Source organism: Zingiber officinale, chromosome 4A (genome assembly GCF_018446385.1).
Source record: "Zingiber officinale cultivar Zhangliang chromosome 4A, Zo_v1.1, whole genome shotgun sequence".
NCBI classification, from domain to species: Eukaryota; Viridiplantae; Streptophyta; class Magnoliopsida; order Zingiberales; family Zingiberaceae; genus Zingiber; species Zingiber officinale.
Genome location: NC_055992.1, coordinates 107,252,183 through 107,324,271, shown reverse-complemented (window position 1 = coordinate 107,324,271; position 72,089 = coordinate 107,252,183). Strand labels below are relative to the sequence as shown.

General features: G+C 41.7%; 1 protein-coding gene, 1 long non-coding RNA gene and 2 pseudogenes across 2 annotated transcripts; all 4 read right to left on the bottom strand.

Annotated features, from left to right (window-relative positions):
- Positions 1-21,617: 21,617 nt before the first annotated feature.
- On the bottom strand, positions 21,618-21,795 carry LOC121973924 (annotated as a pseudogene).
- A 6-nt stretch (positions 21,796-21,801) lies between these two features.
- LOC121974118 lies at positions 21,802-21,928 on the bottom strand (annotated as a pseudogene).
- Positions 21,929-28,631: 6,703 nt separating this feature from the next.
- LOC121970481 (G-type lectin S-receptor-like serine/threonine-protein kinase At4g27290) lies at positions 28,632-69,222 on the bottom strand. Its single transcript, XM_042521241.1, has 8 exons — positions 69,104-69,222; positions 30,741-31,949; positions 30,380-30,511; positions 30,163-30,293; positions 29,859-30,069; positions 29,398-29,635; positions 29,139-29,289; positions 28,632-29,036 (listed from the first exon to the last, which is right to left on the bottom strand). Exons 1-8 carry the CDS (start codon positions 69,177-69,179, stop codon positions 28,695-28,697), a joined length of 2,490 nt encoding a protein of 829 aa, XP_042377175.1. The 5' UTR covers positions 69,180-69,222; the 3' UTR covers positions 28,632-28,694.
- Positions 69,223-71,162: 1,940 nt separating this feature from the next.
- Positions 71,163-71,820, bottom strand: LOC121973524. The gene is made up of 2 exons (XR_006109647.1): positions 71,687-71,820; positions 71,163-71,297 (listed from the first exon to the last, which is right to left on the bottom strand). It is a non-coding gene; the product is annotated as an uncharacterized LOC121973524 (long non-coding RNA).
- Between the last annotated feature and the right edge of the window lie 269 nt (positions 71,821-72,089).

The window sequence follows — 72,089 nt, the reverse complement described above, 5'->3', positions numbered from 1 at the left end:
AGGAATGGGGAAAAAACATGAGATTGTTTAGATTTATATGTGTAGGTTATTAAATAAATAAACTCCCACTTTTAGGATTCAACAACATTCAATAAATAATAGTTTAATAAAACTGTTGTATATTATCACTTAAGCAACACTAAAAGACAATAGTTTTTTTAAAACCGTTGTCTTTGACACACATTAGACAACAATTTTTTGAAAAACTATTGTTATTTAAAAAATATTATAGTGAACAACAACAGTTTTCAATAAAACTGTTGTTAAATGGAAAAAAGACAACAATTTCTTGAAAAACTGTTGTCTATTAGGTGTGGTTAAATCCAAAATTTCTTATAGTGATAGCCTCTTTCAACAATATCCCACAAGCCTTCGCTCTCAAGTAAGGCACTCATTTGGATACTCCAATTGCCATACTTCAAATCAACAAGACGAGGGATAGGAAGCATCGACATGACTCTGATACCACTTTGTTGAAAAAAAGGAATTATTGGAGAAGAAATAAAAGGATTACAGAAGTAAAAAATGTGGAAGAGGTGAAGAATCTCTACGTGGAGAGGAGGAGAATAAAACAAAACACACAACTTACTTCATTCATTGAAAAGAGGTACATATTTATAGGCTTATTAGATAAGCACTAATAATCAAGATTTTTTTTTTAAATTCTATCTCTACAAAACTCTTATCCTATCATGACAACTCAACAATCCTATCACGAAGTTTAGTCAAACTTGCCACCTCATCTTTCTATCTTCACAAATTTTATCAACATCAAAATAAAGTTTAATCTCCAACACTCACAACCCTCATCCCTCTCAGGCATTCCAAAACATGCAGGATCAAGTTCACGATGTTGCATTCTACTCGCACAGCTATCTTGTTGTGGATTTGCTCCAACTGCGAGCATGACTCTTCTGAGCCTAATTTCAGGACTTCAACCTGAATGTTGCCTGCCTTTGTTAAAGTTAATGTGTTGACCATCATTATGAGGAAGTTGGACCATCACTCTTCCATCGTGCATGCAATTGTTGTATGAATCAAAGAGTCACCTTGATAAGCTAAACGATTACTTAGAATTTAAGTTTACTTACCCTCTAAGTTTCTTTCAAGTCTATATAATGGCTTTGTAATCAAAAGTTTAAAATATAGAAGACAAAATATCTCTTTCTCCTCAAGAGTTCTACCAAAATACTTCAATAGTTGGTACAGAGCCTCCAGGTTCTACCAATCCAAATCCATGGCCAGCTCGAGCTTAACAAACATCAGCCATCTCATCCCGGAGTTTAATGGCGAAGACTATGATTTCTGGTACGTAAAGATGAAGACCATCTTTCGATCTCTTAACCAATGGGAGATTGTGGAGAATGGAGTGCAAGAGCCCGAGGAAACCACTGCCCTCAACGAAGCCGGTCTGAAGAAATTAGAGAAGTCTCGACAAGCTGACGCAAGTGCTCTCTCAATCCTTCAAAGAGCAGTTACTAAGGCTATATTTCCCAGAATCATGCATGCCGGCACTGCAAATGAAGCATGGGGGATCTTGTAGAGCGAATTTCAAGGAGATGTGAAAGTGAGAGCGATTAAGCTCCAATCACTACTCAAGGAATTCGAAAATGCCAAGATGCAGGAGAAAGAAACACTCATGGAATTCTAAACCAGAATCTTTGATTTGGTCAACATAATGAAATCTCATGGTGAAGATATTACAGATCAGAGACTGGTACGAAAGATTGTCATCTGTCTTCCTGAGAAATATGATCCCATTGTTGCCGTCATTGAAGAAACAAAGGACCTAACAACACTCACAGTTCAAGAAGTGATGGCGTCCCTAAAATCGTTCGAGCAAGGATTGTCCAAACATTCTGAAAAGCCAATAGAGGGTGCATTCCAATCAAAGCTCAAAATTGGTAACAACGAACGAGAGGGCCAATCACGAGGTGGATGGAAATCAAGAGGACGAGGTGGACGTAACTCAAAAGGAAGAGGAAAAGATAACTCATTGAATTGCAGCAACTGCAATAAGCCAAATCACTCTGAGAAGGGTTGTTGGTTCAAAGGTTAATCGAGATGCAAAATATGCAATCGATTTGGTCACCTCGCCAAAGATTGCCGAAGTAGGAACTCTTATCAGGCAAATCAGGTTGGAGAAAATCAAACAGCTGAGGAGACACATGGAACATTCTATGTATGACACACGGCCACCAACAAGGAGCAAGGAAAATGGTTGCTAGACAACGGATGTAGCAACCATATGACGCCGATCTCAGAAATTTTCTTTGAGATCGACAATAGCATCAATGCTCCTGTTCAGTTTGGAAACAGAGAGCAAACAAAGTCAAAAGGACTTGGGAGAATCGCCATCGAGACGAAGGAAGGTCCGAGCTGCATCAACAATGTCTTGTGTGTGCCGAGCTTGAGTCAAAATTTACTCAGCCTCGGACAATTGGTGGAAAATGGGTACAAGCTCTGCTTCGATAACAATGAATGTGTTATATTTGACAGGAGAGATAAGTCAAAGGTGTTCACAAAGATCAAAATGGTCAATCGAAGCTTCGCTCTCAACATCAATTATGCCGATCTAAAAGCTCATCGAGCTTCTACCTCGGACTACCCGACATCAACCTTATGGCATCGACGACTTGGTCATCTTAATTTTCAAAGCCTCAAAGAATTATCTGGCAAGAGTATGGTGCAAGGACTTCCTCACATAGAAGGAAAGCAACATATATGTGAAGGATGCGCGTTTGGAAAGCAACATCGACTTCCTTTCCCAAAAGGAGTATCATGGAGAGGTAAAGAAAAGCTGGAACTTATCCACACCGACGTCTGCGGACCGATGGACACCCTTTTGTTAGAGTGTATACTGAAAGCCTAAGCTTTTGTAAACATTTATTTTGAATAAAGAATCACATTTGGTCAAATTGTCTACATTTAGTTGTAGTTGTTCAAATAATTTATATTGTAGATAACATAGTATGTGGTGCCACATACAGAAGATGATGTTATCAATACCTTATAAATTATAAACAGTAGCTCACGACCAAAATGGAAAGGAACAAACCATTGGAAGGTCGTAGTGTAATTAGGAATTAGTTTATCTTGACTATATAATTACACTAGTACACTTAAAGTGTATTGAGTAGGACCATTAGAGGTCGTTTCTTTTATACTGACTTTATAAAGGAACAAATACCTCAGTTATTATGGAAGTGTGTGCTCTTAATCCTAATATAATAACAAGCACATATATTTGATATTTATTTCTTTAATTTATCAATGGGTGAGATTTAGTTCGATGAATCAATAAGCCCGATAAGTTGGGAAATGATATCACTTATAGTGTGTGTTGTTGATTATAGAAGGAAACTGTGTCCTAGTAATCTAGGATGATAATGTCCTCAAGATGAGCTCATAAAGATTGTCATGTTAAACCCTGCAGGTGGAGTTAGTCCGACATGACGATAAGGTTGAGTGATACTATTCTTGGATTAAGATATTAATTAAATGAGTTGTCAGTAACTCACTTAATTAGTGGACATTCGACATCTTAAACACAGGGAGACTAATACACTCATAATAAGAAGGAGTCCAAAAATGTAATTTGGGATTGGTGCGGTAGTTCAATAATAGTTCTCTAGTGGAATGAATTATTATTGATAAAATTAAGTTGTGTGTTCGAGGCGAACACGGGATGCTTAATTTTATGGGGAGACCAAAACCAATTCCTCCTCTCGGTCCCTATCGTAGCCTCTTATTTATAGAGTACTATACCCACCTATACCCACCTTCATACCCATGATAAGGGGGCTGACCAGGCTAGCTTGTGGATCAAGCTAGGGCCGGCCAAGCCTTGATTCATGGGTGGTCGGCCCTAGCTTGAACCCAAGCTTAGGTGCCCGGCCCCCATTAAATTTAAAAGAATTTTAATTTTAAATTTTTCTTATATGAAAGATATAATTTATTGGAGAGATTAAAAATTAAAATATTTCTTTTAGGATCTACAAAAGATTAAAGAAAGAGATTAGATCTCTTTCCTTATTTGTAGATTGGAAAGATATTTTATTTTTCTTCTTTGTAAATTATTCACATGTAGAAGAATTAAAATTATAGAATTTTCTTTTTATCAACCATGAAGGGATTTTAAAGGGAAATTTTATTTTTAAAATCTCCAAAGACAATTAAGGAATTTTAATTGTTGAATTAAAATTGTCTTGTTTGCTCTTGTTGATGTGGCTGGCCAAGACATGATGATTTAGGAAATTTTGTTTTATTTTTCTTAATTAATTCATGTCTAGGAAAGTTAAGGAAATTTTATTGTAATTAAATTTCCTTATTTACCAAAGCTAAGGAATATAAAGAGGGGGTTGGGGTGCCTTCATGAGACACAACCTCTATTATTTTCTCCCTCTTTTCCTTGGTGTTGTGGTCGGCCATCCTCTCTCCCTCTCTTCCTCTTTGTGGTGGCTGAAACCCTTCTTTGCTTGGAGCTCTTGTGGTGGCCGGATACTACTTGGAGAAGAAGAAGAAGAAGGAGAGAAAGCTTGCATCCCTTGGAGCTTGGTTGGTGGAAAAAGTTCTTCATCCTTGGATTTTGGTGCTTGGCCGAAACTTGAAGGAAGAAGAAGAAGGTGCTAGGTGGTCCTCATCTTGGAAGATCGTTGCCCACACAACGTCCGAGGTTAGAAGAGGAATACGGTAGAAGATCAAGAGGTCTTTCTAACAGGTATAACTAGTATTTTTTCCTTTCCGCATCATACTAGTTATTTTTGGAAATAATACCAAATACAAGAGGCATGCGATTCTAGTATTTCGAATTTGTTTTCGATGTTGTGTTTTTTTTAGTTTTTCTTTTCCTTGTGATTTGATTGTTCTTTTCGGTTGACCTAAAGTTATTTAAGGAAATTAAATATTAACTTTCCTTAAAAGGCTTTGTCTAGTCGGTGGTGGTTGTTCCCATATCCAAGAAGGCCATGTGCCTCGCCACGTCAGTACTGGGAGCCAATTTTGGAAACAAATATTTAATGGAATTAATAACCTAGGTAATTTGGATCAAACGTGTTAAGTTCCGCAGGAGATCCAAGTCAAAACCTAAAAGAACAAATAGATTAAACTTTGGATCAAACGTGTTAAGTTCCACAGGCGATCCAAGTTTAATTTAAAAGAACACATGGTAGCTAGGAAAAGGTTCAGACCTTTGTACAAAATTTTTGTACAGTGGAACCATTAGGTTTTCCGAGTAGCAACCAACACCTTTCTCATGCTCAGAATAGGTATTTCATTCTTTTCATCGATGATCACACTCGCATGACTTGGGTCTATTTCATGAGACAGAAGTCCGAAGTATTCATGATATTCAAGAAGTTTAAGAATCTCGTCGAAAAACAGAGTGGATGCTTCATCAAAACCTTAAGAAGTGACAGAGGCAAAGAATACACTTCTAAAGAATTTCACAATTTTTGTGAAGATGAAGGAGTAGAAAGGCAACTAACGGTAAGGTACACCCCTCAACAAAATGGTGTTACCGAGAGGAAAAACCAGACAATCGTTGAAATGGCAAAATCAATGATGCACGAGAAAGGTTTACCCAAAATCTTCTGGTTGAAGCAGTCTACACAGCCGTTTACTTATCCAATCGATGCCCAACCACGGCCATACCAAACAAGACTCCGTTTGAAGCATGGAGTGGTAGAAGACCATCGGTGAACCATCTCAAGGTATTCGGAAGCATTTGCTATTCTCAAATTCCAAATGAGAAACGAAGCAAACTTGATGAATCTAGCGAAAGATGTATTTTTGTCGGATACAGTACCATGAGCAAAGGTTATAGACTATTTAACCTACAGCTGGGTCAAGTTATTATTAGCCGAGATGTTCAAGTTGATGAAAATGCTTTATGGAATTGGGAAGAAAACAAAGTTGAGAAGAAAGACATTCTGATCAGTACTGACAAAGAAGATGAAATTGAGCCAAGCACACCAGATTCAAGCTCATCTCAACCCAATGACGAAAGCTCAACTGATCCAACGTCATCAAACTCCTCATCCCCGAGCACAACTCCAAAAAGGTACAGATCATTAGATGATATATATGCTACATGCAATTATTGCTCCATTGAGCCTGAGAACTTTGATGAAGCAATCAAAGAAGAATCGTGGAAAAAAGCAATGGAGGAGGAAGTCCGTGTGATTGAAAAAAATCAGACATGGGAGCTTGTTGATAAACCAACAGATAAAGAAGTCATAGGTGTTAAATGGATCTACAAAGTCAAGCACAACCCAGACGGATCCATTCAAAAACACAAAGAAAGACTAGTTGCCAAAGGTTATTCTCAACAGCCTGGAATTGACTACGGGGAGACGTTTGCCCCAGTAGCTCGGCTTGACACAATCCGAGCTATAATTGCATTCGCCGCCAGCAAAGGGTGGAAACTTTATCAGCTTGATGTCAAGTCAGCATTTCTCAATGGTGAATTGAAGGAAGAAGTGTATGTAGATCAACCTCAGGGTTTCATCCTAAAAGGAAAAGAAGGAAAAGTCTACAAACTTAAGAAAGCGCTATATGGACTTAAACAATCTCCTCGCGCTTGGTACAGTGAGATTGACAACTATTTCAACCAAACAAAATTCGAGAAGAGCAATAGTGAACCAACTTTGTATATCAAGCAGCAAGGTAATGATATTCTTATAGTCACTCTTTATGTTGATGATCTAATTTTCACTGGAAGCAACAAGAAGATGATCGAAGAGTTCAAAAATGACATGACTCAAAAGTATGAAATGAGCGATATGGGTCTACTTCGACATTTCTTGGGCATGGAGATCTACCAAGAAGAAGAGATAGTATTTATCTGCCAAAAGATATATGCAGAAAAGATTATGAAGAAATTCAACATGCTGGGATGCAATCATGTCTCTACACCACTCATTATGGGGGAGAAATTGAAAAAGGAAGATGGAGGAAAAGCAGCGGATGTCACTCACTACCGTAGCCTCATTGGTAATTTGTTATACCTCACAGCAACTAGGCCTGATCTCATGTATGCTGCAAGTCTACTCTCAAGATTTATGCAGAGTCCGAGCCATTTTCATCTCGGTGCAGCAAAGCGCGTCTTACGATATGTTCCAGGGACAACCGACCTCGGTCTAAGCTTTCAAAAGAATCACGCACTTAACCTTGTCGGTTATTGTGACAGTGATCTTGGTGGATCCTTAGACGACATGAAAAGCACCTCGGGGTACTGTTTCTCTTTTGGTTTAGCAATATTCTCATGGTTGTCCAAGAAACAACAAAGTGTTGCACAATCGTCTGCGGAAGCCGAGTACATCTCAGCATCAGTAGCCACTTCACAAGCAATTTGGCTTCGAAGAATCTTAGCTGATCTCGGTCATCATCAGATTGAAGGAACCGTGCTATACTGCGACAACAAATCTGCAATCGCTATGGCTAAGAACCCAGTTCACCACAGCCGAACTCGACATATAGCACTCAAGCATCATTTCATTCGACAGGCAATTGAAGATAAAGAAATTCAACTTGAGTTCTGTCGATCTGAGGAGCAATTGTCTGACATCTTCACAAAAGCACTTCCGAGAGAAAGATTTGAACAGCTCCGAGCCAAACTTGGAATCCGACAACACATTAAGGGGGAGTGTTAAAGTTAATGTGTTGACCATCATTATGAGGAAGTTGGACCATCACTCTTCCATCGTGCATGTAATTGTTGTATGAATCAAAGAGTCACCTTGATAAACTAAACGGTTACTTAGCATTTAAGCTTACTTACCCTCTAAGTTTCTTTCAAGTCTATATAATGGCTTTGTAATCAAAAGTTTAAAATATAGAAGACAAAATATCTCTTTCTCCTCAAGAGTTCTACCAAAATCCTTCAATAGCCCTGTTGCCTTCTACCCTCTCCTTGTTTGGTAGATGTGCTTCCAGTTTTCGGTTCTTCTCCTGAAGCACCAAAAAACTATACAAAATAAATAATAAAAAAAACCAGACGTTAATGCTTCATCTACCATTTTTATTGTCTCTCCGTGTCAGGTGATTTGATGCAATTCTAGGGTTTCAGGCTTCGTGAACACCTCACTGCAGTCGGAGCAAGCACACAGTGTCGCTGTCGGACAAAGTTCTATACGAAGATTTTCTTTTGGAAAAAGAGTAAGCAGTGGTCAAACATCACAATACATGAGATTGCAACCCAACAAAATATCTTAATTAGTCTAGAGAGTATTAGCTGTTCACACATTGAGGGGCACAACAAATTAGTTGCAGCATATGAATGATCATTTGAAAAACAATAGCTGCCACAAGTTACAGTTGGGAAAATAATATAAGCATGTCAATACAAATTATAATTCAGTGGTGTTACTATTAAACAATCAAAGATCAACAACGTTATAGAGTCATAAATGCAACGACTAAAGTTAGCCATCTATCTCCTACTAAATGTTGCCTAAGGTATCTAAAAAAAGATGTTCAAGTAAATTTCTACAAGTAATGGTTATGAACATTTTATAAACATTCAGAAACAGAAATATTTTGATACAACATGGCTGCAACTGGAAGATAGAAGATTGAGAAAAATTCATAAGCAAAAATTTACGTGTGTTAAAAAGATATTATTACAGATTCAATACATGACTAATATATATTGATGTATGTCGGTTGCAAAATATGCATGAATCATACGGCTATTCTAAGCTGGCCAAAGAATAACAGTGGTCACTCTTCTCTTACATGTCTGAGTTGAAACTGCCAAACAAATCGACACAAGGATCAAACAATATAATCAATGCTACACATAGGAATTTTAAGTGCGCGCACTAGTAAAAGGGGAACCACTTCTTCGTTTCTCTATCAACATCTCTCATGGATATGATCATGTATCCACTATGCTCTTTTGTGCTTAACACTCAACAAAAGTAACTTTTCGCAGCTTGTTATTAACAACACACATTAAAAGCATGTTGTTAATAGTATTATTAATGGCGTGCATGTTGATGCGCGCCGTTAATAGTATAAACTTGATTAAGAAAAAAATTTATGTCTAATTATTAACGGCGCACATTAAAAGCATGTCGTTAATACTATAAATATTTAGTAACAATAACAGCGTACAAGAATAGACATGCTGCAAATACTTTTATTTATTATCAATAGCGTGCAAAATATATGTTGCGATTAGTTTAGAAATAATAAAGAACAAGTAATAATAAAATAAAATTATGTTAAACCAAATTAAATAAAAAAAACATGATTAAAATAGAATGTAACTTGTAATTAGTTTGGAAATAATGAAGAAAAAGTAATAATAAAATAAAGTAACTTGGTTAAAAACGTAAACGTAAAGAACGCATAGTAACTTGGTTAATAAAATAAAGTAAGAAAAATTAAAGTGAATTAAAAAAAAAAGCAAGATCCTGTAAATAAAAAAAAACATTGCTGAAGTAAAAAATGCACAGCCATCGCCCAAACCCTTCGCCGCTCGAAGCCATTGCCGCAACAGGTCCTTGCCTCTCCGCAATAACTCTCTGCCTCTCTCTCTTCACTACCGTCTCCATCGTCGTCCTCGGACTCCTCTTTATCTCTCGACACTCACCGCCACCAACCATAGGAATCCTCTCCGCCTCTCTGCAGTGACCATCGTCGGCCGCTCGACTCCACTCTGCCTCTCCGCACTTGCCGTCGTCTGCTACAAGACTTCCTTCCATCTCTCCGTATCATAGGACCACAACAAGAGTAAGCAAGCTCTTTGCTAACCACTCCACACTCTACATCACGTCAAAAGCTCAAAGCCAAAGGTAACCCTAATCTCTAAGTCCCTAAACTTATTTGGGTGACACTGCTCGACTCTTTCACTTTTGTGAACTGTGTTCGGCTTTGATTGTTGTACACTTACAAAGTATGAGCACTTAAATGCTCATTTTAGAAATGATTTTTGCAAGCCACTGCGCCATGCTCTGCTTTTTCTTTTGCTTCTGCTTCTGCTTATAGGAAGTGTGAATGGAGTTGTATGGCTTGTGGTATATTTATAGGCAAAAGGATACATATATAACAGTAGTGACCACTTCTCAATTCTAAGTTATATAGTGAACATCTTCTTTATATCAGTGACCACTTCTCAATTCTAAGTTATATAGTGAACATCTTTTTTTATATTTTTCACATCAGATGCAATTAATTAGTTTTATATTAGATTGTGGTCATCTAAGTTATATAATGAACATCTTCTTTATATTTTTCACATCAGATGTAATTAGTTTTATATTAGATTGTGGTCAATGATTATTAATTGGATCGTTGCAAAATATTATGATGTAGGAATCAATTTTTTATATTTAGGTTTTTTATTTATTATGTGATGTTTTCTTATACATATATTTTCATAAAATCTCATAATTATTTCATATAAATGAAAAAGGTTTATTCACGAGATGGATAAGAAATGGATGCATCTGCCTTCAAGGCTTGTACCCGAGTATGAAGAAGGGGTTAAAAAATTTATTGCACAAGCTAGGAACTATGCAAAAACACGTGAATTAATCTTATGTCCTTGCAAGCGTTGTAAAAATAAAAAGTATATGAAATTTGACCAAGTGTACGACCACTTAATTATTAAGGGGTTTGATCCTACTTACACTATTTGGGTCTTCCATGGTGAAACTTATAACTCACAATCTCAAGATGAAGGTAGTTCAAAAGGAGTTCAAAAAGAGGATGAATGTAGAGAGGCATATCACTTATATAAGGATGTTTTTGTGCCAGAAGAAACGGTTGGGCACACAGTGTCTGAGGCAAAAGATTATGAGTTTGATGATTTATTAAAAGATGCAGAAACACCTCTCTTTCCTGGTTGTACAACTTATACAAAGTTGTCGGCAATCGTCACACTATATAATTACAAGTCTACTAATGGTCACACAGACAATAGTTTCAATGAGCTCCTTAAGATCTTAGGTGACATGCTTCCAGAAAACAACACACTTCCAGAAACTGTTTACACAATGAGAAAATTATTAAAACCATTTGATTTAGGATACGAGAAAATTCATGCTTGCCCAAATGATTGTTATTTATTTAGAAAAGAGACTAAAGATTTGGACTCATGTCCGAAGTGTGGTTCCTCAAGATGGAAGATAGACAAAGTCACCGCCAAAGTTTGTAAAGGAGTTCCTGAGAAGGTCCTACGATATTTTCCAGTGATACCAAGATTGAAAAGGATGTTTAAATCAAAAGAAAAGGCTGAAGAGTTGATTTGGCACTCGAACCACAAAAGTTCATATAATGCGCCATCCAGTTGATTCAGTGGCTTGGCATACAATAGATCATAAATGGCCAGATTTTGCATCAGATCCTAGAAATCTCCGCCTTGGCCTTGCGACAGATGGATTCAATCCTTTTGGTGACCTTAGTTCCAGATATAGTTGTTGGCCAGTTATTTTGGTCAATTATAACCTTCCTCCATTGATGTGCATGGCAAAGGAAAATCTTATGCTGACATTACTGATTCCAGGTCCAAAGCAACCGGGAAATGATATAGATGTATATTTGGAACCCCTTGTGGAGGATTTAAAGGAGTTGTGGGACACAGGTGTGGAGGCATATGATGCATTTAGCAAGTCAATATTCAACCTAAAGGTTATTTTGATGTGGGCAATCAATGATTTTCCAGCTTACAAAAATCTAGCTGGATGTGCCACAAAAGGAAAATTTGGTTGCCCAATATGTGGTGAAGACACATGTTCTATGTGATTGAAGTATAGTAGAAAGTTTGCATATTTAGGCCACAGGAGATTTCTTTCTCCTAATCATCCATTTCGTCAGAAAAAAAAGTGGTTTAATGGGGAAAAGGATAGTAAAGGGAAACCTAGACTTTTGAATGAGTTAGAAATTATCAATGCATTGAAAGATATTGAAAATGACTGGGGTAAAAAGAAAAAGGGTGAGACTGTCAACACTTTGAGGAAAAAGAGGAAGAAATAGGAGAGTTCAAAAGAGGTACAAAAACCAATTCAAAGGTGGAAGGAAAAGTCAATTTTTTTCAATTTACCATATTGGAGTGTAAGTTATTTTTACTCTATTCATTAGCTTTTACAATTTGTTATTTTTTGTTCCTAAATTATGTTCTAATATTCTGAACTAACACTATAAATCATGTTGGCGTTTACCTTTAGGGTCTCTTGCTACGTCATAACTTAGATGTGATGCATGTTGAAAAGAATGTCTGCGAGAATATCATAGGCACATTGTTAAACTTGAAGACAAAATCCAAAGATGGTGTCAATGCTCGCAAAGATTTGGTACACTTAAAAATTAGACAAGAATTACATCCTCAAGAAAAAGGAGAAAATAAATATCATTTGCCCGCTGCACCGTACACATTGTCTAGAAAAGAAATGGATGTGTTTTGCTCTAGGTTGAAGAAAATAAAGTTACCCGATGGATATAGTTCAAATATTGGTAACTGTGTTTCTGTAGAAAAGTGTAAGCTTATTGGGCTGAAATCTCATGATTGTCATATTCTAATGCAACAATTGCTATCAGTAGCATTCAGAAATCTTCTACCGAAAGGTCCACGTAATGCTATATTTCTTTTGGGTGCATTTTACAATGAATTATGTCAAAGAGTATTAGACCGGAACCATTTAGAACAACTCGAGGAGAATATTACTGAAATTCTGTGCATGTTGGAAAGGTATTTTCCACCTTCTTTCTTTACCATCTCGGTTCACTTGACAATTCATTTAGCAAGAGAGGCTTGTTTGTGTGGACCAGTCCAATTCCGTTGAATGTATCCATTTGAAAGGTAATAAATAATAATTGTTCTTTTTGATAATTTTAATATTATAAAAGGATTTAGATTTTATTAGAACACTTCTTTCATTTGAAATTTTCTTTGTGATTTAGATTTATGAAAACACTAAAAGGGTATGTGAAGAACCGGGCAAGACCAGAAGGATGCATAGCTGAGTGTTACCTCGCAGAAGAACGAATGATATTTTGTAGTGCTTATATAAAAAAGGCTTATAGTATTGGTGTTCATTCTAATAGGAACGATGATTTGGAAGATGGATTATTAGAAGGTCGCTCAATTTCTAAAGGGAAAGAAAAGATTTTACAGGACCACGTGTTGCAAGCTACAAATCGATATATATTATTCAATAGTGTAGAAGTTGAACCTTACTTACAGTGAGTGTAGTTAATTTTATATTGTTAGTCTTGATCTATTACATGTCTTATGTATTCTAACATCTCCCTTCAATGATTTTAAATAGGATGCACATTGACGAGCTTAAACAAACAAATCGTTGTTTCTCAAGTAATGAAACATTGTTACAAAAGAAACATATGGAAACATTTGTCAAATGGTTATCAAAACAGGTTTCTGTTAACTCTTCAGATCGAATTCAATGGCTAGCACATGGTCCTAGAAAGCACGTTACATCTTATACAGGATATATTGTAAATGGATATCGGTTCCACACAATTGATGTTAACAGGTCGACACAAGTAGTGGTGTTTCAATTGAAGTCGATACTATTTATCAATCTAATGCTAATGACAAGGCACATACAGTAGGAAGATTATCATACTATAGGGTTATTCAAGATATTATTTTGCTAGATTACTATTCTTTTAAAGTGCCTGTTTTTAGATGTGATTGGGCCAATCCTGGAACTGGTATCAAAATTGAAGATGGCTTTACACTAGTCAACTTACATCAAGGACTAAAAACTTTTGAAAGTGATCCTTTCATTTTAGCATTACAAGCAAAGCAAGTATTCTATTCTAGGGATAATGATGAATCAAATTGGTATGTGTTGCTAAAAGCGTCGCCTCGAGGTATTCATAACATGAATGTGCTTGACGAAAACGCTTATACGTCATCAACACCTCTTGATATGTCCAAACTTGAGATTAACATTACTGAGAAAGAACCGTACTCAAGGAATGAGTGAGAGAATTGATTTAATTGAGACATGATGGACATTTTCAACTATATATTTTATAGTTATTTATTTTGATTGATACATGTTCTTATCAATAATTGCATAACTCTTTATTGAGTGTTTCAATATATTTGTCTGCTTATTTATTTTCAGCAATGCATCATTTCATATTACATGTTTGACCAGGTCATTACATAGCTTTCAAAAGATGAGTAAAATGGTCAAAAAATGTGGCAAAGGATCTATAGCTGAAATTCAGGTGATATTGTATTCTATTTTAAATCTTGGTTTATTTTACTAAAGACATTTCAATATCTCTTTTTTCAATTTTACAGGAAAATATAACTAATAAGTTATCGAGAATGGACTCTAACAATTCAACCAAATCATCAGAAGATTTGCATGGTAAAGAACCAATTACTGATGAGAAAATTGATAAGAAAAAAGGACGGGGTGCTTCAAAGTTGAAAATGGTTAGTGGCCAAGACAAGTGCAAAGAGCTGGAGCGTAATGAGCTTGGACAGCCGATTGGAGATAATTTAGTGAAGCATGCTTCTTTCCTAGGTTGCATGATAAAGGAATTTGTGCCATATACATTAGATGGATAGAGTGATATTGATGAAGAAGTGAAAGATAGGATGTGGAGTTGTCTTCAGGTAATATATTTAGTTACTTAATTTTTCATTACCATTTTTATAACAAAATGTAGACATATTTTTGTGTTATTAAATGTACAGATGACTTATAAAGTTGAGGATTGGGAAAAGAAATCAAATTTTTCAAAAGTTAGCTAAATTGTGGCGCGATAGAAAATCCAAATTACATATACTTGTACGAGAAGCTAATACAAGTCGAGTGGCTTCACGAGATCTCAGTTTGTTGAAGCCTGAATTTATGGACCAAAATCAGTGGGACTTGTTTGTACAGAGGACATTATCACCTACCTTTCAAGTAAGTATTTATTCACTTAGACCATGAGTTGGATGGGAATGCACTGAATTTATTCTAATGCTATGGTTGGGTAAGAGACTACTAAGATTAATATGTTGGAGAGTTTGATTATGCGATTTTGACTAATATTAGGAAAAGAGTGCAAGATTTAGAGCAATGAGGGAAAAACAAGACCACATTCACACAATGAGTCGGAGGGGTTATGCTCGTTTGACTCACATTATGGTAATTATTTTTAATTTATTATAATTTAAGTAATAATTAATGATATATGCATCTTTTAAGTTATGTTGTAATGATTTTGTATATATTTTTATATTCAAGGAAAAGACAAGTCCGATAGATACAAAAATTACGAGATTGCAAGTTTGGATTGAAGGTCACAAGAAAAAAAATGAGGAGTCCAGTACTCAAGCCGTTGGAGAGAAAATGGTAAGCATGTTCACTCATTTTAGATTTCTTTGGTATTTTATTCCACTGATATGGATTTTCATAAGCATTTATACTTAAGATCTCCATTTTAGTTGATTCATCTATTGCTGGTATTTCATCATCTGTTACTCTGTTGCTGTAAGAGTGCTACTGTAAATCAATGACTTTTTATACTTAAGATCTCCTCGTGTTGTTGATTTCTGAATTTAATCGCTCACTCTGAAGCTTATAATCTTCAATTTCAGATTTCTGTGACAAAAGCTTTTCTTAATTTTCTATGGATTCAGTAAACCTTTCATGCAATGCTGCAGCTAAACCTTCCATTGATTTTTTTTATGTTTTCTCTGTGATCTTTGCTGGCATTAAGCTTGTCGACACTCTCTCAATTTATGAAGCAGAAACATTATAATTGTCAAGTGCTTGTAACCTGTTTTAGATCCGTAAGAATGTATGTAAAATGTGTTTAATTTTTGAAATATGTGCCTATGAAATTGCAGCTGTGTTTGTCGTTTCTAACTTCGTACCGTGTTATGTTTTTGTTGCTTTGGTTTATTTTTGCTAGTTATTAGTTATTCAAATTCGCTATTGTAGGTTTTTTTCATTTATTTACCTGTTTTGATAATAATTTTTGTGCCATCCTTTGTATTTATTCTGTCTTTGGAACTAAATCAGTATCTGATAATAGTCTGAGATTTTTTCTCATATGGTCAGTGAACATAAGTCTCTAAAGTTTGTCTGTCTGTTTTAATCTTGCTTAGTATATGAAGTGAGTTTTAAAATTCCTTATTGTTTAAACTTAGTTTTGAAAATATTTTTTGTAACACCCTTTGAATTTAGTTGACTTCTGAACTGAACTAAGTTCAGTATAGTTCATTTATTCACATGCAAAATTTTTTATAGTTCATTGATAATAATTTTTGTAACACCTGTGGTATATGAAGTTGTGCATTTCTTTATTCTACTTCAGAATTTTCACATGAGTTGATTTCTTTATTATATGTTGATTTCATTTACATGCATTATATGTTGATGTTTAGTATAGTCATTTATTATATTAATGATAATATATTGAAAGTTTTTTTTTGTTGCAGAAAAAAATATTAGAATATCCACCCGAATCTCAAAACACAACTAATATTGCTGATGATGCAATTAGCATTGTGTTTGGCAAAGAAGCTCAGGGTACAGTGCGCGGAATGGGCTTTGGAGTAACACCATTGAAAGTTGGAGCTTCTGTGAAAGAAAATGGTGCCCCCAGGGCGTAGCGCAGACGGTGGGTGCATGGTATCTCTAGCGTAATGGTCAGGGGTCGATTCTCAGGAACTGACGACCTGGGGTTTACCCCGCCATGTGCCTATGACCTGTGTACCTGCATAAACCTCCCTCCATATCCGTGGGGTCGGCACTAGGGGGGTCGCTAAGGTAGCGGATCTACCTTTCTGTGCAAGAAAATGGAACTGTTCAACAACTTCAAACTATAGTACAAAATGTTCAACAACACATTCAAGAAATGAGGCAACAAAATCAACTAGAAATTCAAGAAATGAGGTCTATGTTTTTACAAAGTATGAGATAACAAAATCATTTAGTAAGTAAATAATATATATATAATAAGTTTGATATGTACACTTAAATGCTTTTGAATTATCATGATGACATTGCTTGACACGATTTGGTTGTAAAATTAGATTGCTAGTGGTGGCATTTGTAGCGGTATTGGGAATGAATTTGGTAGCAATAGCGATATCAATATTGGTGACAAAAAAGTGTTTTTCAGGTGATTATCATAAAATTATGTATTTCTGAATCAAAAAATTGTTACAAAAGTATATATGATTGAATTAATAACTTTGTATTGTTTATTTACAGTCAAATTTGAGAAATGTGAGTCGTGGAGATATCTGTGCTAATACTAAATGTAAGCTGCTTTATTGGTCTGCTGAAGAATTAGTTGTTGCAGAAGGTCGAATTGCAGCCACAGATCCAAACACAAAAGTGCATCACATTATTCTTGGTGGATCATGTTGGAAAGTTTGGGTTTATAAAGTTTTGGTGGAAAAGGTGGACCTAATTCGTCCAAATGATGAAATGCAGTTTCTTGATGATGCAATAGGAAGCATGGTTGCATGGTTATCGAAATTTATAGTATTGTGTGATTGATACATAATATACTAATTTGTGTGGATTGTAAGTTTAATTGTTGATATGTATAACTAGTTTGATAGAGATTTCGTATCTTGTTTAAGATCTTTAAATTTTTTTGGTATAATGAAAAACTATGACTTTTGTTAATTTTGTGGATTTATTTGCACTAAATTTGTTGTAAAATTTTGGTTTATTATTTTCATCAAATTAATATTTTTTTAATATAGTTAAGACTATCAACAACGTACATTTATACGCTGTAGATTATTATCCTTAGCGCATAAAAATACTTTCCGCGGCATGCTTTGCGCGTTGCGGATAATGTTATCCGCAGCGCGCAAAGCACGCCGCGGAAAGTATTATCCACGGCGCGCAAAGCATGCTGCGGATAATATTATTCGCAGCGTGCAAAGCACGCCGTGGATAATATTATCCGCGGCGTGCTTTGCGCGCTGTTAATAATTTAGGACTTTTAACAGCTTTTAATTGTGCAGCGTACAATGCGCGCTGCGGAAAGCGAATTTGCGCGCTGCAAAAAACTATTTTTGTTGTAGTTAGAAGTATGGAATATGGTGGAAGACAAAGGTACAGGTCAGATCTTGTCAATTTGAATCCCATTTAACATACAAGAGAAAAATGAAGGCACATTAGTCATACAATTCATTGGAGAGCTTGGGAAGAGGGGAGTAGTACCCGCCTCTGCCGCAATTAAGTGAGGTCGCCGGTGGCTCCGAGCGGTGGTGGGCGGAGAGCACTAGTGGCGCAGTCTCGTTCTGGGAGAGAGAGTGATGCATAAACGAGCATATTTTAATAATGCAGATAGAAGAGCAAAGCAGGAAAGTAATTTTAATGATTCAAATAAAAGAGCAAAGCGGAAAAGTAATTTTATTATTATTATTGTCGAGTTTGGTATTTAAGATATTTTTTATAATTTCTATCTTTTATATTTTTTTTTATATTTTTGAGTCTACTTAGAGATTTTAGGATTGCAAGTCTTTTCTTTTTTATAGATTAGAAATTGAGATCTCTATATTAGGATTTATTTTATTTTCTTTCTTTGCTCTTAAGGTTTATAGTCTATATAAGAGTTTGTTTAGTTAATGTTTAGGATAGTTTTTTATTAATAAAAATATGGCTACGCCATTCTTCTTTCCCAAAGCTTTGTTTAGTATTTGGATGCCTATTTCCTGATATTTATGCACGAATCATCAAGTTTAGAAGATCGCTTCCGATATTCATACATGAATCAATAGATTCAATAGTCAATTTCAGTATTCGTGCGTGAATCAATGAAATCGATAGTTATTCACTACATCAAAGAGGGAGGGGGAGAGGGAATTGGTAGCGTCATGAAAGGTTGGTGTCGGAACAGTGAACGACGCGGGTGTTCTAGTGGACGATGTCACGGAGCGCATAGATGGGTGAACCTCATAAGGCCGAAGAGGGGAGGGAAAAAGAGTTACCGTCGCATGATTCAGAGAGAGGAGCAGATGTCGCATGCCTTAGGGATTTTAGGGTTTGGGGTCTGATGTTGTCATTTTTACATGTCACTTGGCACTTCAAAATTAATAAAGATTAGAACCCATTAAAACCATAGACAAGAGTTGTAGTAAGGAATCCCAAGTCGTATTTTTCCATGGATAACTAATGGATGTGCGCGAATTCTAGAATTGATTCAAATTTTATTCTTACATCAACAAGGTTGATTTGGCATTTCTATTCAATTAAGTTTGGATTCTAATGTATCATTAAATCAAATAATGCAGTTTCCATACCTTAAATTTTCAATCACAGTAACAAAGAAACTCAAAAGTTCAAACAAACTTGTAGGTATCAAAGTATCTTCCAATTCACAATTACAATCTAATTCAACAATTAAATTCAAAAGCTCATTCACAATAACAATGAACACAGAGGTAAACAAGCAATACCTCAAGTTAAGTATTCATCAATTAAACTCAATCATAGCAACAACAGATTCAGTGATTGCATCAAAGGTCCTTCTAAATTCAAGCATTGAAACTAGCACTAAATTGTGTAAACTGAAATAAGAAATTCAAAATAGAAAGTAAATGGCAGTCTAAATTATCAGATCATCAGATCTAAGCAAAGGTATAAGAAATGAAAAGAAAAACAAGAATAAATTGCATTCCACAACCAAATTCGGAACTAAACCTCTCTTCTCTGCCGTGTCACTGAATTGCTTCTGGGAACACGCTTCGAGCAATCAACAGCGAACTGCTGAACTCCCAGCTCATTCAGGGAATGCCCAAAGCTACTGAGAACGCCCTAACTAGCTTGGAATCACCTGAATTCTCCAGTCTCCAAAGAACAGAGGATTAATGTGAATTGCAGAGCTTCAATCGATTGATCGGATCGATTCAATAGCTACAAACGAAGATAGAGGAGGAACTGATATAGAAGCTTCTGGGAACACCCTTCGAGCCTCTATGAATAACTGGAAACCACGGATCTAGAGAACGCCCACTGATCTGTGATTGCGGTGGATCGCGGAAGAAAAATCACAGATCGGGGAACACCCACTGATCTCGATCCGCACCTCGATTGTTGGTCGTCGGATCGTTGAAAGCCTGCCGAAGATGAAGAAATTCAATTATCAGATTTGGAAGTGGAATGGGAGCATCGGACATAGCTAAGGAAGAAGATGATGAACAGGACTAAAATCGCGAGGAGAAAATGTCGAACTCCCTGATTCACTGTAGCTTCTCAACTTTTAAACCTCTTCCAATCTAATCCAAAGGTTCAGAATGTTTCAGATCTCATCTAACGGTTCAAACTTCTCAGATTGGGATCAAAAGCTCTGGATCTTGATTAATGGCGGTGATGTATTTCCTCTTGTCTTGGATGGACCAGATCCTTGACGGATGACTCAGATCTCTCCGATCTTCAATGGATGGTCCAAATTGCTCTAAGACTTGATCGTCTTGTTTAGCCCTAGATTTGAGTGCATTTGATATGATCTGATTGGGTCTATGATCCATTTAATGTCTACAAAGAATATATCAAAATATTAGCATCAAATACCATGATAATAAATCAATTTGTAATTAAGTCCAAGATTAAATGCAATGCATGAAATATGATGTAAATATGAGTTTAACCTATGAACAAGACATCAAATCATGCATGTATGAATCAAAATAGTGTAACAAAATCATAGTTATCTGGGTCAGAAACTTAGATAAATCCCTAAACTTAGGGACTAATTTTGAATTCATCACAAACTTACAAAATTTGCGATGAATTTTGAATTCAACCCTAAATTTTAGGGTGAATTAAAAATTCTTCGTAAATTTGGGAACGGATATTGAATTGATATTGAATTCGTCCCTAAATTTAGGGACGAATTCAAATTCCGTCCCAAAATTTAAGGACAAATTTTGAATTTGTCACAAATTCCTTCTAAATTATGTATGAATTTTGAATTCGTCCCTCAATTACAAATTTTGTGATGAATTCAAAACTCATCTCTAAATTTAGTTATAAAATTTAAGGTAAGTTTGCAATGAATTTTAAATTTCGTCCATAAATTTTGCGATGAATTATGAATTCGCCACAAAATTTGCAATGGTTTTTGAATTCGTTACAAATTGACGATGAATTTTGAATTCATCATAAATTTTGCTATGAATTAAAAATTTGTCGCTAATTTATAATGAATTTTACGATAAAAAGTTTTTTAGCCATGAATTTTGTGACAAGAGTTTTTTTGTTATTAATTTTACCATAAATTCTTTTATCACTAATTTCATTATTGAGTAGCTACGATTTCTTTTCTATCAATAATTTGGTTGTAGATTTATGATGAATATTTTTCATGGTTAAAATTTATTTTAAATATATGTTTTTTTATGTACAATCTGAAAACTATTATAACATTATTGAAAATAAAATTATTTAAAAAAATTAAAATAAGCGAAATAAAGCATTGCTTTAATAATAAATAAAAATAGCTCTTTTGACTATGCGTGAAAAAAATATGTACAATTGATTTGAGAGAAACATCTCAATCAATGAACTTTGGGTTGAATCTTTATCCATCGCGTACCCACATTATATATGTAATATAATACATGAATACGCATAAATTAGTACCCTAAGTCTATAAATTAGAATTGATAAGGGTTCACCAAATCCCTGTAGTAGTGCAACGCAAAGGCGACACTTGAGAATCCCAGCAGCAAACTACTGTAACAGACTCTTCCTTATAAAAAAATAATTTAATTTTTTATATCATATATTAAACTGATAAGAACAAATACTACACTTGATCTTAACCAAAAGACCTATAAATTGGACTTAGTAAGCGTGTGTCAGATCCATAGGGTACACTCAAGAACCCCAGTAGTATGCTACTAAAACAAACTCTCCCTCATAAAAAATTAATTTAATATGATACTTGATCTTAGCCAAAAAGCTAAGAAAAGTATGATTTTTAATGTCGCCGTCCCAAGATATTTATAGAAGTTTCTTCGCTCGCAGTATTGTCAATTCTAAGATGTGAAATTGAAGAGAATCATGATAGTGCATATTCCTTAATTGATTAAGGAGAAAAATTCTCAATAATACACCATAACTGAGTCTCGAACTCTAGATCTTTGATTGATTAATGAGAAAAAATCTCAATAATACACTACAACTGAGTCTTGAACTTTAGATCCCTAATTGATTAATGACAAAAGTTTCCAATAATACATATAATTGTCTCGAACTCTGGATCCCTAATTGATGCGTCTGTTGAAATTACTAATAAACATTGAAATTATTTTCAATATAAAAAGGAAAAAGGACATTAATGTAATTTAATTTTGTGAGAGGGAATTTATCGAGTCTCCGATTTGTCAAGTTGCTAAGTGCTCTTAATGTCGAGTCGATGAAGTTGATGTCGAAGGCCTGAGACAAACGTTGAACAAACCCAAAGCCTGAGTCCAAGTGGATTGCGTGAGGAGCGTTGTAAAGACCATGATTCGAATAGGATAGTGGAGATAGTGGGGTAGTGAAGATCATGGTGTTAGTGGAGATAAGGGTGTTGGTAGAGATAGTGGGGTTAGTGGAGATAGTGGGGTTGGTGGAGATCAAAATGTCACCCCTATAAATAACCATGGGAAAGTTACAGAAAAACTTGATCGGAAAAGAAGACATATGCCTGGCAGAATCATTTTGACAATGAAGAGAAGTGTATTTCAAGAATTCCACCTTTCCCATCGTCGTATCAACTTCCAAGGATTTCGGTAAGTGGACTTATTATGCAAATTATGAGTTTTAAAAGTGATAATTTTATTTTTTGAAAATTATTTTGTTACACTACTATTATTACCAATTACTAGATATTACATCATTACTGCATTTTGGGGGCACTAAATTAATTATGAACTAAATGGTAGAGATACGTATTCTCAACACTTCTGATTTCTGAACTACTTCTGATTTACAACGTCTCCTCTAGGAGGGATAATTCTAGTGGGATGATATCAGCTTAAGCCATGAGGAGCATGATTTAATTTCAGTGCCTATGTATATTTCCGTTTTGACTTAACTACTTTTTTTACTACTAAAAAACTATTGCTTCTGAAGAACTGTTGTATTTGCATTTTATCCCTCACTTACTAGGTGACTCATAGTTATTCACCCCTTACATCCCATTTCAGTTAGAGACGAAATTGGAACCAAGAATGAAATCGAGGATAGAGAGCAAATGGAGTTCTAAGGATGATGAATCTGCTCCAATTACTGATGGAAAATTAAAATTCTGTTGCAATAATGAACTCTTAATTTAAGTGAATGTAATTTAATTCGTTCGAATGGTAAAATAGTGTACTATTTATTTTGGGAATGAAAAGACTAATTTGCTTTGACAATTGGTATATTACTAAGGCTAGTTGTTTTCGAATTTTGAATTTGAAAGCAACGCTGATATCATCCCTGGTCAGAAAGTTTGACATTTAAGTGGTATCAGAGCTAGGTTTCTCATAATCGGATTGGGTAGAGTTTCTACTGAGAAGAAAATAGCTAGAAAGAAACCTGACTTAAAACAATCTAATCCGACCTTGCAATCCTACCGAGTTGAGTAGGACCCTATGGAAGAAGAGGATTTAGGAGATATAGAGATAATAGACTAAGTAATAGATATTTGAGAGTTAGAATATATTACTTCATATTTTAATATTATGTTATTTTATTTATTTATTTATGTATTAAAATCATTTAAAACGATCTTTTCTACTCTATCCTATCATTACATTACGCATCCCACAACTATTCTTAAAATCTCATGATCTTGTATAAAATGGCACCACAAGCTAATTGTAACCCATACTACACTTACCCAAGAGAAAATGACAACGAGGCATGTAATAGTGAAGACCTAGTGGCTATAACAACAACAGTGGTGACCACACTTTAAGGGTTGGTAAACCTAGCTATTAATCAACCACCACCATCAGCCTCTCAGCCCATTGGGATTAAACATCATTATAAATTCCTTTTGAGGGCAAGAGCTCTGAGCTTTGATGGGAACTCAGACCCAAAGGTTAGCAAAACTAGTTGAAGGAGATAGAGAATCACCTTCGATTGCTAGAAGTTCCAAAAGAAGTTAAACTGGAAGTTGTAACCCCATTCCTAGTCGACAAAACTGTAAAGTGGTGGGACAGCGTTGCACCTTCCATGTCTGAAAAGGCGCCAATCACATGGCAAAGGTTTTGAGAAGCCTTCTTGAGGCAATATTTTCTAACTGCCATGTGACTTCAGAAGCTGACTGAATTTGAAAATCTTATTCAAACTCCAGATATGTCAGTAGTGGAGTATTCATCCAAGTTTCGCACACTAGGAACCTACTCCAGTGATTATGGCAAATGCGATGTTAAAACTCAATCGTTTTAAGAAGGGTCTGAACAACTGAATTTAATTTGCTCTTGCAGTCTTCAAACTAAGGGATTTTGAAGAGTTAATGGGAGCAGCAATTCGATCCGAGACCGATATCAAATGACGAGAAGAGGAGAATAGATTGAAAAGATCCCACACAAGTCAAGGCTCCTCCAGCAATGGACAAATATGTTCAAAAGGAAAAATCTGTCAAACCCCCAACCAAGAAGACCTACACCTTCTCCAACCAACCAGAAGGTCAAGACATGCTCCACTTCAGCATTGGACATCCTAGGGAGTGCTACAAGAAGGCAGGAACATGCTTCCGATTTGGACAAGTAGGACATCATATTACTCAATGTCCTTATCCGAAGTGAAAGGGTGGAGGTCCAAGCAATGGTATAGGTGCAAGGAATCACAGAGATAACAAGGTAGCCACAAATGTCCGAGTATATGCCATCACCCAGGAAGAAGCAAATGTAGCTAATGATGTCGTGTCAGGTACCATTCTAATCAACAATCTACCTGCTTATGTATTGTTTGATTGCGGTGTCACACACTCATTTCTCTCTAGGAGATTTGAAGAAAGTAGGGGCTAAACCAGAAAACCTAGAAGAATTTTATAAAATACTGATACCAGCAAATAAGACCTTAGAAACATGCACACTATATAGGAATTGTAGTGCCCAAATAACAAATCACGGGTTTAGGACTGATCTGATCCAACTCAATATGGTAGAATTCGAAATGATTTTTGGAATGAATTGGCTAACTAAAAACCATGTATTAGTGGACTATCATGCAAAGATCATTCGACTACAACCCCTGGATCAAGAGGAGATTATTTTCCATGGTAAAACTAAGGAGCGGAAATTTCTCTTATCCATCTCTCAAACTTGGAAAGTCATGAAATGTGGGGAAGAAGTATACCTTGCAATGATAAGTGTGGTTAAGGAAGACTCTGAGTTAAGAGTAGAAGATATATCAATAGTAAGAGAATTCCCAGATATTTTTCTAAATGAACTACTAGGGTCACCTCCTGATCGAGAAATCAAATTCAGGGTCAATTTAGTGTCGAACGTCATGCCAATTTCAATGGCTCCATACCAAATGGCTCCAGCGGAACTCAAGGAACAACTCCAAGAACTATTTGATAAGAAGCAAATAAGACCAAGTACATTACCATGAGGAGCACTTGCGTTATTCGTAAAGAAAAAGGATGACAACATACAATTGTGCATCGATTATAGGGAATTGAATAAGCTCACAATTAAAAACAAATATCCTCTATCAAAAATTGATAACCTATTCGACCAACTTAAAGGAGATACTGTATATTCAAAGCTTGACTTAACTTGAAGCACTTGGTCCTATTGGCGATCCATACTACATTACCTTCTCTGAGTGTGAGATTGTCATGCCTGATTCCTATGTACCGATTCACTGAACTGTGATAAAATCGAAGAAGCCCAGCTAGAACAAGCTTCATGTTGATATTACATAAGCGAACTGTTCCGGATCATTCTACACAAATTAAAGTCAATAAAAAAAATATGAATAAAATCCTATAAATATGGGGTTATAATTTATTTCTAGACTTAGATTTCTTTCTTAAAGATACCAAAAGCCTAGTCCTGATCAAGAATGAAGAATGCTTCCGCTTCAACAATTCCCAGGAAATGAAAAGAAGATTAGTTTAATAGTGATATAGAAGATTCCTTTTATTATGCTTGAAATTGGTTTTCATAATTAATTCCTCAAATAATTATATAGTTGAATAGTGATATAGAAGATTAGTTTGATTGGATTGCTAATGATTTCAATTTGATAAGTTACTTTTGGAAGGTTAGATTATTTTTATTAGTATAATGATAATATTCATATGAACACTTTTTTTTACTTAAATTATTATTATTATTATTATTATTATTATTATTATTATTATTATTATTATTGTAAATATTCAGTAGTTGCCTCGGATAGCCAAATGAAAATCAAATCCAAATTTGATTGTACTTTGATCAATTGATAATCAAACCAAATTAATTTTTGATTTGATTTTTCAGTAAACTGAATAACCAAACATATCTATTTTTATTGATTTTGAACCCTGTGAGATCATTATATATTTTAACTAAAATTATATAATGTTATTGACGGTCTAATATTTTTATGCTCAATTTTATTAATTTTTATTTTATACTATTGCCAAATATTTTCAACCCAAAAGACCTTGCTATTCCAGTGCCGATTTAAGCAATAAGAATGGATTAAACGAAGCAAGTCGAGTGAAAAGAGAGGATTTAAAGAACAAAAGGGATGCATATTTGGTGAAGTCCAAAATAAGTTGAATTTTCTAAATATTTAGTAAAATTAAATATTATAGATTATTAAAATAAATTAATACAATCCACAATGCTGAACTAGGATTAATTCCTTCTTAAACGTACCTGAAGATGAGGACTGGCCGAGGATGAAGAGCGGTCACTGCTACTGTTTTCAGGAACCAAAAAAGAAAGAGCTGCTGGATCTGAAGATGAGGATTTGCCTTATTCTTTTAAATCAAATTATTAAATTTTCTTCCTCTTCTTCTTTTTATCTCCTCTTATAACTCTGTTTTAGATCAAATTATTAAATTTTCTTCTTGAAACTCTTCATCTTTACTCTTTAAAGGTTTTCAAGAACATGTACTGCAGCAGAGCATCAATTCCTCGCCTCTGTGAAACTAATGTTAAGTTGCATTGCAAATCCAAATTTGATTATACTTTGATCGATTGAAAAACTGTATCAATTTGGTCAAAAGTAATAAAACCAAATTATTTGGGTTTGAGTTGAATTTTTTTTTCTGCAAGGTATCACACCCTTAACTTTAATTCATAGTACTTGAGTCGACATGATTCATTTATCTATTTACTAAAGAAGTTTATACAAAATTGAATTGGCATTGTAAAAAATTTCAAACCCAAGTTGACCTGAGCCAAAATTGATAGGCTTTTAAAACCAAACTTAAAATGAAAATAAAATGCATTTTAATTTTTCATACCAAAGACTCATCAAATGATATATTAATTGGTTTACCATTTTGATATATATGCATTTACATCTTAAATTAAAACAAAAATCCAAGAAACCAATTTTTTCATATTTTTTTATTTGATTTTATTTAGTTTTATTTGCCTTTACTATTCTATTTTTAGATGGTCAACCTGACATAAAACTGAATATTCTAGTTTTGAATGATTAAAACCGTTTTAACTATAACACACTTTTCTTGTCTTGAATCTTGCTATGCTATCTCTAAACAAGGTGAATGGCATGGTCATTATTATTGAAAAGGATTGACAAGAACTTTCATTTCAATTTTTAAATCTGATAATAATTATTTAGAGCCAAGGATATGTGAAAAAAAAAAAATACTATTGACTTAGAATTCTATTTCCACAGTGATGCATGTTTGAATAGAGACAAGTCTGTGGATTAGAGACTTCCTGGTTTATCATCAAACTTAAAGGTGTTAAAAATTGAAATATATTTATAGAACTAGAGTAACTTTGTCAAACAAATGCAGTAGTAGATTGCAGGTGCAAGCAAGGCAAATCATTAAACTTCCGTGGCCAAGATGCAGCTCTTTCTTTTCCAGTTGCTGGAAATTATAGCAGCAACAGCTTGGGTTGTTCTTCCTCAGTATTCATCTAGTATGTATCTAAAAGAAATCTTAATTAATCATAATTAAACTATAAAAATGATAGGATCTTTCTAGCTTGGCATTTTCATTTATTTGGTTTGAGTCATTCAATACAATCTAGTTATTAGAACTTTAAACAAAGAATAGATTAGATAATTTCTTGTCAAAGCTGCAAAACTTGTATTCTTTATCATGACTAATCAAGTGCATTACTCAATCAAAGACAGCTGATCACTTCACTGATAGCTATTCAAAATGGCCTCTCCTCCTTCAGAGATGACCTTACTTGCCTTTGAGGTGGAGATCATGTATAAAATAAGGTTAATCTTTCTTATTGGTTGATCCTTAACATTGAGAATATCTTTGGTCGACTCCTTAGCTACCTGATATGTCCTTGTGTTGGATTCTGATGCAATCTAGGCATTTCAATGCTGACATTTGATCCTCAATTATTTTAAGCAAAATAGTTTCTTTTGGCCTTTTAACTACGAATCACTACCTAAACTATATCAAATACATGTTAGAATAAAACTGAAGCTAAATATTCAATTAAACTTTACATAAATAAGCATAAACTTGAAATAATATTGGCAATTCAATCAAGAGTCAGCTATATATATATATATATAAACATGAAGTGAACTTTACTATTATCTGGGGTCCAACACAGAGATTGAGACACTATTTTCAGAAATTTTCATTAGAATTCCCTTGCTTCCACTGGAATTCTCTCTCCTTAGAACGCCATTTGATTCAATGGTGATATTACAGTTATTGAGAAATGCTGGTGCTAAAGGTGAGGGAAGGTCGACAAAGTGATTGTTGAGCATAAGCACAACATTGGCCATGGTGGGTCTTTGAATTGGATCATCTTGCACGCATAGTAACGCTATATGTATGCACCTTAATATTTGTTGAGCTTGACATTGTTCAACTAGATATTGATCAACCACTTGCAAGGCACTTCCTTGGATCCAATGGCACCAAACCACCTAAAATGAGATGATAGCATGTGTAATTAAGAACTTACTTCATTTGAATAAATTGTGTATCAAATGCATATCACTCAATCAAAAGGGAAAAGTAATACTTACATGAGTAACAAGTTCAATCGGATATTCGGATCCTTGGTAACCATTATTCTTCCGACCAATTAAGATCTCCAAGACTAACACACCATAGCTATACACATCTGATTTAACTGAGAATAGTCCATGAATGACATATTCCGGTGCCATATATCCACTATCATTAACAAGAAAAACACATTGAGACTTTCTCTATTCTAAGAAATTTTCTGTTTATTTGAAGTGCTAAACTTGATCAACAATGATAAATAGAGTGTTTGCATACAATGTTCCAGCAATTCTTTTAGTGTTTCCATGGGTTTCGTCTGCACCAAAAAACTTCGCAAGACCAAAATCTGAAATTTTAGGATCCATATTTGCATCTAACAATATGTTACTGGCTTTTAAGTCCCGATGAATAATCTTCACTGGCGAATCTTCATGAAGATAAAGAAGTCCTCGACTGATGCCCTCAATGATCTTAAACCTTTTTGCCCAATCCAACTGTTCTCTCTTTGAATTATCTGCACCATTTGTATGTAATATTTGGTTACTAATTTCAACTATCATGGTGTGTGCAATGAAGGATAAACTATTCATGTAATCTTAACCAATTGTATATAACACAATCAATCTCAGAACATATATTAGATAATGGAATTGAACAATACGGCATTAGATTAGCAAACTCTTAGATAACCATCAATTGAGGATATTGTCATGCAAAAACAAAGACTGAAACTATACCAAACAAAAACTTGTCAAGACTTGTATTAGCAAGATAATTGTAAACGAGTAGTTTCTCCTCTGATTCCAAGCAACAACCCAACAGCCTCACAAGGTTTTTGTGCCGAAGTTTGGATACCAGAAACACTTCATTTTTTAATTCATCCAGTCCTTGTCCTGAGGTGCTTGAAAGTCTTTTTACGGCAACATCCTCTCCGTTCTCCAGTGTTCCCTGTTTTCAAGTGTCACCAAAATTATTACTCATTTATCAAGTCGAAGAATCATTCACAGTTATATATAACATTCCTCAAATCTTAAGATTGACCTTATAAACAGGCCCAAATCCTCCTTCTCCTAGTTTGTTTCTATCAGAGAAGTTGTCCGTAGCTATCCTAATAGCCTCCAGATCAAACAATAGAGATTCTGCACCTCTTATTTCATGTTGATCTTTATGATCTGTTCAAAAGATATTTTTCGTAGTAAAGAATAAGCAGGTATATATATGTTCAAAACACCATATAATAATAGTTCAGTAGCCATACCTGCATGTCGTTTCTGTCTTTGTGTTGTTGCTTTTTTTCTTTGACGGTAAATAAAAAAGGCACAAAGGAATAACAGTGTTGCAGCAATAGAGATGACAATAAATAGAATTCTTCTCCCAGTGTTGTTTTTACCTAAGCAAACATGAAAAATAGATACAAATTTCATTAGATGTCTCAAAGAGATATTGTAACATGGTACAAGTTAATGGCAGATAATAAAGCAAATTGATTATTTGATTAGTCTTCCAAAAGAAAAAAAAAAAAAAAAAAAAAAACTGACTGCAAAGTGCTAAAGGTTTAGTGAATAAACAAGTTAATGGATAAATTAGTGAAAAAAAGACAGACGTTTGATTAATCGTACTTGGGTGATCCAATTCTCCTGCAAGCCGAACGTGTAAATCATCTCCTTCATCGACCAAACTTCTGAGATCCAACAGATCACCAGACCAAGTTATGCATCCATAAGATCCACTGATCATCGCAAACGCCACGCATGAGCAATTATCCAAGCACAAATTCTTGCAGTCATCGAGACTCATGCTTCCTCGTGGTGTAGCGTTCTCAGTGTCGGGCACCTTCACGTTCTGCACCTTGGAAAACTGGTTCGACGAGCAATTCAAAGGCTTTTCCCTCTCGCATCCGGCCTCTCTTCCATTCTCCGTAATACTTACGAACCCGTCCAAGCACTGGCACTCGACGGCAACGTATTTCTTGGTGCACACTCTGTTGCGGCCGCAGAGATTGTACATATCGCACTCGTCCGCCGGAATCGACGACAGAAGCTGCCACTCTCTGTTGCCACCTCTGTCAAGAAACCAACGCTGGATGGTTCCATTGGCCCACAACGTTGACCGAATCAGTACCGGCGTCGGTGAGGCTCTGTAATTAGCCATAAAATAGCTCTCATTCTCGTTGGACACAAACGTGTAATTTGCTGGGTTGGTCACCTGGTTCCTTGCTATCGATGGATAGCCGACGAACCCATATCCGTTCCATAGGCCGCTGCGATGGTATTTGGCGGATCCGTTAACAATGACCAAATCCGGAATAGGTAGAGCACGAATCATATGGATGCAGTCTGTCGGAGAAGGATCCGTGGAGTTTTTCCATGACACTTGCCGCCGTGATGTGTTGGTCCGTTTGACAAATCCGAACTTCATGCCAGGGAGATACGTCTGGCTGTCGCTTGGGTGATCGAAGCTCTGCCATATAATCGAGTTGCTGTCGTTCAGAACGAGGTTTCCAGAATCTAAAAGCTGCAAGCGTGCAGAATTGAATTCAGTGGATCTTGTTCCCGTCGACCAAACGATTTTGTCCTCCTCAAATAAGATTAGATTTCCATCGGAAGTGAGGTTGAAGGATGCTATGGATGTGTTGACAGAGTTATTCCGATTGGCGATCCATACTACAGTGCCTTCTTGCGGTGTGAGATTGCAGTACCAGATTCCCAAGTATCCCTTCGCTGAACTATTATTATTATCTAGTCTGAAGAAGCTCAGTTGAAACAAGTCTCCTGTCGATGTTAAGGTCTGTCCATATATAAGTGAGCTGTTCTGATTCATTGTATCTCCTGTACCAACACCGTAAATAAATAAATAAATAAATATCTAAAGACATATTTATCAAATAACAATAGAAAATTAAAAAAAAAAAATCAATCACAATTTTAATTTTACATATAATCCCTATTTTTTTTAAAAAAAAATTACTCTACATATAAAATTTTATTTGCTTCAATTCCTTCATACAAATATCATTACTTAATTACCCCTCTGATTTTTTAAGTATAAAAACTTCAAAAATGAATATAATTTCTCTTAAATTAAGCACTTCAAATTAGAAACGAGTATATTTTATATTAAATTGTCCCTCATATTTAGATATAAAAAATCTAAAAATAAATATAATTTTTACTAAATTCAACACTTTAAACTAGAATTGAGTATATTTTATATCAAATTGAACAGGACTTTCTAATTGGTCCTCAGATTTTTTAGGTACAAAAATTCCAAAATTAATTATAATTTCTCTTAAATTTAGTACTTTAAACTAAAATCGAGTATAGTTTCTATCAAAATTACCTCTCATATTTTTTAGGTACAAAAAATCTAAAAATGAGTATAATTCCTATTAAATTCAGCACGTTAAACTAGAATCGAGTATATTTTCTATCAAATTGAGCACGATTTTTTTCCTACTTAATATAATTTCTTCTAAATTCAATATCATTTGAAGAAAATCTAGTATATTTTCCATCTAATTGAGCACCATTTAAAGAAAATCTAATGTATTTTTCATCCAATTGAGGTGTAAAAAGAGTCATACTCAATTTGATAGAAAATATACTATATTATAATTTAATATGTTAAATTTAAGAGGAATTAAACTCATTTTTAGATTTGTTATATCTAAAAATATCATAAATAATTAGATAAATTAGTATCCAATATATTTAATTAGAGAATAGAAATAAAAAGTGATCCTGTCCGAAGGCTGAGTCGGACGGAGGCTGGTCGCGGTGGCCTGGTTGTTGACGGAAAGTCGTGGGCGATTCGGCTCCCACGGGCGGCTGACGCTGCTGCAGGACCCTGCACACACTCAGACGATTCCCTCCCCGGATCAGGCCCTCCGACGCTCAAGTCAGGTCCTTTTTCCCGAAAAAGCAGAGAGACTAAAACGAAAAGTTGTGAAAAAATGACCAGAGCACGTACCCGCATACGAGGAATCTCCTCCTTTTTATGCACCCGCCTTGCTTCCAGAACCCGCCATCCTGTCAGAAAAAGTTAGACGGTGGGTTTTGTCGTATATCCTCGACACCTGTCGTGCTGCTATTGGTCGTGAAGGCATCTTCTTGTTTAGGAACCTTCGCCTTTACACAGGGGTTTTGTCTCGTAGTAAAGGACATCCGTCAGGCTGCCATTGTTATGAGAGCATCCTCTCGCTTAGGAACCTCCGCCTCCGCACATCTCCCTGGTATGCAATGATTACCCTTGACGGACAGTTGTGATCCTCCGACTCCTGCACAGCTTAGCTCGTCCTATTTATCATGGTCTCATCTACCTCACACCCTCGACCGGATCTCGCCTCTTCTGACCTGTGATTTGTGACTTGCACTTCCGGGCCTTCAAATTACAGGCCTGTAGATCGAGCTACCTCTACCCAGCTCTGCCGATCCCGACCCGTGCGTATTTGCTGGCCCTCGACCGTAAGCCTGTAGATCGGGCTGTCTTCACACAGCTCTGCCGCTTCTGACCTGTGATTTGTGGCTTGCACTTCCGGGCCTTCGAGTCGCAGACCTGCAGACCGAGCCGTCTCTCACAGCCCTGCCGCCGACCTTTGATTTGTGGCTTGCACTTCCGGGCCTTGAGTCACAGGCCTGCAGCCCTGCCGCTTCTGACCTTTGATTTGTGGCTTGCACTTCCGGGCCTTCGAGTCGCAGACCTGCAGACCGAGCCGTTTCTACACAGCCCTGCCGCTTCTGACCTTTGATTTGATTTGTGGCTTGCACTTCCGGGCCTTCGAGTCACAGACCTGCAGACCGAGCCGTTTCTACACTGCCCTGCCGCTTCTGACCTTTGATTTGTGGCTTGCACTTCCGGGCCTTCGAGTCGCAAACCTGCATACCGAGCCGTCTCTGCACAGCCCTGCCGCTTCTGACCTTTGATTTGTTTCCTGTCCCTCGACCATAGGCTTGCAGCTTGAGCTGCCTCTGCCCAACTTTACCGATCCCGACCTGTACCCCAGGTTCCGCTTACCGACTTCCTTTGTTTTCCCACGGCCTCGCCTGCTTGAACAACCAGTTTGCTTGACCTCTGCCTATTCCATAGGCTAGCCTTTTGACTGCCTAGTCAGCTTGACTATTTACCGCCACGTCCTCTTGACTTTTGACCGCTATATGACCGTGACCTTTCTCACCCTTTCCTCTTGGGCCACTCCACTGCTAACCGCATCACAAGCCTCCCTCACAAGTCTAGTCGAAGGAAGACGAAAGTCTGACTGACTAGACCTCAGCACATCTCTGAGATCTCAGCATATCTCTGTGACCTCAGCCTATCTTTGTGTCTCTACCTCAGCATATCTCTGTGACCTCAGCCTATCTCTGTGCGCTCTGCTTCTTGCCTTACACATCTACCTTTGTGTTGCGTCGCCTGGAATACCATGCCTCCTTAATTGCTTTGCCAGTCGCTTGGGGTACCGTGCCCACACAGTTGCTTTGACTTGGCCATCCATCCTCTTGATAAAGAGCCTTACGATCGTTTATTTATTCTATCTTCTCCTGCCACGCCTTCCCACTTTCTTTTGCTAATCCGCGTTACACCACCTTCTTCCCCGCGATGCATTCTCCTTTTTCTGAGGAAGTTGATCAACCACCTTCCCAAACGCGAATAGATCAGCTCACCTTACAACTTGCCGAGAAAGAACGTGAACTGGAAAGCATATCCCAGGATCGAGCTTGTCAGCTAGCTGCCCTGCGCTCCATGTAAACCCAGTATCGTGTCGCGAAGTCTTGCGTGCATTCTGAGAAGGCAAGGAAAGAGGAATGCCAGGCTAGCCTGCAGCGCCAACTCAGCCTTCAGGAATGCTTGAAACGAGAGCATGAAACGGAGCTATCTCTCCTCTGTGCGTATCTCGACGACAAGCAAGACACGATCGCCCGGCAACAAACAGTCATCAACTCCTTACATGCGCAGCTGGCTCGAGCCTTGAATGCCCCAGGGGCTCCTGAGTCCCCAGACATTTCTTCACGCGGCAGTGCTCATTCTCCATGACCAATCCTTTCCCCGAGTTAAAATTAGTTTAGGCCATAGTTGTCTCAATGGCTCCTTTGCCGCTAAGCGTTCCCTCCTGTGGCCTTAGCTGTATCGCATGCTAATTGAACTGTGTTACTGTACTTGTATATCTATCCTTTTCCGACCTAGTCTTTCCTGCTCAATTTTCATCTAGTAAGCATTTTTAGAAACTGGCTCGTATGTAAGAGCTAAGAGTTGTATCATGACTCCTCTTTATGTATGAATTTTGGATAATAAAACCAACATAGTGCTTGAAAATTAAAACTGCAATAAACGTGCAAAACCTGATGCCGCAGTTAACATCGATGCTTTAGGGGTAGGGTGGATGGCCTCCCGTACTTCGTTCCTTGCTTGTTTGCTGCATATTTGCAATTTGTATAAAGGAGCTAAAATGAAGCCAGATGTAGCTGACCTGATTATTTGGAAATGCTCCGCCCAATGTGAGGCATATCCCTCTGAGAGGTAGTTAGGCGTGGGCGTCGAGTTCACTTATGCTTTTCGCAGGGGAGTTGATTTTTGATTCCCGCGTGAGGGCCGACCTAAAAGGTCGTTGGGCGTGAGCGCAAGGCTCACTTCTAACTTGCACTGGGAGCCGACCTAAAAAGTCGTTGGACGTGAGCACAAGGCTCACTTTTAATTCTCGCATGGGAGCCGACCTGAAAGGTCGTTGGGCGTGAGAACAGAGCTCACTTATAGCTCGCACTGGGGCGAGAGTCTGGGACTACCGACCTAAAAGGTCGTTGGACGTGAGCACAAGGCTCACTTTTAATTCTCACATGGGAGCCGACCAGAAAGGTCGTTGGGCGTGAGAACAGAGCTCACTTATAACTCGCACTGGGGCGACTAAAAGGTCGTTGGGCGTGAGCGCAAGGCTAACTTTTAATTCTCGCATGGGAGCCGACCTGAAAGGTCGTTGGGCGTGAGAACAGAACTCACTTATAACTCGCACTGGGGCGAGAGTCTGGGGCTACCGACCTAAAAGGTCGTTGGGCGTGAGCACAAGGCTCACTTTTAATTCTCGCATGAGAGCCGACCTGAAAGGTCGTTGGGCGTGAGAATAGAGCTCACTTATAACTCGCACTAGGGTGAGAGTCTGGGACTATCGACCTAAAAGGTCGTTGGGCATGAGCACAAGGCTCACTTTTAATTCTCGCATGGGAGCCGACCTGAAAGGTCGTTGGGCGTGAGAATAGAGCTCACTTATAAGTCGCACTAGGGCGAGAGTCTGGAGATACCGACCTAAAAGGTCGTTGGGCGTGAGCGCAAGGCTCACTTTTAATTCTCGCATGGGAGCCGACCTGAAAGGTCGTTGGGCGTGAGAACAGAGCTCACTTATAACTCGCACTGGGGCGAGAGTCTGGAGATACCGACCTAAAAGGTCGTTGGGCGTGAGCACAAGGCTCACTTTTAATTCTCGCATGGGAGCCGACCTGAAAGGGGCGTGAGAATAGAGCTCACTTATAACTCGCACTGGGGCGAGAGTCTGGAGATACCGACCTAAAAGGTCGTTGGGCGTGAGAATAGAGCTCACTTATAACTCGCACTGGGGCGAGAGTCTGGAGATACCGACCTAAAAGGTCGTTGGGCGTGAGCACAAGGCTCACTTTTAATTCTCGCATGGGAGCCGACCTGAAAGGTCGTTGGGCGTGAGAACAGAGCTCACTTATAACTCGCACTGAGGCGAGAGTCTGGGACTACCGACCTAAAAGGTCGTTGGGCGTGAGCACAAGGCCCACTTTTAATTCTCGCGTGGGAGCCGACCTGAAAGGTCGTTGGGCGTGAGAACAGAGCTCACTTATAACTCGCACTGGGGCGAGAGTTTGGAGATACCCCGGTCCGAGACCGGTGGCGATGGCGCTGGTCCGAGACCAGAAATAATACTCCGGTCCGAGACCGGTGGCGATGGCGCTGGTCCGAGACCAGTAATGATATTCCGGTCTGAGACCGGTGGCGATGGCGCTGGTTCGAGACCAGTAATAATACTTCAAACGGCGAAGGCATAGACGCATTGCTCTTCTCCGCCTTCATCCATCTCGCTTATACCGACCTCATTGCTGTGGTTGATCTGGTCGTTATCGCTAGCTTTGGGCTTACTCATTTGCGTCGCGTTTCTCCCTGCAATTGCATTACGCGCGATATAGAATTAAGGATAGAGGAGGGAGTGTAAAAACCTTACTCAACCCTTGGGCCACAGTGCCCTTGTAGCTTATGATGACCCCGCAGTTCTCGCGATGCGCCTGGTTAGCTGCTCAGATCAGGGGCTGTCTAGGCAGAGCTACTTGCCCGGCCGGTCCGAGCAAACAGCACCCCGCAGGCCCGCTTGATACTTCTGCTGACCTGCTTTGTCTCATTCACGACCCTTTTGAATTGCCTGGCGTATGTAGCTTTATGAAACTTCCCGCCTAGCCTTGAGCCTTTCGCGAAGAATGCTTCTTTTTTGAGGCCACGCCCTTTCATGATTACCTTGCCTTGTCGATCTTTCATGCGTTTCTGCTCGCGATGACACCTGTCCGACGCCTTTACTGCGCACGCCTCCTGACGCCAGCCTCTGACCCTTTTTTGCACCCTTCGGCGCTTATTTCCCATCAGACGGTGCTGGGGCGCGTTACCCCAAAAGATACTCGGCTCGACTCTCGATGTTTCCTAGGAATGAATGGGCTTTATAAACCCTAAAGGCAGTTCGCTTTCCTTACTTCGACGCTTCGCTATCCTCCTCCCTTCGTTTGCGGTCGTTTCTGGTAGTGCAACTCCTCGTTCTCCTGCTTGCGCCCGACCTGTGACCCCTCTTGTCTTCATCCTCCTTGCCTGCTTGCTCCTCCTAATCATGGATGGTAAGGAACTCTTTTGGTATTCACGTTACATCTCTGATTTAGACCATCACGACCTGTCTGCACTGCAATCCAACTTGGGGCTAGGCGCCGCATATGAGTTTCGTCTCCCCTCACCAGATGAACATCCTTCTTCTCCTCCCGAAGGGTTTATCACTGTTTTTAGGGATCAAATCTTAGGAGGTCTTCGCTTTCCTTTGCATCCTTTTTTCTCCGAGTTGAGTCAGTATTGTGGTATTGGTATCTCCCAGTTTGCCCCCAATGTATTCCGAGCGATCTGCGGAACCATCATCTTGTGCCGCATTTATCAAATTCCCTTGACTGCTAGATTATTCCATCACTTCTATTCCTTCCGGCGAGCCGAGGCGGGGGTATTCAACGTTCAGGCCAAGCCGGGCCATAAGTTTTTTGATGACCTACCTTCTTCCAATAAAGGCTGGAGATCTCGCTTTTTCTTCCTCAAGCCCCCCGTCCCCTTAGCCGTGCCTTCCCAATGGCATCCCATCCTTGCTTCAGACTTCCCTTTGCATGTCCATGAACCTGCCTGCTCCGCAGCTGCGGACAAGCTGAAAGGTGTTGTTGTTCGCTTGTCTGTGCTGATGCTAGAAGGCATTCTGCACGCTTTTGGTCTTAGCCCTGTTTCCACGGAAATCAGAGCTCCTTTTGGTAAATTATTATTTATTGTATACTGCTTGTCGCTAACTGAGGTGCTTTTTCCTCTTATATTTGTAGTGGCTGCCCTCCTCCGCTCTTTTGCCAGTCAGGAGACACCCTCGGTGGCCATTCTGCAAGCTCTGAATGAGGAGCTAACACAAGGCCTATCCTCTGACCCCGCTGTTTCCGTCGATCCACTGCCCTCGGGATACCAAACCTCCGAGACGGTAGCTGCCTCGGCGCTTATTGAGCCACCAGCCCCCAGCCCTGCAGACTCAGCCATACCCTGCCGCTCTGATCAACCCGCACCCGAGCCGTCGCCAACAGGGCAAGTGCCTCCGCTCCCTCCTACTATGAAGTTGCGCCTTACGCGTAAGGGCAAGAGAACGGCCCCAGTCACCGCAACTTCTCCTCCACCTCCTCGCCGTCAACGCGTAGTGAGCATCTCTTCCCCCACCAGGTCCTCGGACACGAGCTCGACCCAGGAGACAAGCTTGGTCCAGGAGAAGGCCTCTGATCTGGAGGTGGCAGACCCGCCATTGGACCTGACCGCTCCGGTGCCCATCCAGAGTGTATTGCCTGCCCCGCCTTCGTCCTCTGGCGATCAGCCCCCAGACTCGCTGGCTCCCTCCGCCTCTCCTCTTCTTGGGCCTCCGAGCTCGGCCCTACCGTCTCTGAACCTGGCTTCTGCAGACCTGGCCTTTGAAGCTTCCTGGAGGCTCCCTTCAGAGACCGACCCGGCCTACGTGCCTACTGCCGACCTATCGCCTATCTTTGGTAGGGTCGACTTCTATGGTGAATTGGCCATCTCCTGGCAATCAGCCAATCGGCAGTTCTGGGAGAGCAATTCCCCTTTGGAGGAGTTTGATCAAATTGCTCGCTCCCTGGTAGCGGTAAGCTCTTTCTCTTCTTCTTCCTGGTATCCGTGTGTTTCTGTAACCCCCTTTCTCTTCTTCCGGCCACTTGCAGACCTGCTCCGCGAGTCTGAGCGCCGTGCAACGAGCGGCCGAGCTTCAACGAGAGAACGCAGTGCTCAAGGCACGTCTTCGGGAACTAGAGCCCCCTGCGGCTTCCTCAACTCCTCCCGAGCCTTCTCTTGGAAGCTTGGATGCTTATCTGTGTGCCGCCGGGGAATCTGCGGCCTCTGCTCGGGCCATTTCCCATGCCGCCTTCGATAAACTTCAACAGTTGGAGGCGGCTTTGAAGACAAGTGAGTCTTCCTTGGCTTCTGAAGCAGATCGTCATCAAGCGACAGTTTCTGAGCTGAAAGCCAAAGAGGCAGAGCTGCTCTCCCGATCGGCGGATTTGAGTTCACTACAGCAAAGTCAGGAGCTCCTGCAAACGGGGTTGGCCGATGCCCAGGCCCTGGCTAGTGCTGCCGCTAGCCGGGAAGCAGCCATGCGGACTCAGTGGAAAGCTTGCCAAGCCACTCTCCAATCCTTGCGAGTGGAGTTATCGAAGGCCCAGGAAGCAGTGTCTCAGGGCCAGAGCGATTTATCCGTGGCCCGCGCCGAGGTTGCTGAGAACAAGAACAGTTTGGAAGCGTATCGAGCTGGCGAATCAGAGCGGCTATAGGCGTACAGACTGGCCTATGCCCGCTCTTCCTTCTTCCTCCAAAAGCTGGGACGCTGGATGGTCTTGTTGCTCTGTCATGGGGCCGCTGGTGGGGTTAGGCAGGCCTTCGAGCAAGGTTTCCTACGCTCAGCACCTCCTGCCACCTTTCTGGACACAGCTCGCCTATCCAGGGAATTGCTGCAGGACACTTTCCCTTCCTTCGAAGCTGATGACGGACTTTTCCTCCTGGAGGCTCCTCATCCTGCGGCCGATCCAGCTCCCGGGGATATTTCTGCCCAGGCCCCTCCCGTTGCTGCTTCTGTAGCGTCCGCTGATCCTGCGTCTTCCGACATAATGCCAGCCGACCCCGGGCTCCTTCCGTTGGCTTCCAGTGACCCTGCCCCCTCTTCTTCAGATGTTGTGTAGTCGGGACCATGTTGTAATGCTTACCTTTTATGTGTTGATGCTGAACCCTCCCTGATTGTACTTATTCGTATGGTCGTATTGAACTCTGGATGACTATACTTATCTTCTCTTACATCCGGATAATCGCATCGCTTTCCCTTCTCGTATCCTTAGCTTGTTTCTTTTCTTAGTAGGCCTTTCGTGACTTTGGTTGAGCTCTGCCAGTCTGCCCGCCCTTGCTCGTTTTTCCCTACTACCTCGCTCTTCTCTCAATAATTGCTTTTATACCGAGCCCGACGAGGGCTAGACTCATGCTCTCTATTCCTGATGCATGCCCATGAAGTCCGCTGATCTGATCTGCACACCTTTCTAACGGCTCCTCCGTACATTCTTGACCTGCTTGGGGCAATCTCCTTAGGAGGCGCTTCGTATCTCGGGCCCCTGCCTTTCCTATAATGCCCCCTGGTTATATTCCCGAGGATCATCACAGGGCGTTCCCTGTTTATCTCAGATGCTGCATCAACTGTCCGTTGTCAACTTTACGAAAATGTCCTTCATCCGCCATACCTATAAGTATCTTCTTGCTTCTTGCCTTCCCTTATGATTCGCCGCCACCACGGAGCACCCAAGCGTCACTGCTGCCGACTGACTTCCTCCGAGACTTTGCCGCGATCCTTCTTCTTCTCCAAGCCTCTTCTTTTCGTTTGTTCTTTCTATCACCTGAGATAATCTCTTTTGCAATGACTTCTCCTTCTTGGATCTCCTTGTTGGCGGAGCACTTCCCAGACGCTTCGACTTTCGCTGAGTTGGATTGGGATGACCTACGGTACACTTATGAAATCCCTACTAGCTTTCACCCCATCATCCCTACTGGTGTGAACTTGTACTTCGATCCTCCGCCGGGTTCTTGTACTTTCTTCACTGAGCAATTTGTATCTGGCCTCCGTCTACCCCCGCATCCTTTTCTGTCTGGAGTGTGCCGCTACTTTAAGATCCCCTTAGGTCAGCTAACTCCCAATTCCATAAAGATTTTATGTGGCTTCGTAATACTCTGCGAAGTTTGTGAGGTTTCCTGGTCAGCTCCCCCTTTTCACTGCTTCTTTGCTCTTGCTCGGCACGCCGACGGTCTTTTTTATTTCCAAGCTCGCAACCACACTGCTTTCTTCTCTCCTCTCCCTCCTCCTAGTGCTAACTGGAGGAAAATGTTCTTTTTTCTCCGGTTTCCCGAGGAAACAGACTGGCCTATACGCTGGCAACCTGCTCTGCCTCTACCCCTGGCATTGGAAGAGTTCCATATGGATCTCCACTTTAATATGGCGGCAACCCAGATGGAGGATTGGCGCCTGAATCTGACAAGACTGCTATCTGGCGACCTGCTTTCTTATTTCAGGCTGAGCCCTCCTTCTCCTGAGACACCGCACTCCTTAGGTAAGTTTGTGCTGAGCTCCTCCTTTCGCTCATTTTTTACTAGACTGATTCTTCGCGTTGGTGCCTACAGCTGAGGTTTTGCGCCGCGCATCAGAGGTTCTGCCTTTGCCCCTCAGTGATCTGGAAATAATGCGGCGCGGTCGGGTGATCTTGGAGAGGAGGCTACTCCCTCATTTTGGATCCACCTCATCTGGGGCAGCGCCTCAGTCTACTTTCAACCCCGCCTCACACAACACTTCTCCTTCACCTGCTGCCCCGAGCCGAGATCGGGGTCGTGCTCCAGCCGGCCGTCTGGCCAGACGAGTCTTCCGAGGAGCCCCCCGGGCCTCCAGACGTGGTCGCGCAGCCCTTCATCGCGCAGGTCGAAGCTCATCCGGTCGGGGCGCTATAGATAGGGGTGCTGCAGCCTCTTCACAGGGTCAGCCTCACTCTGAGGATTCTGACTCCGATAACCAGCCTCTACTTCACAGGCGTCGCCGAAGACCAGGTCTGACTTCACAAATGCTTGATTCTATTTCTTCTACTACCCAATTGTTCCCCGCTGCCACCGTGGCTAGCTCCAACACCATTCCCCTTGTCATTCTTGCTTTGTCTATCTGGCAGCCTCCCCCAACCCTTACAGGGGAAGACCAGCTGCATTCCGCTCTACCCCCACTCTTGCTGAGGAAGATAGCCTAGGCGCTCGTCACGACCCCGTGCCAACTGAACCCGTTCCCGAGCCACCTCCTGCTCCTCCTGGTGCTGACGCTGGCCCTTCTCAACCTTCCTCCTCCACCCGCCATCATTACAGGACCACTATCCCCTCCGAAGCTGCTCTTGCTCGGCGACATGACGCCCCCACGAGCCTTCTGATGATGAAAGGTTCTCTTGGCAGCTTGTGGGCGGAGAGCATGAGTCAAATGGGTAGTTTGTCACCATTAGCCCAGATGGATAGGTTCTCAAAGTCCTGGGCTAAAGTAAGTACTTCTCACCTCGCACTTGCCATTAATTTACCTCAGCTGAAGGTTGTTCCTTCCATCTAGACTCATGCAGAATCTTTGGTGCTGAACCAATCCTTCCACACCCTCCATCATGAAAGCAAAGAACTCCGGGAGAGAGTTTCCGCATTAGAGCTGTAACTGAACGACCCTGCCCAAGCCAGTTATGCTTTGCGAGCGGAGATTCAAGCCTTAACCAATCAGACCGACCGGCAGAAACGGTCCCTGATACAGGCGAAAGATGAGCTCCGAGCTATGAGGGAGGAAAGAGCTACCTCCGAGGCAGGGTATCAGCAACAACTAGCCCACCAAGCTCAAGAAATGCAGTCCAAAGATACTCTTCTGCAGGAGAAGAACAATAAACTGGAGGTTCAGGCAACACAGTTGGAGACTCAAGGGGCTGAGCTGAAGGCCTTGAGGGCGGAACTATCCCAGTCTCGGGCGGCTTTGACAAGAGTATCCACTGCCCTGGCGGTCTATCAAGAAGGAGAGGATGATCGTTGCCTGCGAAGTCGAAGGTCCTATTTGAGCTCTCCTGAATTTTTATCCCATGCCGGGGCACGCTTTGCTGCGACCGTACCATACACGGCGGCTAGAGTTATCAGACAACTGCATGCACAGGACTTCTCGAGCTCCATCCCTCCCGCAAACTTCTTAGATCAGGGCCAGATCATTCAAGGCTTTCCGGATGAGATCTTTGCTCCTTTTAAATGATTTGTTCCAACTGCTTAAAACTGATGAAATTTTTACATGTACATACGTATCTTTGAGTTTTTGCTTGACTATCCTACCGTCTCCGGAACCCTCGGCCGACCTGGCTTATAGCAACAGGGTTGGCATCCCTCACACCCGATAGGGCTGTAGGTAGTTAGCACTCCAAGGTCGGTCTAGCTTCCTTCCTTGAGCGTCTTGCAAATAATAGGCCCCCGACGCCAACTTCTTGACAACTTTGTAAGGTCCGTCCCATTGAGGCGCCAACTTTGTCACTTCCTCCAAGGGTTTCACCTGCTTCGAGACCAGGTCACCTTCTCTGAAGAAACGAGGGATCACCCTTCTATTATAGTTCTGTCTCATCCTCTGTCTATAGGCTTCCAGCCTGGCAGCTGTTTGCTCGCGAATTTCGCTGATGAAATCTAGTTCGGCCAGCCGTCGTTCCATGTTCCCCTCGTCGTACATCATTCTCCTGACGGATGGTATCCCGACCTCCAGAGGCACCACTGCTTCATTGCCATATACCAAGTGAAAAGGTGTCAGACCTGTGCTCTCTCGGGGTGTCGTACGATAGGCCCACAAAATGCTCGGTAGTTCGTCCACCCAACTGCCCCCGTATGATCCAGCTTGACCTTGAGCCCTCACACTATTTCCCGATTGACCACCTCTGTCTGACCGTTGCTCTGAGGATGCGCCACCGAAGTAAAGGCCTGCGTTATGCCGAACCCCTTGCACCAATTTTGTATTTTGCGTCCTTGAAATTGTCTGCCATTGTCCGACACCAATTTGTGAGGTAGGCCGAATCTGCAAAAGATATTCTTCCATAAGAATTGGATCACTGCATCTTCAGTGATTTTGGCCAGAGCCTCCGCTTCCACCCACTTGGAGAAGTAATCTACTGCTACCAGCAAGAAACGTCTCTGCCCCGTAGCCATCGGGAAAGGTCCTTTGACATGACAGACAAGTATTCACCAGCTTCTGTACGTCCTTCTGCAGGGTAGGCCAGAAATACTCGGCCAATAGCACTTTCCGGGCCAGCGTTCTTCCACCTGCGTGGTTGCCACAGCATCCCAAATGTATCTCCCGCAAGGCCTGATCCGCTTCTTCCATATTCAAGCACTTGAACAAAGGTCTGGAGAAAGACTTTTTGTACAGCTGATCTCCGATCATAACATAAGAATGGGCCTGTCTCCTGAGCATGCGTGCCTCTTCTAAGTTGGTAGGTACAATTCTTTGCTGGAGGAAACTTATTATGGGTGCCCTCCAATCAATTACTTCTTCCAGGTTATTTTGTAGATCTATCTGAGCTACAAGGAAGGTCTGTGCTATGGATCTGTCAAACGTCCAAGTGGCCATTTTAGCTAACTCATCCGCTCTTTCATTTTCATCCCTGGGAATCTTAGTGACTGTGACCTCTTTAAAATCTTTTCTCATCTTCTCATAGGCTTCCTTGTAAACTTGCATCCTTTCGCTATTTGCTTCAAAATGTCCGGTCACCTGCTGAGTTACTAACTGTGAATCCGAGTATATTACGACTCGGCTCGCCCCCACATGCCGAGCTGCTTGTAAACCTGCTAATAAGGCTTCATACTCTGCCTCATTGTTGGTAGCTCTGAAATTTAGCCGTACAGCCAGATGATGTCTCCCTGCGGAGATATTAGAAGTGCACCTAACCACTTCCCCGATGGGTAGCTGATCCGTCTACATAAATTTTCCAGACCTCCTCCGAGTCTGTTTGATAAACTTCTGTCAAGAAATCCGCCAGAGCCTGTGCTTTGATCGCGGTTCGGGGCTGATACTGTATATCATATTCCCCTAGCTCGGTTGCCAATTTGATAAGCCGACCTGCTACCTCCACCTTGGTGAGAGCTCGACCCATTGTACTATTTGTCAGGACAGTGATGGGAAGCGCCAAAAAATACGATCAGAGGCGCCGAGCCATGAGAACAAGTCCGTAAACCAACTTTTCCAGGGCAGAATACCGAGACTCAGCCCCCTTCAATAGATGGCTGAAAAAAATACACTGGCCGTTGTACATTGTCCTGCTCTTTAACCAGCACGGCCCCCACGACCTCGTGGGTGGCTGACAAGTAGACCCAAAGGGGCTCTCCCACAACAGGCTTAAACAGCGATGGCAAGGACTCCAGGTATTGCTTTAACTCCTCAAAGGCCTGTGTGCATTCTTCCGTCCACTGAAACTTGGCCGCCTTCCTGAGCACTTTGAAGAAGGGCGCCGCTCAATCTGCAGATCTGGAGATGAATCGGGACAGTGCTGTTATCCTGCCGACCAGCTTCTGCGTTTCCTTCAGATTCTGAGGGATCTGCATGTTCCGAAGTGCTTGAACCTTCTCAGGGTTGGCTTCTATCCCTCGTTCAGTCACCAGATACCCCAAAAACTTTCCTCCTTTGGCCCCGAACAAGCATTTCAGGGGATTCAGCCTTACCCCATATTGCCTCAGAGTCCCACAGGTTTCTTCTACATCTTTTATTAGACTGGACGTCAGGGGGGACTTGATTAGGATGTCATCAACATAGACCTCTACGTTCCGCCCGATCTGACTCCGAAAGACTTTGTCCATCATCCTTTGGTAGGTAGCCCCAGCATTTCTGAGTCCAAATGGCATGACCGTATAGCAAAAAGTACCGTCGGCCGTTATAAAGCTGACTTTCTCCTGATCCTCCATAGCCAAGGGTATTTGATGATATCCTTGATAAGCGTCCATCATGCATATCCTTTCACAACCAGCAGTTGAATCCACCACCTGATCGATCCGCGGGAGAGGATAACAGTCTTTGGGGGTGGCTTTGTTGAGGTCGCGAAAGTCTATGCACACCCTCCACTTGTTATTAGGCTTTTTTACCAATACAACGTTGGAGAGCCAGGACGGGAACTGTACCTCTCGAACATGTCCTGCCTTCCTGAGCTGATCCACTTCATCTCGGATAATCTTATTCTGGTCGGCAGAGAAGTTTCTCTTCTTCTGCTTGACTGGCTTGGCCTCGGGTATAATATGCAGCTTATGCTCAGCCACCTCTGGTTTGACCCCGGGCAACTCTTCCAGTGACCAAGCAAAAACGTCCCTATTGCGGATCAGGCACTGTATCAGCTCCGACTTAAGCTCCTGTGGCAAGTCACTGGCAATGCGAGTGATGCTCTCTGCTCTGTCAGCATGCAGCCGAATTTCTGTTGGAGTGTATACTGAAAGCCTAAGCTTTGTAAACATTCATTATGAATAAAGAATCACATTTGGTCTAATTATCTACATTTGTTTGTAGTTGTTCATTTAATTTATATTGTAGATAACATAGTATGTGGTGTCACATACAGAAGATGATGTTATCAGTACCTTATAAATTATAAACAGTAACTCACGACCAGAATGGAAAGGAACAAACCATTAGAAGGTCGTAGTGTAATTAGGTATTAGTTTATCTTGACTATATAATTACACTAGTACACTCAGAGTGTATTGAGTAGGACCATTTGAGGTCGTTTCTTTATACTGACTTTATAGAGGAACAAAGACCTCGGTTATTATGGAAGTGTGTGCTCTTAATCCTAATATAATAACAAGCACATATATTTGATATTTATTTCTTTAATTTATCAATGGGTGAGATTTAGTTCGATGAATCAATAAGCCCGATAAATTGGGAAATGATATCACTTATAGTGTGTGTTGTTGATTATAGAAGGAAACTGTGTCCTAGAGATACTAGGTTGATAATGTCCCCAAGAGGAGCTCATAAGGATTGTCATGTTAAACCCTGCAGGTGGACTTAGTCCGACATGACGATAAGGTTGAGTGGTACTACTCTTGGATTTAGACATTAATTAAATGAGTTGTCAGTAACTCACTTAATTAGTGGACATTCGATATCTTAAACACAGGGAGACTAACACACTCATAATAAGAAGGAGCTCAAAAATGTAATTTGGGATTGGTGCGGTAGTTCAATGATAGTTCTCTAGTGGAATGAATTATCATTGATAGAATTAAGTTGTGTGTTCGGGGCGAACATGGGATGCTTAATTTTATCGGGAGACCAAAACCAATTCCTCCTCTCGGTCCCTATCGTAGCCTCTTATTTATAGAGTACTATACCCACATATACCCACCTTCTATACCCACCTAAAGGGGGCCGGCCAAGCTAGCTTGGGAACCAAGCTAGGGCCGGCCTAAGCTTGGTTTATGGTGGCCCTAGCTTGAACCCAAGCTAGTAGGGCCGCCATAATTAATTAAAAGAAAATTTAATTTTAATGTTTATTATTATGTGGAAGATTTAATTAAAAGAGAATTAAAATTAAAATATCTCTCTTGTAAAAGATTTACAAAAGATTAAAGAAAGAGATTAGATCTCTTTCCTTATTTGTAGATTGGAGAGATGTTTTATTTTCTCTTTAAAATTATTCACATGTTAATAAAATTAAAATTATAGATATTTCCTTTTATTAACCATGAAGAGATTTTAAAGAGAAATTTTATTTTTTAAAATTTCCGGAAACAAATAAGGAAAGTTTTAATTGTTGATTGAAACTTGTCCAATTTGCTTCCTATTGATTTGGCCGGCCATCATTGTTTAATTGGGGAAATATTATTTTATTTTTCTCAATTAAATCATGTCAAGGAAATTAAGGAAAATTTATTGTAATTAAATTTCCTAATTTACCTAGGCCAAGGAATATAAAAGAAGGGGTGAGGGTGCCTTCACAAGAGACAACATCTATTATTCCTCTCCCTCTTTTGTTCCTTGGTGTGGCCGGCCAACCTCTCCCTCTCTTCCTCTTGTGGTGGCCGAACCCTACCCTTCTATTGGAGCTCTTGTGGTGGCCGGATACTACTCGGAGAAGAAGAAGAAGAAGGAGAGAAAGCTAGCATCTCTTGGAGCTTGGTTAGTATTTTGTTTTTCTTCCTTGGTGAAGCTTCCTCTTTGTTGGCCGAACCTAGCTAGGAGGAGAAGAAGGTGATTGGTGGTTTCTCGTCTCGGAAGATCGTTGCCCACACAACGTCCGAGGTTAGAAGAGGAATACGGTAGAAGATCAAGAGGTTTTTCTACAAGGTATAACTAGTAAATTTTATTTCCGCATCATGCTAGTTATTTATGGAAATAATACCAAATACAAGAGGCTTACGTTCTAGTATTTCGAATATGTTTTTTCGAAGTTGTGTTCTTTTGTTTCTTTCTTTTCATTGTGATTTGATTGTTCTCTTTGGTTAACCTAAAGTTATTTTAGGAAATTAAATATTAGCTTTCTATTAAAGGTTTTGTCTAGTCGGTGGTGGTTGTTCCCATATCCAAGAAGGTCATGTGCCTCGCCACGTCAGTACTGGGAACCTTTTATGGAAATTAATATTTAATGGAATTAATAACTAAAGGAGACTTGGGTCGAACGTGTTAAGTTCCGCAGGAGATCCAAGTCAAAACCTAAAAGAACAAATAGATTAAGTTTTGGATCAAACGTGTTAAGTTCCGCAGGCGATCCAAAATTTAATTTAAAAGAACACATGGTAGCTAGGAAAAGGTTCAGACCTTTGTACAAAATTTTTGTACAGTGGAACCTATAGGTTTTCCGAGTAGCAACCAACAATTTCTTCCCAAGGGATAGGCTCCTCGGCAATAGGCAGAGGCTCCTCTTGGATAACGTGCACTCCCCCATCTTGCGTCCTCCGGCTCTTGCGCGCCTCCACCCGGATCATATCAATGTAGCAGCTGCGGGACACCTTCTGCTCTCCCTTGACTTCCCCGACCTGCTCGCCGACCGAAAACTTGATCTTTTGGTGAAAAGTGGAGACGGCAGCCCGGGACTCATGCAGAGCTGGCCTTCCCAGGATGACGTTGTAGGTGGAAGGCGAATCCACCACTATAAAGGTACTCCTCCGGGTGCGCACCAGTGGCTCAGTGCCCATGGAGATGGCCAGCTTGATCTGACCCATGGGCTTGACTCATTGCCTGTGAACCCGTACAAAGAAGTGGTTACGGGTTGGAGCTCAGCGGCGTCAATCTGCATCTCCTCGAACGCAGCTCTGAATAAAATGTTGACCGAGCTCCTGGTATCCACAAAGACCCAAGCCACTCGGCTGTTAGCGATAACGACCTTGATTATGAGGGCGTCGTCGTGGGGCAATTCCAGACCCTCCAAATCTTGTGGCCCAAAGCTAATGACAGGGCCAGACGCCTGCTCGTGGCTGCACCCCACGGCTCCCACATACAACCGTCGAACGTGTGACTTACGGGCTCGGCCTGAGTCCCCGTCAGTGGGCCCTCCTGAAATCATACCGATCTCTCGCACAGCAGCATTGCCCCGGTTCTCCAATTCTCCGGCATCTCTTCGGTCTTCCCCGAGGCCAGCTTGGTTAGATGGGCCGGCTAGGTCGGGTCGGATCTGGCGAGCACGTCCTGCTGCGGCCCGTTCCTCCTCCAACCTCTGTATTTGGGGCGCTAACTCCGGGGGGGGGGGGCAGACCCTGCTCGGCAGCTCTCCTGGAATCACGAGCGAATTGGAAGCAGTTACTAAGATCGTGCGTCCTGGACCGATGATATGTGCAATATGGTGCTCCCCTTGGTCCAGGTATGTGTGCATGTATAGCAGCAACTCGCGGAGCTGGTCTGACTCCCTTAGCGGGCTGAGGGGCAGGCCTGGGTTGACCGCGCTGGAAGGGCTGAGCTGGTTGCGGTACTCTCCTTTCAGGTCGATTGCCTGGAGCCACCGTCCTTTCGGCCTTCCGCCTAGCGGCCTGCGCTTCTTCCACCTTGATGTAGCAAGAAGCTTTCTCCACCATATCGTCAAAGCTTCGAGCGGGGTTTTTGATGAGGTCCCTGAAGAATTCCCCTTCTCGCAATCCGTGGGAGAAGGCGCTCATCAATATTTCTGAGGTGGCGGAGGGGACGTCATTGGCCACCTGACTGAACCGGTTGATGTAGCTTCGCAAGGGCTCGGTCGGATCCTGCTTGAGAGCAAAAAGACAGTGGTCGGTTTTTTGATACTTACGACTACTGGCGAAACGGCGTAGGAAGGCCGTTTTGAAATCCATGAAGCGATTGATGGACTCTGGGGGCAATCCATCGAACCACTTCTGCGCCGATCCGGGTGTGTAGAAACACTCGGCATTTGACAGCATCGCTGTATTGATACAAGATAGCCGCGTTCTTGAACTTCCTCAGGTGCTCTTCCGGGTCCTTGCTCCCATCGTATTCTCCAATGTTCGAGGCTCGATACCCCTTGGGCAGGCTTTCCCTCAGGATCTGAGCCGAGAAGGGTACCTTGTCATCCGGGTCTTCAGGCAGATCTCTGGCAGGGATTATAGCTTTTCCCTTTCCTGAATCCCGAGGTGGATGTAGAGAGCTTTCCGCCACCGACGCCGGCGGCTCCTCTTTCTTCGGACTATGCTCACGAGGTCCGGCTCGATGATAGTTGTGGCGAGGCTCTCGGAAAGAGGTACGAGGGAGTTCTTCCTGCTGCTTCCTCTTTGAGCCCCTGTCGGAGGCAGGAGCTGGTTCTTTAGACGCTTCGGGCGTCAGGCGAGGTCGTGAGACTGTTCCTTGCTTTTCAGAGGCGGCCTGCTTTCTGACCTCCTTGAAGAGCTCGTACTCCCCCGCGGTCATGGTCACGTTGATCCTCCTGCTAGAGCTTCGACCAGAGTCCTCCATCTTCACGCTTCGGACCAGGCTGTTGTGTTTCCCACAGATGACGCCAAATTTGATCCTGTCCGAAGGCTGAGTCGGACGGAGGCTGGTCGCAGTGGCCTAGTTATTGACGGAAAGTCGTGGGCGATTCGGCTCCCACGGGCGGCTGACGCTGCTGCAGGACCCTGCACACACTCAGACGATCTCCCTCCCTCACGTTAGAGACCAGAACCCAGGGAAAAAGTCCCCGGATCAGGCCCTCCGACGCTCAAGTCAGGTCCTTTTTCCCCAGAAAAAGCAGAGAGACTAAAAACGAAAAGTTGTGAAAAAAATGACCAGAGAGCGCGTACCCGCGTACGAGGAATCTCCTCATTTTTATGCACCCGCCTTGCTTCCAGAACCTGCCATCCTGCCAGAAAAAGTTAGACGCTGGGGTTTGTCGTATATCCCCGATGCCTGTCGTGCTGCTATTGGTCGTGAAGGCATCTTCTTGTTTAGGAACCTTCGCCTTTACACAGGGGTTTTGTCTCGTAGTAAAGGACATCTGTCAGGCTGCCATTGTTATGAGAGCATCCTCTCGCTTAGGAACCTCCGCCTCCGCACATCTCCCTGGTATGCAATGATTACCCTTGACGGACAGTTGTGATCCTCCGACTCCTGCACAGCTTAGCTCGTCCTATTTATTGCGGTCTACATCTACCTCACACCCCTCGACCAGATCTCGCCTCTATGCGTTACTTGTTAGTCGGGCTAACTCCGACCAGCTCTGCTGCTTCCGACCTGTGATTCGTGACTTGCACTTCCGGACCTTTGAATCGCAGGCTTGTAAGTCGGGCTACCCCTACCCAGCTCTGCCGCTCCTGACCTTTGAGTACTTGCTGGCCCTCACCCGTAAGCCCGTAGATCGGGCTGTCTTTACACAGCCCTGTCGCTTCCGACCTTTGATTTGTGGCTTGCACTTCCGGGCCTTCGAGTCGCAGACCTGCAGACCGAGCCGTCTCTGCACAGCCCTGCCGCTTCTGACCTTTGATTTGTGGCTTGCACTTCCGGGCCTTCGAGTCGCAGACCTGCAGACCGAGCCGTTTCTACACAGCCCTGCCGCTTCTGACCTTTGATTTGTGGCTTGCACTTCCGGGCCTTCGAGTCACAGACCTGCAGACCGAACCGTCTCTGCACAGCCCTACCGCTTCTGACCTTTGATTTGTTTCCTGTCCCTCGACCATAGGCCTGCAGCTTGAGCTGCCTCTGCCTAACTTTGCCGATCCCGACCTGTACCCCAGGTTCCGCTTGCCGACTTCCTTTGTTTTCCCACGGCCTCGCCTGCTTGAACAACCAGTTTGCTTGACCTCTGCCTATTCCATAGGCTAGCCTTTTGACTGCCTAGTCAGCTTGACTATTTACCACCACGTCCACTTGACTTTTGACCGCTATATGGACGTGACCTTTCTCACCCTTTCCTCTTGGGCCCCTCCACTGCTAACCGTATCAAAAAGTTTTATCTGAGAGCATGCAAAAATTTTATTTATGAGTGGGACTTGCGTGTTTTTTGTTTTTTGTTTCTTTAAATCTCCATCAGCTATATCTGCTTTGTTCGAGTTTTTGTCCATTGACTAGTTGAAAATTGATTCAAAAACACAATGCTATTTTTTCAATCTTAAAAATTATAAATTTATATCAAATAAATATTGATACGGCGCATGTTTGTGGGGTCGATAAGATGATATGATTATGAGTCAAGGCCACAAGAGGGTCAGAAGTCAAGCTGATCTGAAGGTCAAAAAGGTCAGAAGTCAAGTCTCCGTGGCCGGTCAGAAATCAAGATGATGTGGAGGTCAAGGAGGTTAAAAGATGAGCTTACATGGTCAGGTCGAAGTCTCAGCAGATGGGACGGTCAGAAGATGGGATTATGTGTCGGACAAGGACTAGCCCTGATAGCGGTCAAGGATCCGACCGACGGGTCAGGTCGGGAAGTACTAGGCATGGGTAACAGTGGATGGATTATATGCTGGACAAGGACTAGCCCTGATAGCGGTTAAGGATCTGACCCACGGGCCAGGTCGGGAAGTACTAAGCATGGGTAACAGTGGATGGATTATGTGTCAGACAAGGACTAGCCCTGATAGCGGTCAAGGATCCGACCCACAGGTCAGGTCGGGAAGTACTAGTCATGGATAACAGCGGATATAAGCAGGTCTGGACACAGACCCGGCGTGCAGGTCGGGACATTCCAGCCAAGGATAATAGGCATACAAGCAGGTCTGGACACAGGTCTGGCGTGCAGGTCGGGACATCCCAGCCAAGGATAATAGGTATATATACAGGTCTGGACATAGACCTGGTGTGTAGGTCGGGACATCTAAGCTAAGGATAACAGGTCTGGACTTAGACCTGGGTTACAGGTCTGGGCATACAAGCCCAGGATAACGGTAAATAGAAGCAGGTCGGGAGACAGACCTGGCGTACAAGTTGGGACATGCAAGCCAAGGATTACAGGGAGCAAACGTAGGTCAGGACACAGATTAGTCAGGCAGGTCGGAACGAACAAGATATTGATAAGTAGTGGATCTAATCAGGTCAGGATGTATACCCAGCGAAGCACTACAGGACAAACAAGTCAAGGAATCGTAACCACTTGTCAGAGAATGTCAAAGAACAATCAAGGTGTCCAGGAATATGCTAACAGTCGGGACGCACACCGTCTTCGGTCTTGCCGCCATCCTATCAGGAAGAGCCACGTGTCAACCACCGCCAGACAAAGCCTGACAACTGACATTTCCTAGCACCCGTCAGACCCAGAAACTTCTATTGCAGTATAAAAAGGGAGGCTTTGTCCCTTACGTAGGTACGCACACTCGTCATTTCTCACTAGTCTTTACTTTTCGTCCTTTCTCTATGCTTTCGGGGAAAAAAGTACCTGACTTGAGCGTCAAAGGGCCTGACCCAGGGACTTTTTCCCTAGTTTCTGATCTCTAATGACTAGTGGAGTCGTCTGAGTGTGTGCAGAGCAACAGCGTCATCGTCCTGGTTGTCTTTCTTTGTCAGTTTCCCGTGCGAACCTCTCCAGGGGTACCAGGTAGATCCAATGCTTCAGCGACTTTCCGTCAACTTCCAGTACACCAAGGTCCGCCTTCATCCGACTCAGCTTCTGGACGGGATCAAATTTGGCGTCGTCTGTAGGAACACAACAGCCTGTTCCGGAACGTGAAGATGGAGAAGTCTGGCCACATCAATGTTACTATGACCGCCGGAGAGTATGAACTTCAAGGAAGCCAAAAGGCGATCGCGGCTTCCGAGAATCAAGCGACCGTCTTGCGACCGCGACAAGTTCCTGTTGAAGCTTCCAAGGAGCCCCTCCCTGTCTCAGATCGGGGCTCTAAAAGAAAGCAGCCTGAGGTATTTCCTCAAATTCCTTATCGTGAGCCTGATGGGGGATATCATCAATCAGAGCCCCAGGGCCACAGTTTCAAGAAAGAGCAGCCACAAGCCTCCATGGCTGAAAGCTCCTTGCCCGGAGACTCTAAGAAGGGGAAGACTCTCATAATACCCGAAGTATTCCCGGAAGATCCGGACGAGAAAGTATCTTTCTCGGCCAGGATTTTAAATGAAAGACTGCCCAAGGGTTATAGAGCCCCGTCGATCAAAGAGTATGACGGGAGCAAAGACCCAGAAGAGCATTTATGAAAGTTTAAAAATGCAGCCCTGCTACATCAGTATAGTGATGCTGTCAAGTGTAGAGTCTTCTTGAATACTCTAGCTGGCTCGGCGTTAAAGTGATTTGATGGGCTACCTCAAGGGTCCGTCACCTGTTTTCTGGACTTCAAGACGGCCTTTCTGCGTCGATTCGCTAGTAGTAAGAAATATCAGAAGATAGATCATTGTCTCTTCGCTCTGAAGCAAGGGTCGGCCGAGTCCTTAAGAAGTTATATCAATCGCTTCAATCAAGTGGCGCAGGATGTTCCCACCGCCACTTCGGAGATTTTGATGAGTGTCTTTTCTCATGGATTGGGAGAGGGAGAATTATTCAGAGATCTCATTAAAAATCTTGTCCGGAATTTTGATGAGATGGTGGAAAAAGCCGCCTGTTACATTAAGGTAGAAGAGGCACAAGCGGCTCGGAGGAAAGCCGAAAGACCACCTCCCTCTACCAACAAGCCGGAGATAAGAGTGCCTCAACCACCTCCTCAACCTCTACCACACGCCCGGGAGGCCAGACCTACTTTCCAGCCCGGACCAGAAATCAGACCCGCGCCTCGAGTTGTAGCTGTGCATGCTCCCCGACCAGGGCCATGGAACAATCGGTACTGCACTTATCATCGGTCTCACACTCATGATACTAATCACTGTTTTCAGTTTGCTCGGGATTCCAAACGGGCTACCGAGATGGGCTTACCGCCGCCCGAGCTAGCCCCTCAGTTAATCAAAATGATGGAAGAGAAACGAGCCACAGCAGGACAAGCCGAGCAATCCCGTCCCGACCTAGCAGGACCCAGTACTCATCAACCTGGTCGGGGGAAGGAGCCGGAAGGATCACAGGAGGCCGAGAACAGAGGTAATGCTGCCGTCAGGGAAATAAACATGATCTCTAGTGGGCCAACTGATGGAGATTCCAGGAGAGCACGCAAGTCACATGTGCGTCGGTTGGAGGTGCATACTGTCGGATGCAGTCAAGAGCAGGTTGTTGGCCCTGTTATCAGCTTCGGGCCTGCAGACCTGGAGGGTCTGGAGTTACCTCATGATGATACCCTCATCATCAAAGCCATCATTGCCAATAGCCGAGTGGTTAGGGTTTTTGTTGACACCGGGAGCTCAGTCAATATTCTATTCAGGACCGCATTCGAGGAGATGCAGATTGATGCTACTGAATTCCAGCCGGTGGCCACATCTCTATATGGATTTACAAGCAATGAGGTGAAGCCAATGGGTCAAATTAAGCTGGCCATCTCTTTGGGCACCGAGCCGTTGGTACGCACGAGGAGGAGCACTTTTATAATGGTGGACTCTCCTTCTTCTTATAATGTTATTTTAGGAAGGCCTGCCTTGCATGAATTTAGGGTTGCTGTGTCAACTTTCCATCAAAAAATCAAATTCCCCATGGCAGAGTAGCTCGGGGAAGTTAAAGGAGAACAAAGGGTCTCTCGCCGATGTTATATCGACATGGTCCGAGTAGAGGCCCGGAAAAATCAAAGGATGCAAGACGAAGGTGTCCATGCTGTTCAAGAAGAGTCTTCGCTTATGGCTAAAGAGCCTATCCCTTGGGAAGAGGTACAATTATACACCGAATTACCCGAAAGTCTGACCCGTGTGGCAAGCGACCTTCCTTCTCCCCTCAAGGAAGAGTTAATTCAATGCCTGATTCGTAACCGGGACGTCTTCTCCTGGTCTACCGAGGAGTTACCCGGGGTCAGGTCGGAGGTAGCCGAGCATAAATTACATCTAATACCAGACTCCCGACCTGTCAAGCAAAAGAAAAGGAACTTCTCGGCTGACCAGAACAAAATAATTAGAGCCGAAGTGGACCAGCTCAGAAAGGCTGGCCATGTTCGAGAAGTACAATTCCCGTCCTGGCTCTCGAATGTAGTGTTAGTGAAGAAGCCCAACAATAAATGGAGGGTATGTATAGATTTTCGAGACCTCAACCGAGCTAGTCCCAAAGATTGTTATCCTCTGCCCCAGATTGATCAAATGGTGGACTCCACGGTCGGCTACGAGAGGATTTGCATGCTGGATGCATATCAAGGGTATCATCAGATACCTTTAGCGGTGGAGGACCAAGAAAAGGTTAGCTTCATTACGGCTGACGGTACTTTCTGTTATACTGTCATGCCCTTTGGTCTTAGGAATGCCGGAGTCATATACCAAAGAATAATGGATAAAATCTTCCGGGAGCAGATCGGGCGCAATGTGGAGGTTTATGTGGACGATATACTTATCAAGTCCCCTTTAGTCGTGAACCTAATTAAAGATGTAGAAGAAACATGCAGGACTCTCCGGCAATATGGGCTGAAGCTGAGCCCCTTGAAGTGTCTGTTTGGAGCTAAGGGAGGAAAATTCTTGGGTTACTTGGTGACTGAGCGAGGGATAGAAGCTAATCCAGAAAAAGTTCAAGCGCTAAGGGATATGCAGCCTCCTTAGAATTTGAAAGAAACTCAGAAGCTGGTCGGCAGAATAACAGCCCTGTCAAGATTCATCTCCAGGTCTGCAGACCGGGCCGCTCCATTCTTTAAGGTGCTCAGGAAGGCCTCCAAATTCCAATGGGATGAAGACTGTACTCGAGCTTTTGAGGAGCTGAAGAAGTACTTGGAGTCTTTGTCATCTTTATTTAAGCCAGTTGTTGGGGAACTCTTATGGGTTTACTTATCTGCCACCCCCGAGGTCGTAGGGGTTGTGCTTGTTAAGGAGCATGACAATGTACAACGACCAGTGTATTTCTTCAGTCATCTATTAAAAGGGGTCGAGACTCGGTACACGGCCCTAGAGAAGTTGGTTTACGGATTGGTCCTTATGGCTCGACGGTTAAGACCCTATTTCTTATCGCATCCTATCACGGTTCTGACCAATAGCACCGTGGGAAGAGCGCTAACTAATGTAGAGTTTGCAGGTCGGCTTATCAAATGGGCAACGGAGTTGGGAGAGTATGACATACAGTATCAGCCGCGCACCGCCATTAAGGCACAGACCTTAGCAGATTTCTTAACAGAAATTCATCAGACCAACTCTGAAAAACCTGGAAGGTCTACGTGGATGGATCGGCTAATCACCAGGGAAGAGGGGTTGGGGTCTTGGTAATATCTCCCCAAGGAGATATACTCCAATTGGCGGTTCGATTGAATTTCCTAGCCACAAATAATGAAGCAGAATACGAGGCTTTGTTGGCAGGACTGCAAGCAGCCCGGCACATAGGGGCAGCCCGGGTAATCATTTATTCAGATTCACAGCTGGTAACTCAGCAAGTGACAGACAACTTTATGATAAATTGTGATAAATTACAAGTATACTGGGAATCCTATGAGAAGATGAAGGAAGAATTCGCAGAGGTCACTGTAACCAAGATACCCAGGTCAGAAAATGAGAGGGTAGATGAGCTAGCAAAGATGGACAGTTCCTTAACCACTTGGGTGTTGGACCGGTCAATGGCGCAAACTTTTCTGATAGCTCAGATAGATCTGCAAAATAATAGAGAAGTAACTATTGATTGGCGGGTGCCCATGATCAACTATCTCAGGCAGGGTATCTTACAGACCAATCCAGAAGAATCACGGCTAATCAGGAAGCAAGTTGATGCTCATGTCATGATCGGAGATCAGCTCTATAAGAGGTCCTTCTCTAGACCCTTACTCAAATGCTTGGGTATAGAGGAGGCCGACCAGGCCTTGCGAGAAATACATCTGGGATGCTGTGGCAGTCATATAGGCGGACGGACCCTATCTCGCAAAGTACTCCTGGCCGGGTATTTTTGGCCTACCTTACAAAGGGATGCTCACAAATTGGTAAATACCTGCTTGTCTTGCCAGAAACATCAAAATTTAACACATCATCCTACGGCTCTGCTAAAAATGTCTATAGTCTCATGTCCTTTTGATCAATGGGGCATGGATATTGTGGGACCATTTCCAATGGCACCAGGTCAAAGACGTTTTTTATTGGTGGCGGTGGATTATTTTTCTAAGTGGGTGGAAGCAGAGGCCTTAGTTCGGATCACAGAAGATGCTGTCATACAATTTCTATGGAAGAACATCCTTTGCAGGTTTGGTATTCCTCATAAATTAGTGTCAGATAATGGAAGGCAATTTCAGGGGTAAAAAATCCAGGCCTCGTGCAAGGGGTTCGGCATCACGCGAGCCTTCACTTCAGTAGCATATCCATAAATTAATGGTCAGACCGAGGTGGTTAACCGAGAGATAGTACGAGGTCTAAAGATTAAGCTGGATCATGTGGGAAGCAATTGGGTGGAGGAGCTGTCAAGCATTTTGTGGACTTATCCTACAACACCAAGAGAAAGTACGGGTCTGACACCATTCCACCTGGTTTATGGCAATGAAGCAGTTGTACCCATAGAAATTGTAGTACCATCAGTCAGAAGGACCTTATATGATGAAGGAAACACAGAGCGGCGGTTAGCTGAGCTGGATCTTATTAGCGAAACCCGTGACAGGACGGCGGCTCGACTGGAGGCTTATCGACAAAGAATGAGGCAAAATTATAATAGAAGAGTGATTCCTCGATTCTTTGGGAAGGAGATCTGGTATGGAAGCAAATCAAGCCCGTGGGAGATGTAACCAAGCTAGCATCGCAGTGGGACGGGCCTTACAAAGTCATCAAAAAATTAGCATCCGGGGCTTATTACTTACAAGATGAACGAGGCAAAAAGCTAGACCGACCCTGGAGCGCTAACTACTTGCAACCTTATTGGGTCTAAAGGAGCACGCCAAGAAGAGTAAGTCGGGCGGTAAGCCGAGCTGTCACTCACCTGATAAACCAGGGTAGCAGACCGGGGAAAAGCATATCGGAAAAAAGTAGAAGAGGATATGAAAGCGGAAATTGTATGTCCTAATACTTTTTGTGGCAAAACTAAGCTAATTTTAGCAAAAGTAAGCCTTATAATGCAAAAGGAAAAATAGCAAAGAACTTTACAAGAAATTGTTAAGTCCTTATATACAAGTAGCCAAGAAAGATCACTTGAAAGGAGCAAAAACTTCATCGGGGATCTCTTTAAGGATTCGATCATGATCTAACAATTCAGGAGGGGGAGCTGAGTTCAGATAGCCTTGTTCATAAAGTTGACGCAGAGCCCCGGCCGCCCCGTAGATAACAAACGTGGAGAAACGTTGTCCAGCTTGTGTACAAAATTCCGGAGAACGCAGGTACAGCGCACAGTTCTGTTGACAGCAATCATTCTCTCCTTCTTTGTAAATAGCCAGAGCTGTTGATGCCCCTTCTATAGTAGCCCGAGCCTGAGACAGTTCATTTCGGGCGGCTAATAGTTCTGCTGCTTGGGATGTCAATTGAGCCTCCTGGGATTTCAACTTCTTGTCTTGTTCTTGCGCTAAAGTCTCGGCGGCGCACAACTTTTGAGCCAATTGGTCCATAGCTCGCTGATGCTCCAAAGCTTGCTGGTCCATGAGCTGCTGGTGTACCACCTCCACTTGGCTTTTTTCTTCCTTAAGGTCCTTAAGCTTTTGGTCAGATATCGTCAAGGATACCTCCAGGCTATTCTTCTTTTTGGTTAATGCCTTTATTTTAGCTCTCAAGGCGTAACTAGCCTGCGTCGGGTTATTCAGTTGAAGCTCCAGTTCAGTTACTTTGTCCTGCAGCATCTTATGTTGACGATGAATGGCATAGAAAGATTGATTTACTGTCAAGGACTCTGCACAGGTCTGGAACATAGGAGAAACATCTGATGAGAATGAAGAATATATTAGTTGCAGCAAATAATCGGGGAATCTGATCTTTATATATAGCTCAGAGAATCTATCCATTTGGGCAAGAGGTGGCAAAAGTTCCATCTGATGTTTACTTTCGTCCCACACAATGGCCAGGCGACCTTTCAATGTCAAGCAACTGGTAGGAACATCACGCCGAGATTGTAGCCCAGCCTCAGAAGGAGTGGTGGTACGATAGTAAAGAGGAGCAAGTGGAGGCGGTTGTGAAGGCCCTGCGGCGGAGCTGGAAGGCCCAGCAGCTGACCCAGAAGGAGCTGATGGAGGCACAAGAGATGACCCCGGAGGCGAGGTAGCTGGCGGAGAACGACGTGAGGGAGCGGCCTCGGTGCTTTGGTGCTGCGGTGACGTAGAAGGTTGAGCTGGAGGAGAAGGTTGAGCAGTGGGAGGCTCAACTAGAATCGCGGTGGGATTTGGTGGAACATCTACCTGGCTCGGGACAGGAGGCAGAGTCACAATAGGAGGTGGAGGAGAGGCAGCTGCAACTAGAGGAGGAGAAGGGAGAGAGGACGGGCCTGAGTCTGACACAGGATTAGGGGCTCGGCGTCGACGTCTCTGAGCCAACGACTAATCATCCGAATCAGAATCATCAGAATGTAGCCGAGCCCTACGTCTAGAAGAAGAAGGGGCATTCTGGCTCAGGCGATCATTAGCAACATGGGCTTGACGAGCTACCTGATACGCCTCCCTAAAAGCAGGGCGGGCGTAGGGAACATTGTCTGATCTTCGACTTAGGCCCATACCAGGTATATAAGTAGCTCAGGGAGGATTAACTGATTGGAGGGGAGTCGGGGTCATAGGCCGGGTTGTACGTGGGGCCCGGGGGCGAACAGGGGTGGCAGGTCGGGGTGGATGCGCAGTCCGGGGGCAAGTAGGGCGAGCCAAGGGGGTAGGTCGGACACCAGAAGACCCTCGTCGAGCAGGTCGGGGTGGAGAATTGGCCAGGGAAGCCCCATCGATTGAAGTCGAAGACGAGTAAGGAAGTGCTCTTCTTTGTAAAATGACTCGACCCCGCCTCATGGTTTCCATGTCACTCAGAGGAAGAGGCTGAACCTCTGAGACATGGGTTAAGACTTCAGCTACACAGGATAAAGTAGGAGGTCAGGGGCAATAGAAAAAACAAAATATTTTTAAAGCGGGGACGGAACTAAGAGGGAAGCTTACCCAGGGAATGAGGCGTATCCGGAGTAAGAAAGCTCAGGCGGAAGTAGGCCAGTAACTCCTCAGACAATAAGCGGGTTAAGTTTAATTACCAGCCCGCTAGGCGAGAGGAAGCCTCTATATAGGAGGTATCGAGATGAAAATCCTCCAGCGGCGGGCTCGGGGGAAGTGAAGGTTGTCATCGCAAAGGCCACTCCACCTCCTGAGGGAATCGAATGAAGAAAAATTTATTCCTCCAACTTGGGTCAGAAGGCGGCAGGGGCGAGAAAAAAACAGTTTGAAGGCGAGGCTGGAAGCAGAAGGTGCCTTCTTCCTATTGCCGGAGGGTGAAAAAGCAATGGAACAAGTGGGCGGACCAGGACAATTCGTAAACGTCGCAAAGTACCACGAAGCCGCAAAGGAGTCTTATAGAATTCGGCGTCAACTGTCCTAGAGGAATATTGAAATGGCGGCACACATCCGAAAAGAAGGGGTGCAAGGGAAGACGAAGGCTGGCCACGAAGTTCTCTTTAAAGAAAGTGCAATATCCATGGAGAGGATCAAAGAATCGATGTATCCCGGTAGGAATGACCACATGCGCATTATCCCCGACTCCGTAGGTATAGAGCAGGTCATCCCAATCCAATTCATCGAAAGTAGATGAACCAGGGTAGTACACCGCCGCTAAAGAAGGAAGAAAAGAGGGGACGCCATGAGAAAAGAAATGGAAGGAAAGAAAAAAGGATCGAGCAGGGAGCTAGCAACGCAAAAGCAAAGGTTCGGAAATGATACTGGACTCCAGTGGAAGGAAGAGGAAGACGGGCCAAGCCTAGAGGTGAAGCTTGAGGAGATTATTTATAGCCGCCAAGCAGAGGGACAGTTTCGTTAGAATATCATCCATCGGAGCAAAATAATTGGCGGGAACAAAGAGAACCGATGGATCTTCCTTGAAAATAACGCCCAAGGGTTTATTTGGAAAAGTACCGGCATGAAATACGAGGAGACGGATCTCGGGAAAAGACGCAGCAGTTGCTTTATTGAAAAATGCCTTTGCATTCCCGGTTTGGGCTTAACCATTAATTAATTTTTCGGTCTGAAGTTATCCTGACCTGGAGTATAGATGAAAGAATAGATTGGAAAATATGACCGAGCCAGGGCCGTCAGCAAAGGAGAGCAAGTTGCGCAGGTCGGGATATAAGCGCAGATCGGGCAAGTGGTTAAGCTTAGTTAAGTGGTCCACAGAAGAAAGGAAAATAGGTTGGAGTAAGAGGAGGATTCTCGGCCGGGAGCAAATAAGACGATCTAGAAAGCTAAAGCACATGTTCTCTTGGTTGTGGGTCATATTGGTCGGGTAATATACAATGCAACTGAGAAGTGGGTTAACATTACATACCGTAATAGAATCAAAAACCAAGGGTCATGCCATATCATAAAGGTGAGAGAATAAAAAACTAAGGGTCATGAAAAAACAGTTCACAGAGAAGGCAAATCCATAATTACATAGTAAATAGATTGAGTAAAGGGGTGATAGCGTTAAGTTTACATTAAGACCCACATCCTGGATCATTGTTAGCAGGGGGCTCGGGGGGGCCAGACGCACAATCAGCAGGAGGCTCGGGGAGGAGGAACAAGTCGTCATCATCTTTAAAAGAAGGAAGCGATTCGTCTGGAATCTCTCTCATCAGGCTGGCAGTATTTAAGAAGTCTTCTGAAGGGGCAGCGCGAAACAGATCCTATTCAAACATTTGTCGAGTCCCGCCAGCCGCGCCACAACAGAGCATGAGATTCATCAAACCCCCTATCTTCCTCAGGAAGAAGGGGGAGGAGATGTATGCTTGCCTGTATGCTCATAGACGACCCACTTCTCCCGCCTGGTAGTCAGACAACTATGCCTGGACCTTCTCCATATCAGCTCTAGCCTTTTCTGCATCAGCCCGGGCCAGAGTCAAATTTTGTTGACCCTGAGAAACATTCTCTTGAGCTTTCAGAAGGTCGGCCTGCATTGATCTAATGGTCACTTGGCTGGCCTCCCATTGGCTGTGAAGGGTCTTTTCCCGATCTGAATTAGAGGCCAGCTGACCCTGGACATCAGTTAAAGTCTTTTGAAGGGCTTCCCTGGTTTCCTGCAGACTCACTAATTGAGAGTCCTTTTCATCCATTTCCGCTACCAGCGAGTGACGCCTCTCTGCCTCAGAAGTTAATTTGGACTCTCTAGTCCGAAGAGCCACTTCCAAAGTCTTAATTTTGTCGAAAGCCGCATGAGAAATGTTGCGGGCGGACTCTGCAGACTCCCCAATCAGTCGAAGATAACTCGCTAAATTCCCAGGGGTCAGGTTTAGAGGATCTCGGGGAGTTAGCGGCTGCTCTAACTCCTGAAGACGAGCCTTCAATACTTCGTTCTCCTTCTGCAAGCGAGTGGCGTATTGAATGACGCTCAAATTAGCAGAACATGCATGTGTTAGATAAAGGAAGAAAGATTACAAAAGATTCTAGCAGAGGAGCGTTGATGCAAGAAGACTTACAGAAATAATCTGGTAAGCCGCTTGATCTAGCCCCGCCATCGGGGGATTCTTCCAAAACTTCCGGTTGTCTGAGCGCCAGGACGCCACTAAATCGCCCTGTAGTTCAATCAGGGCTATAGGGGGAGGAGCCCCTTCAGCAGTTTCTTCAGCGACATCTGACCCTGTGGAGGAAGGCAGGCGCCAAGAGTCAATAAAGGAATACTTCTTGCGAATTTTCCTTCGAGACTGAGAAGTTGAGGCGGGAGCGGCTAACAGAAGGGAGGCAGATTGCGTTGCAGAACTCCCGGGCTGGTCCATTAAAGGAAGGCGTAGCTGCCCGGGAGAGGAGGCTTTAGCGGGAAAAGGGGTCTAATCGGAAGTTATAGCCCGACCGGGGGTCGGGGCTGATATGTGAGGCGACATAATGGGAACTTCCGACCCCAAAGCAATCTCCCGGTCAGGAGAAACAGCCCTGGCTTCCGAAGAATGGGGAGTAGCAACGGAGCAATGACCAGGAAGAGGGGGAGGTGACGCCTGAGTTGCTGGAGTAACCTTCTTCCTCTTACGCTGGAGCTTTAGACATTTGGCCGGCGGGGGAGATGCAACCCGCTCTTCCTCGACCTGCTCTACAGTGGCCAGGTCCTCTACAGGAGCCACATTCAGATGAAGGGCCAAGGAAGCTTCTTCCTGGATCAGCGCAGGTGGGGTTAGCTGAGAGGCGGAAGGAGCAGACTGCGAGTCAGACGGAACAGACCGGGAGGACGCCGCTAAGCCCTTCCCAAGATCAGCACTTAAAGTTTTCAAAACGGTGAAGGATTGCCGTTTTACGTCTGAAGAGTAAGCCCGCAGCATGGTAGCCTCTGCAGAGTGAAAGAATGATACCTCAGTTAGCGAAGAATAGCATGGAGGAAAACAGGGTCTTACCAAATGGAGCCCCTATCTCCGTCTGAATGGGCCTGAGCCCAAACAAATACAGAAAGCCTTCCAACAGTAATACAGAAAAGCGAACACTCGCGCCTTGAAGCTTTTCTGAAGCAGCATTACAGGAAGGCTGGTGTTGATGTATAGGGAGGTTGAAAGGGATGTCAGAGCACCACTGGGTTGGCCCGATCAGGGGCTCGGGGGATCTAATAAAAAAGAAGCGAGATTTGTTGGTTGCTACTCGGAAAACCCAATGGCTCCACTGTACAAAAATTTTGTACGTGATCTGAACCTTTCCTAGCTACCATGTGTTCTTTTAAGTTAAACTTGTATCTCCTGCGGAACTTAACACGTTTGATTCCAAGTTTAACTTATATGTTCTTTTAGGTTTAGATTTGGATCTCCTGCGGAACTTAACACGTTTGATCCAAATCACCTAGGTTATAAATTCAATTAAATATTAGTTTCCAAAATTGGCTTCCAGTACTGCATAGCGAGGCACTTGGCCTTCTTGGATATGGGAGCAACCACCACCGACTAGACAAAGCCTTTTAAGGAAAGTTAATATTTAATTTCCTTATATAACTCTAGGTTAACCAAAAGGAACAATCAAATCACAAGGAAAAAAGAGAAAGAACACAACATCGAAATTAAATTCGAAAAACAAGAATCGAATGCCTCTTGTATTTGGTATTTATACAAAGAAAAATTAACTAGTATGATGCAGAAATTAAATACTAGTTATACCTCTTCCTTGTATGCTAAAAACCTCGAGATCTTCTGCCGTATCCCTCGCCTCCTCTTAGACGTCGTGTGGGCGACGATCCTTCAAGATGAACACCACCCGGAAAGCTTCTCCTCCTTCTCTAGAATTCGGCCACCACCACCACAAAGGAGCAAAATAGAGCAAAGGGAAGAGAGGGAGAGGGGCCGACCACTTGATGATCTCCAACAACACAATATCAATTGTTATGTTTTCCAAGGCCTCCCCTTCCCCCCTTTTTATATTAGTTTCCCAACGGAAAATTATGGAAAGAGTTTTATAAAAAATTAGACTCATTCCTATTTCCTTTTAATTTTTTATTTTTCTTTCCTTTTAATTAATCAATCCTAGATTGATTTATTAATTAAACAACTATTTGTTGATGTTTAATTATTTGATCGGCCCCTTGCTTGGGCACCAAGCAAGGTGGTCGGCCACTTATTAAAAGGGAAAGAAAGAAAATTTTTTTTTTATAAAATTTAAAAGAAGAAAAATTCTAATAAAATTTTACAAACTATCTTTTTTTCTAATGTGGATATTAAAAGGAAAGTTTTAAAATTTAAAACCAAGTTTTAAAATTTAAAACACCTCTAATAATATTTCTTTTTAAAAGAAAGTTTTATAAATTTTACAACTCTTTTTTAAAACCTTGTGGCCTAATTTAAATTAGGAAAATTTTATAAATTTTTAAAATCTCTCTTTTTACAAATTGTAAATATCTGAGGAAATTTAAAAATTCAAAAACAACCTTCCTAATTTAAATATTGCAGCCGACCCCCTTGCCCAAGGCAAGGGCCGACCACTTCTAGAGAATATGTGACCGGCCATTGCTTGGTCACCAAGCAATGAACCGACCCCTTCTTGGACACCAAGATAGACTTTTCTTTGGATGGACTTGATGTTTTATTGAGGCTACAACAGGGACCTAAAGGATAAATTGGTTTTGGCCTTCCGATGAGCTTGAGTATCCCGTGCTCGCCCCGAACCCACAACTCAAGTTCATCGATAATAACTCATTCCACTAGAGAGTTATTACCGCACTACCGCACCAATCCCAAATTATATTATGGGCTCCTTTTTATCATGAGTGTGTTAGTCTCCCTGTGTTTAAGATTACGAATGTCTACTAATTAAGTGAGTTACTGACAACTCATTTAATTAATATCTAGCTCCAAGAGTAGTACCACCCAACTTTATTGTCATGTTGGAGTAGGTCCACCTGCAGGGTTTAACATGACAATCCTTATGAGCTCCTCTTGGGGGCATTCTCAACCTAGATAACTAGGACACAGATTCCTTCTATAATCAACAACACATACTATAAGTAATATCATTTCCCAACTTATCGGGCATATTGATTTATCGAGCTAAACCTCACCCTTTGATAAGTCAAATAAATAAATATTAAATATACATGCTTGTTATTATATTAGGATTAAGAGCACACACTTCCATAATAACTAGGATCTAGTTCTTTTACTAAGTCAGTACAAAAAGAACTTACCTAAATGATCCTACTCAATATACTTAAAGTGTATCAGTGTAATTTATTAGTCAAGATAAACTAATACTTAATTACACTACGTCTATTCTGATGGTTTGTTCCTTTCTATCTTAGTCGTGAGCAACTGTTTATAATTTATATAGAACAGACAACATGATCTTCTAAGTGTGACTCCACACTCCATGTTATCTACTATATAAATTAATTGAACAATTATATTTAACAAATAAATGTAAACATTTGACCAATGTGATTCTTTATTTCAAAATAAATGTATACAAAAGCTAAACTTTTAAGTATACACTCCAACAGGGACATCCCAGCCAAGGATAATAGGTATACATACAGGTCTGGACATAGACCTGGCGTGCATGTCGGAATATCCAAGCCAAGGATAACAGGTATGGACTTAGACCTGGGTTACAGGTCTGGGCATACAAGCCCAGGATAACGGTAAATAGAAGCAGGTCGGGAGACAGACCTGGCGTACAGGTCGGGACATGCAAGCCAAGGATTATAGGGAGCAAACGCAGGTCAGGACACAGATTAGTTAGGCATGTCAGAACGAACAAGCTATGGATAAGTAGTGGATCTAATCAGGTCAGGATGTATACCCAGCGAAGTACTACAGGACAAACAAGTCAAGGAATCGTAACCACTTGTCAGATAATGTCAGAGAACAATCAAGGTGTCCGGGAATATGCTAATAGTCGGGACGCACACCGTCTTCGGTCTTGCCGCCATCCTATCAGGAAGAGCCACGTGTCAACATCCGCTAGACAAAGCCTGACAGCCGACATTTCCTGGCATCCGTCAGACCCAGAAATTTCCATTGCAGTATAAAAAGGGAGGCTTTGTCCCTTACGCAGGTACGCACACTCGTCATTTCTCACTAGTCTTTACTTTTCGTCCTTTCTCTGTGCTTTTTGGGGAAAAAATACCTGACTTGAGTGACGGAGGACCTGACCCAGGGACTTTTTCCTTGGTTTTTGGTCTCTAACGACTGGTGGGCTCGTCTGAGTGTGCGTAGAGCAACAGCGTCATCATCCTGGTTGTCTTTCTTCATCAGTTGCCCGTGCGAACCTCTCCAGGGGGTACCAGGTAGATCCAACGTTTTAACGACTTTCCGTCAACTTCCAGTACACCAAGGTCCGCCTTCATCCGACTCAGCTTCCGGACGGGATCAAATATTATTGTATTTTAAATTTAATTTCTTTTATTTTGAACTTTACCGTACTGGAAAAAAACTAATTATTTTGAACCTTTCTATTCCACTCCCGATTTAAACAATAATCATGGATGAAATGAAGCAAGTCGAGTGAAAGAGAGGATTTTAGAAACTAAAGGGATGCATATTTGGTGAATTGTTTTCCAAAATAAGTTGATTTTTTTTTTAATATTTAGTAAAATTAAATTTGATAGATTATTAAAATAAATTAATAAAATCCACAATACTGGACTAGGATTAACTTTTCTTAAACGTACCAGAAGATGAGGATTGACCGAGGATGAAGAACGTTACTGCTGCTGTTTTCAGGAAACGAGAAAGAAAGAGCTGCATCTGCCCGATGGAAGCTTAAGAACTTAATGATCCTCCGTTGCTTTCATCTGCAATCTAATCTGTTGTATTACCTTTTAGAGTTGTTATAAGTCCTAACGAAAGGTCTCAATCTAATGCCTTGAATTTCAAATTTTGATCAAGTCTAGTCAATTTACTTGCCTATTTGAAAATAATTGAGTATGTAAGTCAACAATTTGACAACGACCTGTTTGAAAATTAACAACATGGAGTCAGTGCCAAAATACTTGGGTTAATAGTGTATGGCTATAATATTAGGAAATATATATATATATAAACTAAAGCTCTTATGTTTCAAAACAATCGAAATAAGACACTATTTTAGATGAGATACATTATTTTGACATGTTTTTTTTTAATGATAATGAAAATAAAGAAGAACTATTTTAATTTTTTGTAATATAATAGAAGGTTGAGTAAGGATTAAATTCTCATTTGCGATATCGTCACTGCTTTAACAAATTGGAGAGTTGAGAATGGCTCACTATATTTTAACAAATTGTCAACATCTGATTAATTAGAAAAATAAATGAAAACAACATGGAATCGACGACTCAGTCCCGAAAATAACTGATTTAATTACAATATTCTTATGGAGAACGACACTGTTTTTTTTTTTTTAAAAAGTCTTTTCATCTGTAACTCTTTGTCTACATTTACAAAAGTAATCTTATAATATTCCACAAGCTTAGCTGAGTTGATAAGTGATAAATTGATTATCACATTACGTCTTAGGATCAATTCTTGGAGGGTAAATCTTTGCAACTCATGTAAAATTTATCTCATATGTCATTTGCCTTTTAAGTCATCATGATTTATCTTTTCCGTGTTGCTCCTGGAACGGACTAACAGGGGCATTAGAGGAAACGTATTCACCTTTTTACCACATTTATCACAAAAGTAACCTTATTCTTTTAAATCTTTATCTCCTCTTAAAATCCAAATGAAAACCAAATCCAAATTTGGTTATCCTTGTTAAAAATTTGAATGAAAAAGGAGTGGCAAAAAACGAAGACTCCATTATGTGCCAACACAACCAGTAGCTAAACATCTATAAAAGTCATCTCTGGTCAATTTTGATAATATCTTTTGTTTTGATGTTGTTAAAGTAATTTTATCGGATTATAACTATTATAACATGGACAATTCCACTCTCATTAATACTAATAACATTATATTGTACCAACTAGGAATTATAATTGCTATAATATATAGATAGTATATTTTTTATCATTAATAGTTAATATTTTGTTATAACAACTAAAAATAGTAGTTACTACAATATAAATTGTTTATTTCTAATAGATATTAATTATTGTGTAATATTACTTCTAAAAAAAATATCAATTTTGTGACAAATTTTATAAAAAAATTTGTTGCAAAAAAAAACAATGTAATGAAGTTTGCAATGAATTTTTTTTCGTCGCAAATATGTTATAACAAAAGTTTGTGACGAAAAAATAGAAATTCATTTCAATTCAATGATGAAAAAAATTTTCGTCCTTAATTTACGACAAAAAAGATTTTTGTCACAAATTCTGAAATTTTGTAACCAGCAACTTTATTGCAAATTCTGATATTTTCAAACAGACAAATTCCAAACATCAAACAAATTTCACATACAAATTAAGTTAATCTTACAACCCAAATTCCAAATAGAACTAAGAAATCATATACAAAGTTAGTCTTACAACACAAACAAATTTCAAACAAAGTTAATCAATCAGATAAACAAAAGATCAGACAATTTAACAATGGTCACAGCTAAGTTTCATCTTCTTTTTCTTGGTTAGTTTTTTCTTCATGCTCCTCACGTTTCCTCCTCATCTTCTTTACCTACGATAGAAAATAAACAAATAAAAAGTAAGATTTTTAGCAAGAAAATGCATAGTGTAATAAATTAACACAAAACTAATGAAAATTTTCTGGAATAATTATTCTGTAGTTTTTTTAAAATTAATCTCAACCTCACACAATATTTATACATCCAATTAGGCAACCTATAAACTACGCCACCAAAAGGGTTTCAGTAGTTGCGTCCACGCCATCAATCGCCCTGCTCATAGCTTCCTGGAAGAGCGCCTCGTTCCAATCGTAACTCTGCACCACCAAAAGATTTATTTTAGCAGAGACGGCTAAGACAAGAAATATGAAGTTTACTCTCATTGTATATAATATGTAGCTTCTTGGAAGGTCCAAATTGGATTGCAATGGTCCATTACATCAGCCATGCATGCAAGTTGTAGTACTCTCACTAAAATTATTGGCCTTTCCTCCATTGACTTGCTAAACTTATCAGAAACTCTCTCTACTCTCCTCATGGATACGATTCGGTCAAAAAACAGAAGAAAAAGTGGATTAATGGACGGAAACTACTTGGCAATCGCCATGGATGAGCTATTTCTTCAACTGTAGTCTTTTGATATATTCTTGGCTAATTAACTGCTCTATTTTGTTGTAAACTATACATCCTTAACTAGTTTTTGTACCTTAATCTGTAACTTCAGATTTGCTCATCTGGGGGAGTATGCACGAGCATCCACTGAAGCTATGCTCACAACCCTCATCCCTCTCAGGCATTCCAGAACATGCAGGATCAAGTTCACGATGTTGCATTCTACTCGCACAGCTATCTTGTTGTGGATTTGCTCCAACTGCGAGCATGACTCTTCTGAGCCTAATTTCAGGACTTCAACCTGAACGTTGCCTGACTTGTTGCCTTCTACCCTCCCCTTGTTTGGCAGACTTTCTTTTGGAAAAAGAGTAAGCAGTGGTCAAACATCACAAGACATGAGATTGCAACCCAGCAAAACATCTTAATTAGTCTAGAGAGGATTAGCTTTTCACACATTGAGGGGCACAACAAATTGTTGAGGTTTAGTTTGCATTATA

Bases quoted from the DNA above. Each gene is read 5' to 3' on its own strand.
- LOC121970481 (XM_042521241.1), bottom strand. From the start codon at position 69,179: ATGCAGCTCTTTCTTTCTCGTTTCCTGAAAACAGCAGCAGTAACGTTC. The intron at 31,950-69,103 runs GTACGTTTAAGA...GTGTTGGTACAG, and splicing joins CGGTCAATCCTCATCTTCTG to GAGATACAATGAATCAGAAC. The intron at 29,636-29,858 runs GTATAGTTTCAG...CAAATGGTGCAG, and splicing joins TCTTGACAAGTTTTTGTTTG to ATAATTCAAAGAGAGAACAG.